This window comes from Buteo buteo, chromosome 20 (genome assembly GCF_964188355.1).
Source record: "Buteo buteo chromosome 20, bButBut1.hap1.1, whole genome shotgun sequence".
NCBI classification, from domain to species: Eukaryota; Metazoa; Chordata; class Aves; order Accipitriformes; family Accipitridae; genus Buteo; species Buteo buteo.
In genome coordinates, this window is record NC_134190.1 from 17,468,436 (window position 1) to 17,540,524 (window position 72,089).

The window sequence follows — 72,089 nt, forward strand, 5'->3', positions numbered from 1 at the left end:
CTACTGCTCCCCTCCTGCGCACGAGAACAGGCAGAAGCGGATGGCTCGGAAAAGCCTGACTCCCGCCTCCCCAGTGCAGTGGCCGTCGCTGAACTGATGTGCAGGGGGAGGCTGACTGAAGAAGTACAAAGAAAAGCACAGTTATGATCTGCTACTTCCCCCAAGTCATGATCTAATCTGGCGTTGGATTAGATGGTTTTCCCCATATCACAAGGCAAGTCTGGGTTAGAACTGGGAAACCATCGAAGAATTGGATACTCGGGCTACTGACCACACACACATGCACGCACACACATCTCTCCAGCAATGCTAGGTCAGAAGAATATATACATAGCAGTCAATGAACTATATATATATATGTATGTTAGTATGATTCAGTGCATTGGGGGCAATGGTGAGTTCTAGAAAAACACTTAGGTTTAAATGACCGTTGGCCTTTCTACCCTCCTCATGAGTAAAATACATGTTTGATGTTTTTTCTCAGCTTACTCTACTTGTATAATAAACCTCCATTCCATCACCACTACTTTTGACTATAATACATAGGGTAAACTAGGGTACCTCATTACATTGGGATGTGCAATACACAATCGGCAGAGCAGTCGTCTGAGCTGAATAGTCCAAATACAAGTAAAAAGAGCAAGTGAGCTTAAACAGTAATATACTCCAATTTACAATATAAGCAGAACAAGTAAAAATATTGCTCCCCATCTGATCCTTTTTTTCCCCTCCCCTACTGCCGTGCCTGTAAGATTGGCTTGGTAAACTGGATGCACTAAAAAATAAGAATTTTGCCTCTTGGAAGCTCATAAAATGACGCTAGAAAAAGTTTTCTGATGGCTGAGCCACACAGACTGCAGTCATTAGACAATTTGAACGGGTAGAACAGAGAACCCCTTCACACAGCTGTGGAGAAATAGAAAGAAATAGCCACTTCACATATCTTAATGCTGTTTCTGAAAATGAGGAAGGGAAACAAAAAAGGAAAAAAAAAAAAGGCAACATATTAAGAGTCTTTGTCACTGTCCATTGCGCCATACATATCTGCCAGCTTTTTAAACCGAGGCCCCCAGTCACTGAGGTAATCGTAGTCCTGATCTCCGTCCGTAGTCACCGACTCCAAGGAGCTGAGGGACTCGGCCACAGAACCATTACCTTCGTACGCGTAGGTTGCTAACGAGTCATACGGGGGTGCCGTTGGGTCTGTATCGTTTTCCTTTAACCTTTGGTTAATGAAATCTCTGACATCCGTGTTATCTCGCGCTGTTGCAGTCCGCCGTGGCATAAAAAGTGTTTCGGGCACAATGTCTCTGCGTAATTTATTATCGTCTATGGCTTCGGGATTCCTCAGCGTGCCAATATCAAATGCCTGGGTGTCTTCCTCTCCACCACCTTCATCATTATAACTGACAATGTTGTCTCTGATGTCTTCTTTGGAAATAATCAAAGGCTCTTTTTTCCGCTGCCGTCTCAGTGCTGTAAACAGCACCACTGTAACTGGAAACAAAAAATAACAGGGGAAGCGAAAGGGAAAGATTAATCCCTAACTCCATTAAAACCCAGAAGAAATGCTGCAACTCCGCTCGAATTCAAAGTCTTAAAAGATGTTTTGCAAACCTGCAAATGTGCACATCAGGTTTTCAGGCTGTGCTTGCTCTGCCTGTGAGTACCTTGGGAGATGAAATGGCATGGATATGCACAACGAGAAAGGAGATGTCAAGCTTGTAAGAAGCCAAGTGGAGCGTCTTTTTGTCAGTAGGCACATTTTCACCCAGAGTCATATGGCAATTTTGTTGCCTTGAGAACAGAACTAGCTTCATGAGAGTTGGGAAGGAAGAAATGCTTTCTCCAAAATAAGTAACATCAGATGTTATTTACCTTGAACTCCTGGGATGAGATGCAACTTGTGCTATGGACAAGGCTAGTATCTACTGGGCTATGACAAAAAGTTAGCAAAGCTACATTTCAAGATAAGTAAATCTATTCTCCTCTGGAAAAAAAGCTTGGAGTATGGAGTGGATTTTCAGCCAGCACAAGGTCCAAGTTTTATTAACTCCCCTGGCATGTTTTTACAATGTACGTCACCTTAAAATAGTACAGGGTTTAAGTGTTAGACTGATGAGATATGGTAATGGTATTTTTTAATCTGCCAAAGGCATGAGATTTCTCAAACAGATATTTTAAGCCTTTTGTTCTAAAGTGTGTGTGTGTGTTTACATATATTTTTCATTTATTTGGAGGGCAGGAACTCTTTCCAAGGCCCTGATCCAAATTTTAATATTTTATAATGGTCACCAGTACTGTTGAAGAAGTGAGCACAGAGGGTGGAAAGGGATATGTTCAACACTTTATTTCCTTTTGAAGCTAATTTCAGATTTCTTAGCTGGATTCTACCTTAAGATGGCAAACTGTTGAATATTTACAAATGAACAGCAATCACAGCTGAGTGATGATTCTTTGTGCTGCTGTGCAAAAATGCAGTAAAAGAGAATTCTCTTCCTTAAGAGCATAAAGCTGTGCCACTATATGGGAGGACTGGGGGAAGGTCTATGTGAGAGAACAGAGATAGCTGGAGAAAATTTTGGAGAACTTGAAAGACACAGTGATGATTTTGAATGGGCTTCCAGAAGAGCAACCGGTAGAACGATCTGAGAAAGCATAGGGATGATAGTTTTTACATTGAAGGGTTGCTGAAGTATCTCATTAACAAAAAAGGTGTTACACAGAACATGCAAGGATGAGACTTTGATAATTATGTCACATCTCTGATACTTGGATTTTCTTATTTTGTGCTGAACTTGCAAGCAAAAAAAACCATTAGAAGTTATATGTTAAAGTACATCACCTTTATTTGCATGTCAGTTTTTAGCAGTATCTGAGGCCTCCTGATAAGCTGCTAGACTTACTCAAACTGCAAATAAACTTAGTAATTTACAGGCACTTTTTGTTGTTGCTAAACTTTAAGTTGTGGTTCAGGGCTGCCCAGAGTATTGTTTTTCACTCAGTAGTGGTTGCACATGCAAACCCTGCAACCAGCCTGAAAATAGAAATTTATATAGCTGAGTTAATTGAAAATCTGCTTATGGTGCATGGTGGCGTGAGCAGTAATTGACATAAAGTGCTGCTTAGCACACAGAATCAATTATTTTCGATTGACATAAAACAGGAAATCGTTTAATGTCAGATTGATATTAATGAGCACAGTTGTACTAACGAGTACAAGACTACCTGCAGCATTAGATTTCTTTTTCTGGTAAGGAGCTTGATACAAAGTGAGCTCAACCCTTAGAGGCAATGATACCATGTTTTGAAAAATGAATTTAATGGTAAATTAACGGTAAGATTGTTATTGTGGGAATCTTTTCTGAAAATGGGATAGTACTTACTTGGGCAAGCCATGACTATATTGTTGAAGTCTGAGAATCACCACATGGTCTTTGACTCATCACTGGAGAGGGAAATTTTGTTAATAGTAAAGATCAGGATGAATCCGCAGTGGTGATGAGCATGTCCAAGGAAATTACGAGTATGGTAGAAAGAAGTGGAATCACTGAGGGAACATTTTCTCCTGTTTGACTCTACTGCTATAAAATTGGTCTGACTCCTGTCTTTCCTGGCCAGACACTAAAGGTGTCTCCCCGAGAGCTGCCCGTGTTGTATTGTACACTTCTCCCCAGATGAATAGATTATGGCTAATGGCCGAGGGACTGATGGGCTCTGTTTGCTGTACAAGAGGGGTGGTACCTGAGTGACAGGAATGTGAGACGTGTTGCAAGCTGTCCTTATTTTTATATAAAAAAAAATGTTGACCACCTGTAAGTGCTTTAGCCAGAGATCTCTACATCCTCCACACTCAGGATCCAACCTCTTCATGTTCACAGGTGCCTGAAAGAGAGAACCCTGCAGCTTTTGAGAGAGTGCTTTACTACCCGGACCATTTCAACTTCCTTTTCCAGCAGAATGGAAGCACCGAGACTTGCTTCTCCTCAGTTTAGACACAGGAAGTTAATTGTTTAAAACTAAGTTACCTGGCCTCCTTCTACGGTCAACAGAAAGAGATGGACACCTGCAGAAGGTGCTTAGTCTGGTCCACCCCAGATACCAGTAAGGGGATGGGATGATGAATCCCCACTCTACAGGTGCCTGTCTCTTTCCATTGACCAGAGGGTGCAGCCCAGCTGTGTCCTCTTGCTTGGCCATTACTAACTTCTAGATAACTAGATTAGATAGGATGTGTTCTATACAACCATATCTGTAGCAGCCCTCAGGGGAAGAAACACAATAATATAAATGGAGGATAAGACAAGGATGTCTTTGCTTTGCTCTTGTCCTAGCCTTGGTATAATCACTTGTAGAAAAGCAGAATAACCATGAAAGGAACAAAATGCTTCTGAGCTACTTACCAAGTAATATAATGATACAGAGGAGAATGGCAATAAGAGCCCCAGTGCTAAGACCAGTAGGATGAATCAAGGCTTCTGCATTACAGGACAGCATCTTTCCTCGATGGTCACAAGCACATACTCGAATAGTCACCGTTTCAGTGCTGCTCTGGATAGGATAGTCATTGTCTGATATTACCACTGGCAAGAAGTAGGTACTCATTTCATGCCGGTTATATCTGGTTTTTCGGGTGAAAATCCCTGCTGTGTTGTCTGGAAACACAAAGCATGCATCAAATCTTCATCTGAAGACTGAAACAAGGATGAGATAATAAAGAAAAGTCTTCCTAGAAATTCACCTCTGTTGTCCTGTAGTGTAAAGTTTGAGCTGCTGGCTGCCTCGGGAGCTAAGGAGAATGAAAACTGATGTCCACTGTAAGAGTCATCTTTATCAACAGCACTTAATGTTTGTATCAGCTGAAACAACAAGAACAAAATTATCTTCAAAGTCAGTGGACCTTATGCTTATTTATGTACTCTAGGATTGTAAAGCAATCTTATTGTATTATTTTTTTCCTTCTGCTTTAAGGCAGCTGCTGCTGCTATGGTGAGGTAAAGAAAAGTGGTCTGTGTGCTGGTGATGCTGTTTAGGATCACCATGCTATTGTGTCCTGTACCATCAGCCAGTAACACAATGAATTTGAAAGTTGGCAGGAAAATCATGTTGAATTCAAGAGCAGGCTTGGGTTGATGCCACTCCAAATGGGTAGGAAACCTTTATATGTGACAAGCAATAGAGATGAAAAAGGTAAGACAGTCCAAGCTGTATATTTATCTACCCAAATCTCATGTCACAGGAGTTGTTTGGCTGAACCTTCCAAATTATCTGCTACTTTGAACCATTTAGTAATAGGACCGGTAGAGTGAGAGTTATCTGGCAGAGAATAGTTATATCACAGACAGGACCTGTAACAGTTATGGACCTGAAATTGTTTTTGAAGGAGACAGTGGAGGTGCCTGAATAAAGCAGAGAATCACAGAATAAAAATGAGTCAGGGATAACAAGGTGCAGTACAGAAAACAACAGTCTAAAACATACTGACACGTTAGCTGAAAGAATACTAAGTGTAATCAGGTACTATGCAGCCACTGTTTAGTTTAATTTTGCAAAACTGACAGTTTGATGCAATGCAAAGTATACCTCTTGATGAGGTGATGCAAGAGTAACAGCAAAGCTCAATTAATTTGGAGTATTTTCTTAGTACAAGCAGACAACACACCTGTTCTGCCTTCGCATTTTCACAGACGAAGGTCTCGTAAAACATGGCAAACTCTGGAGCATTGTCATTTACATCCAAAACCTTAATGAACACTGGGACACGGCTGCTTTGTTTTGGGTTGTCTGAAATGATAAAACCAGAAAGAATAGAGATTTTATTTAGCCCAGCTACTGACTCAGTGCAGGAGAAGGAACAGACAGACTTAGGGGGTCATTGCCTTAATTCTTCTCATTCACAACACTCCGCTTATATTGTGTTGATTTCTGGGGAATGCGTTATGGGGTGAATTCCACAAAATCCTGCTGTGTTATCACTACTCTGATTCTGTGTAAGCTAGACAGTTAAGATTGGGTAGGAATCCAGGATTTACACATTCCTTTGAACACTCCAAGTATGATTATGAATGTATGCATGATATATATATAAATATAGTACTGGAATTAAATTTAATCTATTTATTAGCCTAACTGATACAGTTTGGTGGCAACAAAGTTTCTAGAACATAATCCTTTCCTTAACTCTGAAACAGGAAGACTGAAGAGTCATGAATTTGGGATTGAGTGGGTTTTTTTCCTCTCCACCTGTTATATATAATATTCTGTCTCCTACAAACCTCATGACAGAGTTCCTTAGGCTACCATGATTACCATTATGCTATATAAATAGTAACTGAGGCTGTGATCACAGATATTTTATAATCTGTTGTGAATTGATTTGGCTGATATTCCAGAGTTAACACTAAAATGTACCAGTTGAAGAATATAAGCGTTCTGTAGAATCTGCAGACCCCCATATGTGAACATGGTTTTCTCCCTATAGGGACTGTACGGTGCCAAGAGATTGAATTTGACAAGGATATTCCTGAGCATAAAATACTGATGAAACTATTGTCATCTTTCTAGATAAAAATAAAAACATTTGGAAATGCACCACATTTTATAGATCCTTCCTTTTCCTGTTGCACTATTGGTCCTGTTGGACCATTCCTTTTCCTGTTGGGGGAGACAGGCTTTAGTCATGAAGATACACAAAATAAATAAGAAAGAAAGGCAACAGGCATCAACCTTGTCTAGGACCCATGAACAGTGAAATAGGCAAGATTCAGAGGCAAAAAGTCACATCATAACAACCACTGACTCCTAAAAGGCACAAGATCTGCCCCCAAACTAATTTGTCATCACCAACCAAGAGGAAACCAAGAGACATTGCCAGGATGTGATCTGTGCTCCCTATCGCACAAAAAATTATCTAGGCCAGGTCATGCAGACCTACCCACCTCAGTGCCTGGGAGTATGTGGGTGTGGGAATGTGAGAGAGTAAAATCTATGAGGGAATGTGTGTGATTGAAATTAGTTTCATTTAAAATAAATACCTTCCCTCTCCCCTTCATGAGGGCTCACGCTGAGTTTTGCTACGTTAACATCCTACCCATGTTAATATAATTTATTAATGCATTTTAATCTATGATACAAGTGGAAAAAAAAGTGCAATAAAATATAGAAGGTCTAAGACTCTGTATGCTTCTACAAGCATTCATTATAGTAGGTTGTTGAGTTAGGCTTTAATAAAAGTCCTATTACTATGTTTATCATACTTTTATAAATTTGAAAATGCCTTCTCCAAAATTGGCACTGTATATTTGTATTACAGAGTTCAGTCATTTGGACAAAATATTGTGCTTTAAAGCTCCACAGCCCCATTGAAGTTAATATGATTCCATTAGGCATAAATCACTTTCTAATACGAACCATAGGGCTAAATTCATTCAATGTCTAAAATAACAGTTTATGTATAATATAGACTATGCTGAATTCTATGCTAAAATACATCAACACAAATGTTGAATTTTTATAATAGGCAGAAATCAAAGGTACTTGTTTGAAGTCACAGGACTATTGGCAAGACTATTTTATAAGGGCATACCTTTCTAACAAATACATTCAAACATATTGGCAAATGTATTTCTTCTCCTCTCAAGAATTACGATTGTTTTCTTTCCTGCTTTTTGAACCATGAACTACGTATTTTCATTTTACTTCTAGGTGCTTAAGATTCTCATGATGTAAAATAATACTGTAATAAATAGAAGCTTCATAAAAAATCTATGGACGTGGGCCTTTTTTCTGATTTAATGGAAATGTAAGTCAAAATATATGTATACGTCTTTGAGTCTTTTTTTGTCATCTTTCAAATTATTTTTGCAAACTAATGGGTGTAGGTTAATTTGTTTGCATTATACTTTAATTACTGCTGGGCTTCATCTCCAAAACCAGCTCCACAGACTCAACAAACTGCTTAAATTTACTCATCTCTATAGCTGTGTGTTTTCTGTTTAGCCAGCAACCAAACTGTTGAAGTGTTTTTTTTTCTGAATACAGCCTCAAAGTCCTGCCAATATTTGATTTTACCCTTAAGTAATAAGTAAAGAATATTTAAAAATACTCTGGGAATTCTCTCTGGTAAATCGGCTGTAATTCTGCAGCTGTGAATCACTAGCCCTCTGTACTCAGTTTTATTGCCAGTTTGCCTTCTGACTATAGCAGATGTACTGACCTAGTGTTTCACTATTTGTCTGCAATATTCACAGAATGATTCTCCAGGCTGCTGAGCAACTGCAGCTCATACTGTTGAAAAAGAAGAACATTAAAAAATGGAGCTATCTACGCTTACTGACAATTCTAGACAATTAAAGGCAAAACAACTTGCATATTTTCATTTTCTTTTCTACTGTAAAATGAAATCAAGAACAGTCATCTCTGAAAGGTGTTTTTCTTTATGACTTTATATTTTTTTTAAACTTTTTTTATATCAAAGGCAGCACCCATCCACCTAAACACACATCCTGCCTGTAACTTGACTGGATATTTCTTTTAGATTACTTCAGTGAAATATACCTGGAGTTTGATGTGATGGTATGTCACTGAGAGCAGTGATTAGCTGGAATTTAGTGGAATGGGACTTTAGCTAGCCTTGCTAGAAATTACCGGTTTCAGCTAGGAACATTAAGCAGTGGTGCTTTCCACTCTAGTCTCTTGAGACTAAAACTAGTGAGGCAGCCTGGATCAGACCAAGGCTTGTTTAAACAGTAGCTGCATTTCAAACATGAAAATTTCCTTTGGAAGGCATCTACCCCAGTTATGCCAAATTTGGTCTAGGCTCAGTGAAGCAGACCCTGGGAAGTAGCTTGTTGCAGCCTGGAAGGATTCAGACTTAAGAGGTATGGTAATTAAGACAGAAGCCTGTGTCAGACACAAAAGGTTTAGTTGAGAGGGTTTGGCCCACTAGAAGGTCTGTCCTTAGAGAAGGAGGCAAGGAACTAAAAGAGTATCTCTCATAGATGCTAAATTGGTTTTCAGACAGTATACAATTGTCTATACTGTATATTATTTCAGCTCTGCTGGGATCAATGCAAGTGTGCTTCCTAAATGTGCTTGCTATTCTTTCCTTTTTAGGTGTTTATTTTTCCCCTCCTCCTCTACCCAGGAGCTCAGTCTACAGTGTACAACTCTTGACCCTAGATCACTCCTTCAAAGACTTAACAGAAACACAAACACCCGACTAACAGTCAGCCAGAAGTCAGTTTTGTATGCTGAAACCACATACCTAGCGTTAAAAGGTGGAAACTTTCAAGAGAGGGAGAAAACTGTTAAGACACATCATTCCTGTAGGCTGTAGCCCACTAGTCTTTTGCATAACCCCATCTCCTTGCCTCAACAGCATTGTTTCACATCAGTTTTCAGTTTTAAAAAGACCTACAGAATAAAAAATTCTGGAGTCAAGTACTCCTTAGTTACACTCTTCTCACCATTCAGCAGCCAATTGAGCCATATACCCCTACACACAACGTAAGAAGGTAGAGCTTATATTGTCTCAGAATATGTTCATAAAAAAAAAAAGCCATTTAGCCTCTGAGTTGCCCAAAGACTTTTTGACAGTTATAGAACTGGTGTTCATATTAGATCTAGCTACCATTCTGCCACGCTTCTCTATCATAGGTACTGTGACTGCAAAACCAAATAGAATTGCATTCCCTAATATGTAAGCATGTCACATGCTTGCAGTTAATGTATTAAAATAAAGAGGATTGTTTATTAAGGCCATCTAGCATACACGTCCTTATCTAGATCCCCTGGCATTTCAGTTCCTAAAATCAACATGGCTAGTATTATCACAAGATTAGTTCTTCTGAGCAATCCTAAACTAAGTGACAGACTGATTTGTAACTATAGCTCATAATTCTGAAGGATGCAAAAGAGGTTAAAAATGGAAAACCTTAAAACTGTTTAAGATCTGGGCACCTAGCTCAGCCTAGCCACCTTAGTCTTACTTGAAAACATCCCGCCTGTGCTATATTCAGTCTGGATCAGACTGAATTCAGCCATGGAATGCAGTTTGGCTTTAAACTATCTTGCCTGCTGCATGCCAATTTCACAATTCAACAATCATGTTCAAAATTAAAAATGGCTGTTACTGATTAGAAAACACAGAATTGTTACTTTTCCTCCCTGCACAGCTAAGTTACCTCTTCACGAACTGTGTCCCTAGTAAACCCAAAACGGCAGACCACCTCTCGCAGAGTTTCCGCTTCTTCATTAGTATCGAGTGGACTATCCAATATAACCTGACATCTGTCCAGCCGTGCTTTCCACACGCTCAGCTAGAAGGCTAAATTCATTACATCAGGCATGGCAGTGGTATTTAGGTTTGACTTACTGATCTCTGCTGCTATTACTGTAATGTTGTGCCATAGCAGTGTTTCCCGGTCAAGGGGTTTTGAAGTGAATATCGAACCATTTCCTGAATTGATGTTGAATACTCTGTCCATATCAGTGTGTCGATCTACAGAGTACCTGCAAATACAGAGACAGGGGTTAGGCGAATGCTTTCCTTTTAATTTCTGTGTTCTTAAACCATTTTCTAAGACTAGACATCAAACAGCTAGTAAATGGGGTTGCCTTTTGTTTTCAGTGCAGGCTTCAGAGTCTTTATATATTCACACAAAGAGCTAGTTCTGAGCTACTGGATAATGACACATTGGAGGTTTGATTTAGAAGGTGGAGCATTGTCACTGAATAAATGAATTACTGCAGAATTTACATACCTCTGAGAATCATCAAAGCTTTGTTTTTAGTGAGAAATGTGAAGTCTGTGTCCTGAAAGATATGAAGTTTATTTTAAGGCTGAGTTGGCTTTCCCTTTATAAAACTCTCTTTTTATGGTTTGATATCTCAACTATTCCAAATAATTTCTGATATAAAATTTGACAGCTGGGGTGCATTTCTGCCTTTCACTTCCTGGCATTTAAAAAGACTGTCCCGTCCCCCCCAACAAGTCAGCATGGAACAGAGATTCATCATTCCACGGTACATATCACATAAAGGTTTGCTGTAATTCATTAAAACTAACATGCTCAGCCCTGCTTGATGGTATCTAGATGTGAAAACGCATGCTAACAAGCTCTGGAGGAGCTCAGAGTCTAAATACAGATTCAAATTTTCAATCTGAACTGAATCCAACTTTAAAAGCAGAACTCTCCAGTTCGTGGGAGAGGGTGCGACCACCCTGATCCAAATGCTGTGACTTGGTTTCATCTCTCAAGAAGAGCAAATTCTTGCATAAATTACAGAGGTTTTGATGGAAATGTCTCTGATGTTGCTAAAGCAAGAATGTAATTGCATGATTCTGCTCCTGTTTCAAGCCCGAACGTGTGCTGATGTACAGTCCAGGACAGAGCCTTAGGAAGCCCCGTGTGCTCCCTCGGTCTCCTTGCAGGCCACGTCAATGGAGACAAGGCAGCTACTGCTGTCCCTTGTGTCCAGACAAGGATAAAGATACGGCTGAGCTGGTATGCAGTCAGATGAAAACTGGGCCAGGAGAACGACTGGCAGAGTTTACTGGCACTACAGAACTGAGGGGAATGCGGAGGCTGAAGAAAAAGTTCCGTCCCCTGCTCTGCCCTAGGAGCAGCTGCGTGACATGTCCCTCATTCTGCACAGATTTCCCAGTGCCTGTGCAGTGTCTCTTAACTTCTGAGAAAGAACTTGCAGGGATAAAGGAAGGAACAGAGGAGTCCAGCTGAAACACATGATTCTGACAAAGGTTGAAAATTAACTAACTTGCTAATTACCTTGTAACTGCATTTTTTTTCTTCTTTGCAAGTAAAAAAATGGCATATAGTATCCACAGCAAATTAGGCAGGCCTTATTCTAAAGTAAGAATTTTAGCATAGCCCATCGTCCTAAATAAAACTATAGCAAGTATTAATTATTTGCACTAAATTGTTTTTCTTTTTCCACATTAAATTCCTATGGAAACAACCAAATGAGATTCAAAGGTACTGGCACAAAAAGCTAACCTTTTTCGGTAGGACTTGCATAGGCACACCATGCTAGTTTTTCAGGAGTTGATTTAGTTTTTATTTGCTGCTGTCACTTGACTAACAGTACCGTAGTTTCAGCTGCACAAAGTCAACTGCGGTGTCGCTAACCTAGTTCCTTTATACAGCATTATAACGTTACCATCAGCTTGAGAAGAGTGTGTGAGAAGGTAGGTAATAGGCAGCGCTGACTGATGGGACAGCTCCAGCAAGCTGTGTTGTTTTGTCCAAATCTAAATAGTACATGTGAATTTGATGACTTAGCTGAAATGTTTGATGGAAACAAGTTTATACAAACCAGTCTGACTCTCTTCTATTTTGACAAAGTAAGTATTTGATATGGTAAACATTTCATTTTAACTTTCAGTCATTCAGGCTTTTATATGATATTATGTTGGTATTTCGTGAATTCAATTATTTTTCAGATATTCTGTAGCTCATTTCCATATCTTTCAGCTGAAATACTTTGGTATTTCCATTTTGCAGTAAACCTAGATTTTGCATTCCTATTTGAAATGAAATATCAGGATTTTCCATAGATTAGCTGTTCCAGCCAACTGTAATAGTGTGTTTCAGGCTTTTATTCAGCAAGGTATTTAAGTAAGCAACTAGCTTTAGGCATGTGTTGTCCCTTCGTTTGTTTTTTTTCTTCAATTAAGCTTTCACTCATGCTTCATATTATGAATGGACTTAAAATATCTTAATGCATTAGCACATTTTAATGCCTTGGCATATTGTAATCTCAATCTTTACTTTTTAAAATTTCCCAAATTCAATCTGTGGTACAGTATCTGGAAGAAATGAAAAAAAAAAAAATGTTCTGGACTTTATCTGAGGTTACCAGAGCTGTAACATTGAGGACCTCTTCTTCAAGATATGAAGAATTTTAAAATATAAGGCCTTGTAAAACTGTATGTATATTCAGTCATTTGTACAGTGAAGAGTTAAACTCACAAAAAAAAAACCCCAAACCAACCAAAACCAAACAAAAAAAACCCTCAGAGAACAACTTCTTAATGAAAGGTTAATTTTATTTCTTCATATCCAAAAGAAAATACATACAAGGTCAATGCAGTTAAAGTATATTCTAATTATACCATTAACCCTGGTCTAGAATGATGATTTTAATAAGCTAGACTGTCACTTCTCTTTCTCAGTTTGTATAATCCAGTCTCTTTTGATCAAGGACTGTTAATTATGTTGAATTGGTGGTGATTCTGACTTATGGATCATAACCTAGTAAGAATTAAGCAGACAACATCAAACTAATTTTTACATTTATTTAATGAAATTACTGGTGTGTATTAGTCAGCTTTCAGGACTTCATCCCTTTCAAATCTTGAGGAATTGACAAGCTAGGAAGATAAAGGTATCTATGTAGATTCCAGTCTCTCCTTGTATATAACAGGAAGAAGGGGAGGGTGAAAGAGAGAATCTAACACATGCAAATATGTTGTCAGTAAAATACACAAACAAAATTAAGCCTTACATTTGTTTGCAGATCATTTTCATCTGGGATACTTTAGTAAATCAAATCACAGCAGGGAGACAGTTCCAGTGACTGATGAACTTCATTATGCCTCTGAGGAGTTACTATAGCAAAAAAACTCAACTAGCAATTTAAAAAGATCTGATGTACAATACAGCAGTGCCAGTTGCAGCATTATTTTTTTCAGTATGCAGCGGTTCATAATATTTCTGTTTAGATCAAACACAAGCAGAATGCAAAACTTTTTTTTTTATAACACAGCTGGACAGTGGAGTGTTACTCAAGAGTGTAGTAATGTCACTACACATGGATGCATATTCAAATATTGCCAAACATCTACTGGTGTAATTTTTTATTTTCTTAATGTCATGTCACAGCAAAGCTTATTTATAAGGGCTGGACTGGTGAAATGCTCTACCAATACACAGGTCATGAATGATTATGAAGTCTTACAACTAGGGCAGGTATCCGCTTCATATTTTGCTATTGCTTCATTGTCTTCTGATGTTCAGCAGCTTGCTGCCTAATGTAACCGCAAGTCAGGAAGATTTGTGGGTCAGGAAGGGATGTGTGTGTGAATTTTTCATAATGCATTTTCATAATGATATTGTGAAGGTTTCCTTTAATGGAAGATCAAAGGGGCTTTCATCTAACAGAGTTAGGGCTCAGTTTGTTTAAAAAGAGAAATCTTCCCTCAAGTAGAGGAGAAAATGGAAGGTTTTCATTGTAATATCAAGTGTCTAAAGATTTTATTTTTAACCGTCAAGAAAAATTGACAAGCAAGTGACAAGTCATATATATACAGTCTAATTGCATCTTCCCTGAAGCTGAGAGTGAAAATCTGATTTAGCATCTCTATTGCATGATGGAAAAAAAAAAAATCACCCTGTCAAAAAGATGCAGACTCAACCCATGCCCCTAAATTCTAGGAGATACCCAAGACATTAGCACCATAAAATTACGTTTATTGCAAGCTAACCTCTCTCAGGCTACTCTTCTCTTCTCTGCTGATTTCTTTCCCCTCTTACTGATTTTCATGTTTCTTCTCGCTGTGTTTATTTCTATTACTCTAACCTCTTCCTCATTTTTCTTTGTCTTCTCCTTTCACCTTGATTGTTGCATGCTATTAGAGTATAAAGGAGACAAGTTTTCTGCTGCACTGCATCAATTTTGACACCCCTGCTAGATTTTGCTCAATAATTATCTGATACTTTAATATGCAAAGTACCTATACTGTATTAAAGAACTGCCCTTTGAAAGATAGGTAAATTTTAGCACACACATTCAATTAACAGAAAAGAGCCAGTAGGCAGTACTCAACAATGAACAGCATAATCCCTATCCACTGTAAATCACTTGTAATTAGGAGCTGCCGCTGGTGCAAAATGCAAATGGTTGTAGTTATCACCACAGGAAAGCAGAGGGAAGCAGGGAAGTACTCCCTCACTCTCCAGTGCCATTAGATAGAAACAAGCAGTAGTTCATATGAAGACTGCAAGGGGCCTGGGTGTCACCCCAACCAATTTTTCATCTTCATGCTAGCGTGCCCATGAAGATATGCTATAGAAGGTATTCATGCTCTCCCTGGGCTTCACCAAAGTCAGCAAAACATTAAGTGGTTCTTTAAGTTATGATGCTCTGCTAGTCCAGAACACAATCTAATTGTTGCATGTCGTGATATAAATGAAAGCAATCCTTAATTAAAATTAGAAGGCTTAGTCTTGAACAAGAATTCACATGTAGGGCATTGCACGTAAACTGAAGACAGAGTGAGTTTCTGCCAGAAACATTTTAGATACAGTTTCTTCATCTAGGAAATTAAGATGATAATATTTACCCCTCTCACAAGATGAGCTGGGAGCTTAAAATTTACTCATGCCTCATAAACATTGTAAGATATCTTGATGAAAGATAGTTGTTTGCAGAAGTGCAAAGTATTGGTGGATTGGATTTTTATTAAACCTGCATTGTTCTATTTTGATCTTAAGACTACTATTGCATTTCCAAGGTGCCCAACCCAGAGACATGCTGAAAATTGACCTGGATTTAATATTGCTGTATTTTTCATTTCCTCCTCTTACTGCCTTGTCAGTAGCAATGAACTTTAATTAAAGCAAACAACTCTTTAAAAGTTCTTTTATACTCTATCCAATATGACTTAAGTACTCCAGTATGTTTTCAAATGTACTGAAACAATATACCTGCTAATTTACAAAAAATGAAAGCTTAGCTTTAGCTTCTCCAACCTTAACATTTCCTCCACTTCCTTTAAGACTAGTTTATTGATTCATGCCAAGTGTAATTTATGAAGTCCATGAGACTGATTTCTTATCTTATTAACCTTACACTGATACAAGTAAGATCAGAGTCTGTGTGAGCACATGAGCTGCTTTTAAGGCATTTCTACTTGCAGTTTAGAGAAGGTAAATGCGACCTCTGTTAAGTAGGTCTGGAGGGATGGGAGAAGAAAGGGCTGCTCAGTCAGCCCCTTGTCATATAGCCAAGAGGATGCACTGCACTGCACTGGAAAATCTTAAAGGTGGAAGGAGAACAGTAACATCTTCTTAGTGCTCTCTTTGCAGTAAATTCTTCCAGGGTAGAAGTAACCACAAACCTTAGTTACTGAAGAGGATAGGATATAATTCAAGATGCAAGGGCCATGCAAACACAATCACACATACCTAGATATGCTCAAGTGTGAGAGATCATTTACCATCTACAAGACTCCATATTTAAGCACACCTGAACAATTTCATTGTTACAAGTGGGGGTTTTGTGTGCTAACATGAAAAAAATCAAAATTAGAGCTGTAAAAAATTCACACACAACCTGAAATAGTCTATGCTTACTTGACAGGGTTCTTGGCAGCATCTGGATCCTGAGCAGTTACTGTTCCTATCACACTGTTTATTGGAACATCTTCTTTCACTTCCATTATGTATGCTGGTCTGCTGAACACAGGGGGTTCATCTACATCCTCCACCTGAATTCTGACTGTAGCTGAGTCCTTGAATGGGCCCAGGTAGAGGAATCGAGGGTCCACATGAGTATTGGTAGCTTCCACTTTCAGAATATACAGGTTTTTATTTTCGAAATCCAATGCCTGGGAAGAGGAAAAAAAGAGTTTGAGAGGTCTGTGAGGATTGCTGTGGCTTGCAGCCAGATGAGCCAAATGAGTAAGGGGATGTCATGGAAAGGCCTGTGCTAGGTAACAGGCGGCTGAACTGGAATTAAAGTGCCAGCAAAAAGGACAAAGACAGGACTCTGTGCCACTGGTGATACAGTATAGAAAAAACACTTTTTCAGAGAATTCTATGCCTGGAACTCCTAAACATCAATTAATCTTTCCTTCTCAAATAGTCTTAACTCCTCATGCCTTTTATTCTGTCATTTTTGGCATTTTGATCTTTTCCTATCTACTTCTTGCCCCTAAGCACCTCACGCTAAAGGGGGGAAGATTTTCTAGGAGCTGCTTGTTTAAATATTGGCATTCCATCACTGAAATGAAACACTGTGACATCTAGTGCCTGGACATCCAGGACCACCCATCAAGGAAAACATTATTTTATGATAGGCTATGACTATATCACACTCTTTTAAAAGTATGAAGAAGCAGCATTTAGCGACTTGTTACAGTACTTAGAGAAACGTGGGGAGAGAGTAGTCACCCCATTTTTCCATTATGTTGTAGAAGATTCACAGCTTCTGTCAGCAACAGACAGAAATGCAAACAGAGTTAGACTGATATCATAATCAGCCCCTGGCAGGCATCTCCTAAAAAACAAGTAATGACAGGTGTCGTACTGATATCAACAAGCAAGTGCATGTTCGGAAAATCTACACAATGTCTATCTAGTGGTGACTGAACTTGAACTGATGGAGGATGATATCTGTAACCTTATCAAGCTTGCCTGATAACCCACTGTAAACAATATTTCTCAAACCTTTTCTGACAGCCAATGTGCAACCTAGTAGATGATGTCCATTGTAATCCAGCAAGGCACTGTGATTTTTTTTCTAAAGCAAAAGCACGCTGATGGATTTATTAATTAGTTTTACAAAATGTGATTCAAAAGAAATTTGTCTATCTACTTTAATGCTTTACAGCTATACAATTCAACACCTTCTGATAGTGCAAAACAGGCAATGTCATACTTATTATTTCTGTGGTCTTAACACAGCACCTTCTAGTAACTGGGCAAATCCCGTAAGCATCACAGGGAGAAAATCAGAGTTGGATGGTGGTGACTCCTTGAGTTATTCTGCAGATATGTTCAGACTGTAGAATTTTTTTCTCAGCTCTATCCCATTCCCTAGGTTATTTACTCTCTCAGGTCCTTCAAAGTATGTGCATTGGTTTAGTAAAGGAAGGTATAAGAGGAAGGATTCCAATTGCTTGTATAAAAGAAACTTTACATAGGTAATGTAGAGATTCCTAATAGATAGCATTCAAATTAATAAACAACACACGTTGCACTAAAAGTGGAAAACAAATATGTGCTAGATAAAGTATTGAGTGGTATTTCAGAGGCTGGAATTAAGTGTTTTGTGTACCTTTTTGACAGTTATAATTCCTTCCTGTGTGTCCTTGTCTGTGGTAATTCCAAACATGTCATATCCATCCCCCTCAGTGATGCTGTATTCAATCTCTGCATTTTCATCCACGTCAGCATCATTAGCTTTTATCCTGCCAACTGGTGAGTCAGGTGGCGTAGACTCAGGAGCTCTGAACTGGTATGTGCCTACAGCAGACAGAGAAGGAAATTTTGTCAGTCGGTCTCATGGTACTTTGGACACCAGCTCTCATCCTGCTGTCCAGGCTGGGCATGCACAGATGAGTTAGCAAGTCGCTATGTCTTCAGGCCTTCTAGGCAACAGCCTTCAGCTTCTGCCTTACTTTCATGTGGATAAAAGTAAATAATTTTTCTATCTATTTTCTAGTATGAAGGATGGACTTTTTTTTTTTTTCCTACATACATGTATCTTTAGCAACATATGTCCCCTTCTAGACATTACCAAGGTGTCTGTTGGCCATATCAAAATTGTATATGAAAAATGTCTTGAGGCCAAAAGAGGAATATTAAGAACTTCCAGAGGCCAATGCAGCTTAGTAACACTAAAGCCAAGTGCAGCGCAAATGTCTATTAATAAGGCGCTACATTGAATTCTCCTCTAAAAAAACTCTACTTAGGGAATGTTGGCATCATGAAGCTGTATCTTTGGCTTTTATATTGAAGACGCTTATGTCCAGAGATGTATAATTAACTCATTGGAGGCAGAGTGCTATATTTTCTCTTAAGTTGCTCTAATTTAAATGGAAACGCTTTGCCCACAGCTAAGAACAGACTTTGAACTTAAATGACAAGTTGCTTCCAATAACTTTCCCAGTGACTTAACCGCCAAAGCTTGCTGATTTGTCTGATAGTATCTGCAATTATTTTCTCTAACAGCTGCTCTTGACTTTGACACACACTGACACTGTGATACACACACATCACACACAGAGCAGTGGTTAGACAAAGCAAAAAAGAAAAAGAGAGAGAGAATGAAGGAAGAAAAAGAAAGAAAGAGAGAAGGAAGGAAAGAGAGGGAAAGAGAAGTAGATGAAAGCTGATCCACTTTGAATCATTTATGGCCATGAATGGTCATTAATAGAAATTACTTTCTGGCTCAACCGATTCCCTCAAATATCACACAGATACCTACCAAATGATCTGAGACAGGGGAAGGAAAATAGGCAGCAATGTCTGGTATATTTATGTATGTGCTTTTGTTTCTGTATGCAAAGAATATAGGAAAAATCCATTGAGGCATGGCACCCATGCTTCTTGGGTGTAAGTATTCATTTTGATAGAATTGCTCTTGGGATTATTTTATGTACTGAAATAAATGTTTCAAAACTCAGATATGTTAGATTACAACAGATATCTTAAAACTCAGTCAACCACAAGGTCTAATAGAAATAATATTGATCAAGAACTATAGATTACATCAAAGCTATTTAATGGGTAGGAAAAATAGTGTTTCTGTACATTAATTCACCTCTCAGACTATCTACTGCAACTGCAGTAGAAATACTAAAGATATGATTCCCAGTTATTGCAATTAACCTTAGCATGATGCTATTGCTTGCTTGTGTGTTTTTTTTTTCTTTCTTAAAGGAAGTCTGATACTCAGTAAGTGCACAACAGCAGAAACAATATCTCAGGTGAAAACAAACAAACAAACCAACCAATTTTTTTCCATTTTAATGTAAAGACATAGAATGTAAATGTTCCATACTCTGGGGGAAGCGAGGCGGATTGTCGTTTACGTCAGTCAGTGTGATGTTCACGGTGGTGGTTCCTGATAATCCGCCCATCTGGCCGCCCATGTCCTTAGCCTGGATGACCACTTGGTATTGCTCCCTGTTTTCACGGTCCATGTTTAGCAAAGCAGTTTTAATAATGCCTGAAAACATGAAAATTAAAGAGTGGGGAATTCACAAGTAAGGTACTGACTTTGATGGAAATTCTTATTAAAAATAACCCCACAGCCTAAAGAACAAAACAATCGCTGTGCAATAAGGAAACTTTGCCCAATACAAATATTTACTGTTATGAGATGGCACATTAAATTACAGACTTGTCATATCATATCTCAGGCTGCTGCCTATGTGACAGACACAGTATTAGTGGCATCCCCAGAAAGATGTTCTTTCTACCTATTTGTGAGCAGTGTTATTTTACATAACTATTTACCCCCTTGCAGTTCCATGCTAAAATCTCTCACTGAACTGGAAAAAGGGTCTTTGTTCATTATAATGTGCTCCATCTTTTCTCTCCTGTTCTGTCAATATTTTTATTTTGACAGACATGGTTAAAAAAAAAACAGTCAACTTCAGCGAGACATCATTAAAGAGGCAGTACAACAACATTAAATGGGAGAAGAGAAATTAATTAAGAAAATTATGAGCATCCAAGCATGCCCAAGTATATATATTTCTATTTATACATTGATTTAAATGATTTTGCCAGTCACTTCCTTCTTCAAAGGCACAAATATCAGTTATGAGGCCAACTCCTATTGAAATTCAATCATTCAGATTTACCATGAAGTAAAATGTTTGCATTCTCACTGGGTCTTTTAAGGCTAAGAACTGACTCCTTTGTAGGCAAAAGGGGTGAAATTCAAGTACTGAAATCCATGGCAAAATTCACAGCAGCTTCGACAGACACTTATTTCAGTCTAGGAGTTTTGCAATTGATTTCCATGGCAGGAAGATCAAACCTGTGGTTTACCTTGCTTCCCCTCTGCACCCCACACAACCCTCTTGCTAAAAGATTATTACTGGTGAACTCCCAGCTACATTATCCTTATTATAACACTAGATAGAAGAGCACATAGTGTACTGTCCAAGTCAGAATGAGTGCATCAGTGCAAAAATCCTTGCTTGTATTATCTAATACCTTATGCTTGAAGGGAAGCTCCCTTTGATCTTGGCTCTCACTTTTCAGAATTAAGTACATTTTTTCACCTCAGGTTCTTCTTTGAGACATCTAATCTCTCCCTCCTTTCCCCTGCCTGAGTTTCTAAGATTTATTTAAGAAACAATGCTAAAACCTGACTAATTGTCTGGGATGATCCATTCCTTCCTGTAAGGATGCTGAGGAGAACCGATTTCTCTGGTTTCCAGCAACCTATCACAGTGAATGTTCCTCTTTAAGGAGTTTCTTGAGATCCTTTGTTTCTTGTTGGAGAATTTTGTTATAGATCTTGGGAAAAGACTATCTATGTAGTCAGATAGTCAATGATACAGCAGATTCAGTCAGCCAGAGTTCTATGTTTTACATGCACAGGTTCCAAAGCTGTCTGTTACTCAGACCATAAAAAATTCCAGTCACTGTATATAATTTAAATGCCTTCCAAAAACAGAACTCAGAAGTTTGGGATTCTATTTGTGATCTTCTAGTGTAGCGCAACAGCCAATTTTACCTCTTCTATCATTATTCTTAATTAAGATTTCTTTCATAAAATTAGCATTAAAGTGATATGTTGCAGATGTACAGAAATTATAATTACTTTAAACAAGTTTTGAAGAAGCAGAAGGAGGAAAAATACCCTACCCGAACAAACCCTCAGTCTTAATTTAGCCGTTATGAAGATCTATGAGGATTAAGCACTTTTTTCCACACCCACCTGTTTCTCATTTTCATCTAAAAGCCAACCTATTTGGTTTAATTTAAGCATCCACAGCAGTCTCTGTACCCACTGCTTGTTAAAAATGATTGAAAACTGGTTCACATCCAGTATTAATTGTATTTATTAGACTTCGCTGGTAAGATTAAAATAATGTAGGTGTCGTGTTTACAGATGTATCGCCCTATTAAGTTTGTCAGATTTTGCACTGAAGAAGATGTAATCTCTTTGAAGTTTTTGTCTAATATGTCCTAGCTTGGCTTAGCATGTCATTTTGAATTACAGACATTGTCATAGAATGACAGATAAGGTCCCCTGACCTGTCTCGGATTCGACGGAGAAATATGGTTGTCCCTGGAGAATACTGTAGACAACTTTAGCACTGTTCCCATATGTAGGATCATCGGCATCAGTTGCGGTGACTTGCACAACAAAGGTACCTGCAATGATAAATTAAAGAAGATAAAAATCCACAGGTTTTTTTCATGGCCAAGACAGTTTATGATGTAGAAAAAGCATAGTTTATGTTCAGGTCAAACTTGTGGGAAGAAGTTAGAGATATTCTTATTTTGTAGACGTTTCTCTGTTCATAAAGGACATACATAGATACAACCCCAAAATAATAGTTGGGTTATTCTCAGTTCATTAAAATACACAGTTATTGATTGGATATGTAGATCCTTCATCATATTTCTTATGAAGAGACCAGAAGCGCACCCTTCTGCAGATATTGAAGGCATTCAGAGTTTGAATCTAGGTCAAGAATATACTTTTGCAAATTTACTCATGCTTGTAAGGTGTTTGACATAGGATTGTAAATGTGTTTTTTTCATGTGTCTTCTAGAGAAAGAAATCGTGTTGAATCATAGGCAAAGTGTTAACAAACATAAAAAATTAGCTTACGTTTTGGCATTTAAAACAGATTTGTGAATAAAGTATTCACTTCACATATTAAAATGTGAATATTAGGTTCTCTCTTCACCAGATGAGGTTTCATCCATGTGAGAAGTCCCATGAATGAGAGGAGAGAGTATGCCCCAAAGTCTTTATTTTCATATTGCTTGAGCTTTATTTTAATCTCATTCTTGATTATGATTAATTAATGCTCCTCTCCCTGGATACTATTTCGGATTAGAAATGTGCTTCTTGCAGTTCAACCATACATCGCTCTCTGACAAAGAAATCCAAATGACCTCCGTAAGAATCAGAGACAAAGAATCAAAACCTGTCAACTTCTCTGGAAAAGATCCAATCTTAAAATCATATTTCAAGCAAGTTATTTTATTCTCTTTTATTGATTGATTCTTACAGCTTGATACATTTTAAATCAATAGAAAGATTTCAATGGACTTCAGTAGACTTAGGAGCTCTTTTCTTTTGCATGAAAAGAGCAACAAAGGTCATAGGAAGTTAATGGCATATCTCAGAATCAGTGATGAGTTGACTCGGGTGACAGTTTTCACTCCTGAAGTGTGTACAACCACTTCTGCACCTGCCCTTTTCCATTTTTTTTTACCTTCCTGAACTAAAGAAGTGTTGCTGAACAGATCTAGGGGTGGTATGGACATGCTTAGGTGACCATGGATTACCATATTATTATACTGCTACTAAATCATGTTAACAAAGTGTATTAAACTCTTTACAAGTGTCATGTAACACAGCTTAGCTCAGCTCACTTTCACTGTGAACTAAAATAGATTGTATTCACTTGCATTTTTTGTGGTACAAGAGAGGGAGTGGGTTTCACTCAGCTGGCACCTCTGATTCCAGCAGACTGTTGTCACTATCTTCCTGGAGTTAGACTGTGGGTTTTTTTAAATGGCTGAGGTGCTTTTACTCCAGACTCAAACAGCGGATGCCTGTTTTCAGTGCCTGTAAACTTTGGGCCCTTCATTAGCTCCACAGAAATACCCCAGACCAGACACTGAAATCAATTATAGTTAGCACCTACCAACATCTGACATTTCGGGAATGCTGGCATTGTAAACATCCTTTGTAAACATTGGCTCATTGTCATTGATATCATGGATCTTAATGATGAACTCAGATTCTGGTTCCACTGGTCTTCCAGTCCTTCTGTTTATAGCCTGGGCACGGAGTATGTATACAGGCTTTTCTTCTCTGTCTAGTCTCTTTGTGGCCTGGATGTCACCAGTGTTTTCATTGATAATGAAGAGGTCTCCTGCTCCATCTCCAGAAAGGATGTACTTAAGTGATCCATCTCCTTTATCCTGGTCTGAATGCAGCTGGTGGTGAAATGGGAATAAAAGAAAGAAAGGAAAATAAATAATTGGGACACAATTCTAGATACTTTAACTGATACCTTGATACATGCTTTACTATTATTAATACCCAGCCAAAAGGCTGTACACTGCTTCTGGGAAATGAGATGCTACCACAGTAGAAGCAGTGAATTGATAGAGTTGTGTCTTGATGTTGGAATTGAAATGGTCTGCAGTATTATAAGAAATTGCCTGAGGGAAATCATGAACGGAAGCTGCAGATCACTTTCCCAAGCTAAGCATACATCAATCAGGTCTAAATGCTAGTGGCTTGGGTGGAATCCTAGGAATATGTAGGACAGTGAGATCCTACAGTGGAAAAACATTGGATTTGGGAACTGCAGTAAGCAAAGAATTAAAAAGTGGCCAGGCCAGCCACTTAAGTTTATATTCTGGGGTGCTCTGCTCTTAGGCCCCACGGACATTATGTAATATACCATACAGTGCACAACATAACAACATACTAAATACACACGTGAATAGCAGATAAATACATGCATTCACAGATGTGGTAAACTAAGAGCAGAATCAGGCAGGCATACTAGACTATTAGAGCACTGGCAGTGAAGAGATTGGCTGCCTTATCCAAAGGGACCCAGACAAAGCTGAAACATGGTGGGGGCAGGGGAAATAAGAGAATGATGGTAATTAGCATACAAAGCATGAGCTGCCCAAATCATCATCTTTTTTTTCCCAGGAGATTTCCACATCTTTTGAAAAGCTGCTTAGCACACACACAAGGTATGACCGATTAAATCATACTCTCATGGCTGTTCCTTTGATAAAGGCTTATTTATCCCCCTGGCCTTAAAATCAAAGCTAATCAACTACAATTTGTTTTGTTGTTACATTAAAGAAAATGGAACATAAAAAAATGAAACATTAAAATTATTTCTAAAGTCGGGGCATAGGTGGTGAAATTCATGGGGGAAAAAAATCTATTAAGTAGCAGATTCCTGGAAGTTGTTGATTTCATAGAAAAGACATATTTATGAGTCAGAAGCGCTGGACTTTCTCAACCAGTTCTTTGCTTCTCTTTTCCTTCATACAAGTTAGAAAAAAAACACCTAGTTGACTATGTGGCAAAGTACTTAGCATTGTTGGATGGCATGCTTTGTAGAAGAGAAAGATTTCTGGGTTGAAAGAACATAGAAAGTCTTCACATAGACTTTACCAATGCCTGGCTGTGCCCCTACCATGCTGGAAGGGCAGCCTCCAGCATGACCATATGGTCAATGTTTTAGGCTTCCTCCAACTTTCTGCCCAGATCAGTGCTGTGCTGGCAGCCTACTGACTATCCACTTGGTGGCACAGTGCTCCACAGCTTGCGCTTATGCCTATGGTCCCTACAGAAAGCATGTTCCATGCACTAAGTTTGCCTTTAAGGGCAAAACTCTTTGTCACCACACATACAAAAAGTGTCCAATAACACAAAATATCAGAACTGTAGCACAGTTAATCGTTAGCAGACATGCTGAGGCACTCTTCTTAAGTTTCTCCTTCAGGGAGAAAATGGGTATTCCATGTAATTTTGCACAGAGCCGTTCCTCTTGATAATAGGAGTAGTCTCCTGGTTTCAGCTGGGATAGAATTAATTGTCTTCCTAGTAGCTGGTACAGTGCTATGTTTTTGAGCCAGGTATGAGAAGAACATTGATAACACTGATGTTTTCAGTTGTTGCTAAGTAGTGTTTAGTCAAAAGTCAAGGATTTTTCAGTTTCTCATGCCCAGCCAACAAGAAGGCTGGAGGGGCACAAGAAGCTGGGAGGGGACACAGCCAGGGCAGCTGACCCAAACTGACCAAAGGGGTATTCCATACCATGTGACATCATGCCCAGTATATAAACTGGGGGGAGTGGGGGTGAAGGGATCACCGCTCGGGGACTAACTGGGCGTCGATTGGCGGGTGGTGAGCAATTGCATTGTGCATCACTCGAATATTCCAGTCCTTTTATTACTACTGTTGTCATTTTATTAGTGTTATCATTATCATTACTAGTTTCTTCTTTTCTGTTCTATTAAACCATTCTTATGTCAACCCATGAGTTCTACTTCTTTTCCCGATTTTCTCCCCCATCCCACTGGGTGGGGGGGAGTGAGTGAGTGGCTGCGTGGTGCTTAGTTGCTGGCTGGGGTTAAACCATGACAAGTACCAATCAATAGCTTGTATGCAACATTTTTCATAAGCAGATTTCAAAACCCTTCACAAAAGCAGTCAATACCATTTGCTCTGTTTTCTGGAAAACAAAGCATAGAATCTTGAAGTTTCTCAGAAGGCTAGTCTTGGAAGCTGGAATAGAGTTTAGGTCTCCTGAGTCCCATTCGGTTGGCCAATACACTCAGCCATAGGGCCTGGAGGAATTATATGATTTACTAGACATAAGCTCAGCCTCTGACTAATATCTGTTAGACCTGCTTGTTAAGAAGTCAGACTAGAAGTCTACTGCAGAAAGTAATTTCAATAGGACATTTGAGTGTAATTTTCCTCAAAGGCAACCTGAAACAGGAAAGGCATGGCAAGAATTTTGTCTTTAAAATTGTGTATTTTTTATGATTGTTTCACATCAAAAATTCAACTTTGTTTGCCTTAAAAGTCTCTTTAACTTTGTCTGTATCATATTGGGACAAAAACAGCCCTCAGTAACAGACCATCATTAATTCATAAGAATCATGGAATAGTGCTGTTGTGAGACTTATTACAGGCTGAAATCCCAAACTCATTTTTATCATCATTTTAATTAAAACTAGTTTCAATGAACAAGGTAGCAAAAAAGGTCAAGCTAGAAAAGGTGTTGGAACCGCTGGGAATTGTCTGCTGTAATATTCTTTTCCAGACCACCTGAAGAGCTAAAAATGGAAACTTGTGTGATTTTTCCAAGCCCATAGTTTATGAAATTTCCACTCCTCCTCCACAATTAACCCACCTATGTAAGATCGACTGCGACTTTGGATATCAAGACAAAGTATACCTCAGTGTAATGACTCATCAATATTGAGAATGAGGTGATCATCAAAAGATCAATCTCTAGCCCTTCAGCAAAAGCACTAACTTTTGAAAATAAATGTCCCCTAGGCCTATACCACAACCCCAGCATCAACTGCTTAATAGCTGGGCCAAAATAGTTTGGATTTTGTTCCCTTCTTTTCAGAAAACCGTTTTGGTTTTATATATTAGATAAAACAAGCAGATCTCCAGAAAAGTTTCTCATAGATGATAAATTTGTAACATTCACTTGTGAGGAAAACATCTAAAAAAAAAGATTTATTGTTTTAGATTACTTTATCTGTCCTTGACTGTTTGCTTGGTAGAAAAGTTTTATCCAAGCAAAGGCAATCATCTGTTTTATTTTTTCTTAAGTGTCAGTTTATCTTGAAAGCAATATTTTGCCTGTGTGACCTATATGAAGAGGGAAATTGCTACTGTAACCAAGTTAAAAAAAATAAATTGGGAATAAAATTAAAGGAGAAATAAATGTGCAAGTTGAGGCTAAAAAGAAGGGCCTGGAGGTGAGATGCATGTAAAAATACAGTTGATGGTTTTGTATATAAAACTTAACACCATTGTTAAGTTATGAGGATGAAATGAGTAGTAATAACAACACCTCTCTTTCCTTTTAAGTTGAAGTTATTTTTCACTACCCAGACACCTCATTGCAAAGGAAGTTTGCTGTGATGAGATACGCCTATAAATTATACTGCAGATGCTTTTAGCAGGACTGATCCTAGCCAATAAAAGATATTATAGCTTCACTCTGCTAACCTGTGTTGCAAAAGAGTGTCCATTATCCTCTGCATAAAGTTGGTCATGGGACAGATAAATGGACCATGGCAGATAGTCAGGGGATAGAATAAAATGTCTTGGGACATAGTGCTCATGTCAGTTGGGCTGTATCATATTACCATTCCTCAATACAAAGTTAATTCAGCCACAGGTTTTTAGGGCTCCACTTAAAGGTAGATTTTTTTATTTCCTTAGAAACTCAGTGTTACTCAAAGGCATTCATTTCAATTGGTGACTGAACTGAGCCATACCTCAAAGGTAAGCAAAATTGTGAAGAAGTAAGTCTATGCAATAAAAAGTAAATGCATCAGCAATTGCACTGTATTAATATTATAGTAAATTGATTCATTCAGAATCTAATCTGGACACTTTTGTGAAATCGTCCATCAATCACTGGCTAAGGCTGAGGATGAAAGACAAATTAAACATTTTACTATGCCCTAGGCATACTTTTACTCATTTTACTTTAATACCACTGTTAAGTGAACCATCTGGTTCGCTTTTAATGACCTACAGTCAGATAAAAACTGTCCAGCCATTCTTTCCTCCCTGTGCCCCCCCGCCCCAAATGTCCTGGCCCAAAAGATTCAAATACGGTGTCCTGAAAACAGGGAAGGCTTCAGGCCTCCAGGAAAAGGCGTTTGAAGTGCATACAGGACGGCAGCATTAGCTGCCTGTATTTGACATTCTGCTTGTTGTCACATACACAATTACTTTAAAAGGAGAGGGTTTTTTTCAAAGTAGCTACAATCTGGAGTAATCTCCTTCTCTGCAGCGCTTCTGGCAGAGCTCTCTGAAAGCGCCAAGGGTGGTGGCAATCGGGTGTCTTCAGCACAACGAAAAGGAAAGGGCAAGTGAAAGCTGTGCTCAAAGTATTTGCACCGTGAGCCTTTTTTTTTTTCTTTCTTCCCCCGAGTGAATGTATTTACAGCATTTTTCTTCATCTCCAATAGACAGCATTGCTTCACTTTAAAGCAACACTCCAGGAAAATTTACCAGGGTTTTAAAAATTGAGTTGGACCCATGCTACACAAACAGGAATTACTTCAGCTACATATGTGGGAAGAATTTAAGGGCATGTTTCATGTGCTATTGCAACAAGGCTATAAACTGAAACGGCATGAAAACAGCAGATCCAATTTGCATTAAGTTGTACAATTCATTATTGCCCATCTCTGGTATTATAAATTCATGAGCTATACTCCAAAATGTCGGCAGCGCTTACAAAAGAAGCAGCGTTAGCGTGTTTGAAAGGGGTGAGGGATGGCGGCTCCCCCGGTGGGTCATGGCGGGGCCTGGCAGCCAGGACCCGTCCCACCGCCCCAGCCGAGAGCAGGGCGGCCGGGGGGGCACCGGGGCAGCCCCAGCCCCGGGCATCGGGCACCTCCCTGGGGACGGGGAACAGGCCAAGCCCGGGCCAGGACATGGGCCCATGGCTGGGCCTGGCTTGGCAGGGCCCAAGGCCGGGCCAGGACATGGGCCCATGGCTGGGCCTGGCTTGGCACGGCCCGAGGCCGGGCCAGGACATGGGCCCATGGCTGGGCCTGGCTTGGCAGGGCCCATGGCCGGGCAGGACAGGGCTGTGGGGAGCCGGAGAGCGGCCCTGCTGGGGCGTCGCTGGGGCCGACGGCCCTGGGGGCTGCCATGGGGGCCTGGGCCTGGGCAGGGGGGCTCTGGGCCTGGGCAGGGACAGTCAGGGCTGGCAGGGCCTCAGGGCCCTTCTCTAACCATGCTAAATTAATTTTGGTATGAAACTGTATGAAACAGCAGGACCAAGACTGTATAATGAAAGTGAGATCCCATGTATTTTAATAGGTTAAGGCTAAGCGCTAACTTTTTTGTGTGTTTGAATGGAATACATTAGAGAGAAGTGGCTTTCTAGCACGCATATTTGTAACAAGGTTGTACTGAAAATGTACTTTTATAGCTGCGGTAATTAAATTCCAAAAAATTGAAATTGCAGGCTCTGAATATTCTCCAGAATGAAATAACATCCCTCCTCTACCTCACTCTATAACACTGATTTAAACAGCATAGTTAGTCTCATTTATGAAGTGGCTTTAGGTTATGCAGGATGGCTGTAAACTGCAGTTTAGCTCCCACTAATGTCATATTGCTGTTATGATACCTGGCAATTCAGTGGGTGAGATGGTTTTCCATCCACCCTGCAGACCAAGTTCTGTTTCCTGTTGTGAATATAACACCCTACTTGCTGAATTTCAGAGTCATTACTGAACCTCTGCAAAGATCAAAGTCAATAGACCTTGGGATGTACACACTGAACCATCAACCTATGATTATCCAGAAATAAGCTGCCTGTTGTGTCCTATTATTTGTTTATATTTATAAGAGAAACTTGCTATTCTGGGGTTGCTGTGGTCACATTTTTGTCTCCTAACACAATAATGAAATAGAGACCAATTATTAAAATAGTAAGTAGGCAGTTGGTAGGTAGCTAATAAAGAGAATTATGGGTTTGCCCTTGGCAGTATTCATAGCACATGATTTTGCTCCAAATTGAATAGATCCAAACAGCAGAGCCCTGTCTAGTCATTAACAAACTCAACCACATGTATTGCTTGAGGTTACACAGTGCAATGCTACAGCATTCAGAAAAACTAAAGCACTTAAAATGAAACTGCTAATACTATAATATTGCACGCAGTTTCTATTTCAGAATAATAACAACTTGCAGTCTTCCATTTCTCTTCTGGTGCTCTGTATCCCTATAGCAGCAACCAACCTCTTCAGTTAATATCCTAATCAGCACCATTAATATCATCAAATAATCACTGCCAAAGTTTTTGCACCACTTGGTGCCTCCGTGTTAAAAGGAAAATGGCATTGGTTTTGCACATTAGGTAGCAAGTATTTACGTATATTTTGCAGAAGTTTAAGTATAGACTTCTTCCTAATGCACAAAAACCACCCCCCAAACACTATATATGTGTTCCATATACCTACATATACACACACTATATCATGTATCATCAGGGCAAATACCTACACAAATCATTTATTTCAAGCCATAAAAGATCCTTTCTTCTAAAAAGATATTCCACAAGATCCACAGCAAGATCCAGCATCACCAGAAATGACAGATTTCCTATGGACATGTGTGCCATGTTCTTATGGCCTCAATTATGCTAAGGTCTGGTTCCTTTCATGGTCCACATAACCTCTCTATCTGACTCACCCTAAGGCAAAGCATCCTGCTTTCCCTCATATCACTTAATCCACTGCATGGTATTTTATACTTCCTGCTCCAGCCCGTGTCCTCAAAACCTCTTGACTGCAAAATGCTGCTACTTCTTGTGTTCCCTAAATAGTGGTCGGAGAAGAGACAGCTAGGGCTGTAGTTGGTGGTGGCTTATATGTGTGTTCATGGAACAGCCAACTGACCAAACAGCCAAGGCACAATGTAGGTTTATTTGCCTTAAGCAACTACTGTTCTTCCAAACTGTATATGAAATTAATGGTTTTGACACCTTTATTCTTCTATAAAATTTAATTGAAAGCAGTTAATTGATTTAAAAATTATTTAGAGGTGGCCATGGAGAGAGAGAGAGAGGCTAGAGTGCTGAAGTTAGTTATATGCTCAGGCCAGATATCTGGAAGGTTATGTCAAGACTTAGGTTACACTTAGGGACCACTCTTTCAAAAATGTAGCTTAAATTTCTGTTAAAAATGGGAAGATAAATATTAAAAAAGAAGTTGGAAGACAATGGGAGAAAGATGCTACAGTGCTTCCAACTTTTCTTGGTGTTTAGAAAACTAGAAAAGGTGATTTCTTTCCATTCTTATATAAAGTATTTTGAAGATCATATGAAGATTTATACTCTACATCCTCAAAAGAGCTGGACAGCCAGAGTTTGAAGTCAGATTCAAGCACTGTCATTTTCAAAGAAGATAAAACAACAAAAAAATATTTGACAAAATTAAAAAAGAAATGCAAACAGACCCAGCCTTACCAGATCACAGCACCACGATTCCAGATGTACAGCTGACAGAAACAGCACTTCTACACAGGGGCTGTTAGACTGCTACAACAGGCACTTTTTGTATCTCATCACTAACCCAAGATCTGCTGTCCTAAGCAATCAGCAGTCTTCATTGTTCATCACTTTCTTGAACTTACAGATGTCACAGTTTATAGAATACTTAAATTAGTTAACTATAGAAAGTGACAAGTTTACTATAGTAAGTATAGTTACTATACTATAGTTAATACAGTAAACCTGAATATGGCTCAGTGTGACTGATTCCTGAGTGTTTCAGTTTTTTAATGCAGTTTTAATTTGCTTGCTTCCCGCTATGCCTAGTGAAGAAAAAGGCGCAACAGGTACACAGTTCCCATTTGAAGAAATCACTGCTCTGGTGATTAGAAAGAGTCTTGTTTCCCAGATTAGACGTGCATTTCTTGTGCCAACATTGTTTTTCTGTTTTAAGAACCTCTTCCCACATAGATACATTCTTCCTCATCCAACATTTATACATAATAATCCCATATGCTCTCATTATTTTTCTTTGCTAGGCTACCAGTCTATATACAGTCCTTGCTTGCAAAATAGGCACTTCTGAGTCCTCAGTTGGAATCCTGTTTACAACCCCAGTCTCTCGTTTTCAAGTCATGTGGATTCCAAAAAGAGCCAATGAAGAACAGGCCAGATATGAAGGGCTGATGATACTAGTAATTTTTCTGTAATTGCTGCATTTCAGTTGGCCTGCCTTCTGTATGAATAGACCCAGGTCTTTGAACAATAATGTTGATATTTTCCTTTCTATTAGAAATGGTACAAACATTTGCCATTTTCATTGCCATATCAAACTACCTTTTTCCTATCATCCCATGACTGACTAAAACACTCAAATTTTTTTGTCCTTCTCTTGTTGTTTCTAATTTATGACCATTCATTATGTGTTGGATTTTTTTTTAATAACTCCTATTTCAAGAACATTGCATTTTTATCCTGTTTCTATTCCTTCCATTTTGAAGAGCATACTTTTCTTCCTGTGTGATGTTCTGGTCAGCAATAAAGGTTAAGATTTACTACTGAAATCTAGCATGCAAACATTAAATCTGTAGTAAATTAATGAAATAGACCACTGAAGGTTGCTGAGGTTATATGAGATTTCTGCGTTTTGGGGTGTTGGTCTCTTTGGAGCTATTGGAAAATATGCTGTGTCCTATTTGCATTGTGCTTATTTTTCTGGGTTTTGTTTATAAGAGGTTGTATAGCAGAACCTGAAATTCTTTAAACCATGGCTCATTCAGCTGTGGCATCCCATTAATACAATAATACATAACAGACTATATTTTTATATAAAGTTCATAACGGCAAGCTACTTTTTTTAAGGAAAGCTTATCAGCATCAGCCCTGATTGCATGGAATCAGGTATGCTAGAAGAAAAACTCAGTAAAAAATAAAAAAATAAAATTATAAAGGATACAGGGATCCAATACTTGGACTATTAAAATGCAAATGAAATGTTTTATTAAGGTAACGACCTCAGAGTATACCAGGGAAAGGGTAAAACAATAATACCCTCTAAGGGTCTCCTTTAGCCTAAGTACTGCTTCTTAGCTCTAACCCTGAGGTTTTTACCAAAAAAATTCCATGAGATTAAAAAAAAAAAAGAAAAAAAAGCTAAAATTTCACCCACTGCAAATGGGGAAAAAAGCTAGATGTCAGATAGAAGTGTTCAGTAACAGCAGTATCTTCTACAAAAAAAGATTGTCCTGATATCAAGAACTATAGGAGGAATAAAAAAACACCTAGGAAAAAACCCACCAGGGTGATGCTATCTTTCTGTTTCTTGAGAGCATCAAAACGTTAGTGATCTTTCTCATTCACTCTCAAAAGTAGGAGCGCCAATCTATTCCCTGTAAATGAATGACACTAAGAGAAGCTACAAAACAGCTTTGTGCTGCTGTACAACTTCAGGAAATGAATGGACCAAAAAGGACTAAGAACATTTCAAGATTCAGAAGCAACCAGGTACTCAAAAGGCAAACTGAGAATAAAAGATGGTGGCATCTGATTTCAAAACAAACAAACAAAACACAGAAAAGGCACTATAATAAAAGCAAAGGGTGCTGGAGTGAAAAAAACAAAAACAAAACCAAAAAAGTAAGAAATGGAGTATAAAGAGACCTGGAATACAAATTTGTTTTTTGACCGTGGACAAGAGGCAAAGCATTCTCACTTTGGACCCTCCAGGCAGGCTGGAAGGCTCCTTTCATTCTCTTTTTGTGAGGGCTCTATGTGAGGCTGCATGGCCTGAGATAGACAGTTTGTCTGATGTTGTGATCCTTGGTTTATGGAATAGGCTGCCCAAACAGTAGTCAGGAACCTATTGTTCTATTTTAAACTTACGAAGCTAAGAATAAACATCCATACTCTGGTGACTCACACCTTTATTACACATCCTTCAAAATCACAAACCGGTTTTCTAACCTGAAGTGCAAACATGCAACCACAGCTAATCAGCTTTGCAAAAAATCAGTTGGAAAATGTCAATCCTTTCAACATTGCCTAGGGCCTATCTACTCTTCTCCCTCTTGGGTTCCCCAGTTGCTGCTGCTCTTCACTGTGATTAAACAGGGACAACGGCACAAGAGCTTTTGTCCTGCACTGCAGTACCTCAAACTAGAAAGGTCCCTTATTCTGCTGTCCCTTCTCTCTAGGGACAACTTGTTATCAGATCTTAATGAATATTTAAGCTACAAACTAGATAAAGGTGTCTCCATGTTCTCCCAAGCTGAGTGCTGCTCAACTCTTCTGTGGTAATGCAGTTTTATTTGCTCCTCTTCCTATTATCTCTAAGCATAATTATGGCAGGAATTTACAAATTTTGCCTTTACAAAGACAAACAGGTCTTTAATTTATAAGGCACAAGAGACTGCGGTGTCTAGTCTGATCTCTATATGTATGGGCCCTTGAATTTCATGTTCTTTTATCAAGCTTCTTGCTTTTCTTTGAACTACTGTATAATGGTAAGAAAGATAGCCAATCTTCCATTTAGACTCTAAGGCACTCAAAACAATTCTGCCTCTGAATAATAACTCACCTCTCACTTAAAAAAAACCCCAAACCCTTGGTTGTAAACTGAATTTTCCCAGTTTTACTTACAGCAGTTGGGTTTCATTATGCCTTTGTCTGAAAGATTAGAGAGACCCTCTCCAGCTAAACGGTAGTGATGTTAAAAGAGCATTGTACAGACTTCTGCAATTACCCTCACAAAAGCATGGAGCTCTGGTTGTTCTCTGAAGGAAGGCCAAGGCAGTTTAAAAAAACCTGTATTGTCTCTGTCACAGTCTTCCTGTCTCATCTTAGACAGATCAGTATTTGATGCTTCCACGTTCTCCCTGCAGTAAAATGTGAGTTGTTAACAATGTCCAGTTCTGTATGTAATGATCATAACATGATTTGAGAGCCTTGGGTGTAATTTGTTCTGCGTTAGTTTGCGGAAAGTCTGAGGATTATTTAACTGGAGTCAAGGCTAGCAATACTGTGGCTTTGCCACAGCCTGCTGCATTTAGAGGGTGGGGGGATGGCCTATTCCTAATCTAGCTGCAATGCTGGAAAATCTAATTGCTCTCAGGTGTTTGTTATTATCCACCAACTGAAGGTTACTGTCACCACAAGTTAGCTAAGGGATGGGGAAGATAGGGGAGTTTCTGTGCTCCAGGGCTGGCTATATTAGCTCAGATAACATTTCAAGGTGTCTTAAGACTTTGTGGTAAAGTGAAATGGAATATATGTGCTTTCATTTCTATTAGGTGAGCTGTGGGGTTAAGGAAAATTAAGTGCCTAACTTGTAATGATTTTCAATGGGAATACAATGAGTCCCTAAAGGGATGCATGCCTCCCTGGGAAATCTGTCTCCAAACCCCCTATTTTTCAATACGAATTGTGCATACAATTGAAGACCACCAACTTTCATCATAGCTTTTTTCCAAGTCAGAGCAAAATAGTTCCAATATACTGATATCCTTGTTTATGTAAAATACAGGTATGTGCACAGGAAAAGGTACTTACAGCATAGCTAATGTACCTCCACTCTTTAAGCTTACTAATTAATACATAAACTATGTCCTATTTTCCTTTTTTTCAAGAAAAGATACTTATTGAGCCAAAAGACCCATATATATATATCTCATCTTTTAAAAATTACACGGGGAAAAAAACCCAAAAAATCATATGAGTCTTTTTGTGTACCCAGCCATTTTATGGCAGAATACTTTTGTGGGTTTGATCTAAATATTTTTCAGTTAATTTGAAGGTCTGCAACTGACTATAATGAGACTTCTGTCCTGTACTGCATTACTCAAACAAAAAGGGAACTCACATAATGGTAGATGACAGCAGATTTTCTACTGAGATTAGAAGAAAATATTTTTTCAGAAAAGAGTACATTCAACAAACATGCACTTCAATAATTAATAATTTGGTTTAGTATAAGACCCCTAATCTCTAAATTATGTGATGTGTATAGTTAGTGAAATCAGTCTGTATTATATGCCCAGCTTTGATTGCCTGTGATTTCGTGGAGAATTTACCCAGTGACAGTTGCTTACTTTTTATCAGTGGTCAAAATTATCAATTTCATCACTGAGAAAATGTTTTCTTTGGACTCATGAATTTTCAAAAATGGCTCTCAAAATTTCAAAAATTATATGATAGGCAAATATAGCACCTTCATTAAGGTATATGAACAAGTACATTTCTAATTCAGTGAAAACCTCTATTCTCCTGTGGGGGTAGGGGAGAAAGTATGTCAAAGAACAACCAGGAAAAAAACAAACCAAATCAAAAAAACCCCCATGGCCTAATATCCAGAAATGTTTTTACTGGGATATAGTTGAATAAAACATCAGGCTGCTTCAGCAAGTAACAGCTTCTGACTACTCCCTGATGGATGCGCTTGAAAGCAAATGCTCATCCTTTGCTTACTGACAAAGGTGACCCTTTGATATTCTGAGCACTTGATGCTGACAATCAAATCCTGAAATATGTGTATGAATTTTATATGCTATATAAAAGTGTGTGTGGCGGGGAGGAAAGCAGGGGGATGGAGAAGGGAGGATATAGACAAACACTAAAACAAATGAGAACCCACATTCAGATTTAAATGAAGACTTAACAAGAAGGAAATTAATTCATATCCACAGGTTTAGTTGAGTCTTTAATCTATTTGCATGCCTGGATCATTTAGTTCTACAGTTCAGAAGCTGGGGAAAGGAAAAATATCTCCATGCTGTTGTGTTCCCTAGCTTTGTTTCTCAACAAAACTTTGTGTCGTGTAAACAGATAATTAAGGATTTGTGTGAGACAGCAGGTACAATCCAAAAGGCTGCACATTTAAATCTCAACAGGACCTTCTTGAGGAAGGATGCTCAGCTAGGAATATGTTTATGGGAAACCTTAGCCAAGGCTGCCGTTGAGTAGATTTTTCTTTCAAATGAGTATTCCTCAAAGTGCATTCATCAGGATGTAAAGGGATAGCTCACATGACTTGAATGCTGCAACAGAAGGATACAGGCCCTTTAGAAATGCCAGGCCAGGAAGGCACGCAGGTGGATTAGCAAAATATCAGCTCAGGTAGATGGAGCTTTGCTTTGGAACAGGTCACAAATCAGTCAAGAGCTTGTGGATAAGAGGACAGACCAACACAAGACATGACAGTAGGCATCTGCTACAGACTGCCTGCTCAAAGAGATGAAGTAGCTGAAGCCTTCTTTAGACAGATGGCAGAAACCCTATGATTGCAGGCCATAGTACTCATGGGGGACTTTAATCATTCCGATGGTTGCTGGAAGGGCAATATGTCTGTGTGCAAGCAACCCAGTTTTCTGCAGAATGTCATAAGAGAATTTCTTGATCCAGGTGATCGATGAGTTGACCAGAGGATGCATTATGTTGGACTCATTACTCATGAATAAAGAAGAACTGCTCAGAGATGTGCAAGTGCAATTTGCCCACAGGCCCCAAAGATCCTTGAGCCTAGCAGAAAATTCTGGTGGAGTGAAGCATTATCCACAGCAGACAAAAACCAATAAATTAGGAGCCTTTTAAATAAATTGGACAAACTCACTTCTCTAGAACAACATTGATGCATCTAAAGATGGTGATATCATTGGGGAAGGTTCTTAAATTCCAAAAATAGGGAAAGTCACACTCATTCCAAAGAAGGGCAAGAAGAAGGATCTGGAAACTAGAGACTGGTCAGCTATACCTCAGTTCCAGGGAAGGTTATAAAGCAAATCCGCTTGGAAGATACATTCAGGTACATGAAGAAAAAGGTGATTTGGCACAACCAACATGGATTTAGTAGTGGAAAGTCATGCTTAACTAACCTGATTGCCTTCCATGACGGCATGGATGGCACTGTGGGCAACTAGAGAGCAGTGAATATTGCATGCCTTTAGCAAGACCTTTGACACAGTCTCCCATAGTACCCTGACAGACAAATCAGTGAGATGTGGACTGGAAAAATGTCCAATAAGGTGGGTGGAAAATTGGCTGGATAGCCAAGCTCAAAGTGTTGTGATCTGTGATACGAAGTCTGACTGGTGGCTGATTACTAGTGATGTTCCTCAGGGGTTGATACTGGGGGTCAGTGCTGCTTCATGTCTTTATTAATGACTCAAATGATGGAATGCATCCTCAGCAGTTTTTCAAGTCATAAAATAAATGGAGGTTGGTTGGGTGAAGCTCGCTCAATATTGAGCAGGTAGAGCTGCTATCTGGAGGGACCTCAACAGCCTGGAGAAATGGACTGATGGAAAACTCATGAAATTCAGCACAGGCAAATGCAAAGTCCTGCATCTATGCTGGAATAATCCCTTGCAGCAGTACAGGCTGGATAGAAAACAGTTTTGCAGTGAAGTATCTAGGCACTCCGGTAGACAAGAAAGTTGAAGATGAATCAGCAGTGTGTCTTTGCTGAGAAGAAAGCCAACTTGTTTGTTTTACAAAAGTATAGCCTGTTGATCGAGGGCATTGATCATTCTCCTCCATTCAGAGTTTGTGAGAATACAACTGGAGTACTGCATCTAGTTTTGCCCCTTCTCTGTACAAGAAAGGCCTTAACATATTGCAGTGAGTTTACAGAAGGGTCACCAAGAGGGTTAGGGGGGCTGGAGCATATGATGTATGAGGAGAGGAGAGAGAAATGGTTTTGTTTAGAATTAAGAAGAGAAGGCTTATTGTTGTTTACAGTTACCTATTGGGAGGGCGTAGAGAAGGCAGAACTTGAGAACGCAGTGACGGGATGAGAGGCAATAAGCACAAGTTGCAATGAGGGAAATTCTGATTAGATATTAGGAGGGGGGAAAAAAAAAAAAAGAAAGGAGAGATGGTTAAGCACTGAGAGAAGTGCCCAGAGAAGTTGTGGAATCTCCATCCTTGGAAATACACAAAACTTGACCAGACACTGCCTTGAGCAACATGCTCTAATTGGTTTGAGGAGGAGTCTAACCTTCTTTGAGGAGGGGGTTAGGCCAGGCAGCCTCTAGGGGTTTCTTAATTATTCTGTGATTCTATCTGGCAGGAGTGATATTCAGTCCCAGGCTTCAGGTAATAGTTCAAGATCCAACATTGCCTGTCTAGGAATGAGGGTTTATTTTGAATGGAGTGAGAATACTTGTGTCTATGCTTTCCCAATTATATCATATCTAGTATTCATGAAAGAAAAGAATTCTCTCTGCAGCACATATAATTGGTGTGATCCTATCACTCTAAATAATCTAAAAGGAATTTTTCATAAAATACTTTCTGTAGGTAAAAAAATAGATATTTGCATGAGGTAGGTTTATCAGTTGAATGGTGTAGATCCTGACAGGCTTTGTTACTTGGAAGTAGCATGAGGCTTAAGCACACACCAGTTTACAATTACCATGAATATACACGCAAGAGTTTTCATCCACAGGGCATTAACTCTTTGCCCTCAGCCCTCTTGGCAGTTGTTATTCCCTGTTATTCACAGGACATTCTGTGAGGAATTTTAGCAGTTGTAAGCAGCATTAACTCTGCTTTAAACAACTGACCTGAAATGTGTAAAACCACAGAAAGAGCATGGAGTGGAAAGAAACCATGAATGCTCTGACACCTGTGTTTGCATGCCCTTTAAATCCTCTGCCAGTGCCCCAATCAGCTTGATTGTAAGGGCTGCTAGGTAGAAGGAAGCATGTCATAGAGCCAAAGGTACAGTTATACTGTTTGGCCCTGTCTTTTAGAGAGACCTTAACCTTCCGTTAATGATAACATGATGCTAAACACAGAAGTTATAGAAATGACTTAACTTGATGTTGCCTTCCGACATGAAGATATAGTATGGGCAAAGCTGACAAACATGCTAAAGATGACTGAATGATCATTATGTGAGTCTGTGCGGGACAGTAAAACCTTCTTTGTTCCAATAGACATCTAATGGTGAAATATCGCCTGATGTTCCACAAAGAGACAAAGTAAGAAATAGTGCCAGATAGATGATATTCCTGTACAGAGAGGCCATTCCAGCTGAGCTCTTCTGGAGCCCGGCTCTGTACAGCACGGCATATGCAAGTTGGGGATAGAGGGCTGCAGTCTTCATTGAATGATATGATTCCAAAATAAACATCTCTGAAAAGAAAACAGTGGGAATGATAGTTCTAGCATAAACATTTGCTGATCTGTTTTTCTCCTTCTCCTTTAATGTATGTTTTTAACTCCCAGCTAACTCAGTGTTGTATTTCTTTACAACCTTTGTTGTTCTGGGATTTTTCCTGAAATTACAGAGAAGCGAGAAAGGATTGATATTTTTCCTTTCTCCTTTCCTTCCAGAGGGTGATTCTTCCCTTTCCTTCATCTGCTACCTCAGACTTTCATAACTACAAGCTTCACTGAATCCTCAAGTACTTGCAAGTGCATGCTGAGGTTTGTTTCACCCCATTAATGGTGAAAGCAAGCCACAGTCTGCATTAGCGCATACGGATCAACAGTAGGTATTCACATCACAACACATTTTCAGTTTGTGTTTTGAAATGTTACACTGACTGGCCACAGCTCTCAATCTGCTGCTGCCCCACTGTGAACCTATGTTCACCAGTGAGAGAAACGGCAGCAAAAGAAAAGGGAGTCACAGACAATATGAGTTTCATTTAATAAAGAGATTTCTCCAAGTTTTATGGTTTAATATTTTTGGTGAGCTAAGTGTAAACAACAAATGGTGGAGTAACAAGGGTTCTTTGTCTTGAGCTTGAAAAAGGGATTTTTTTTAGCTGTCGCTAGCCTGAAGTTCTATATTCATGACATTGCAGCTTTATAGTGAGGACTTTACTGTGCTATACAAACAAATAAGAAAATGGTAATCATGGCTCCAAAGACCAGTGATCTAAGTAACCCTAAATAAAGCATGAACTTCACCTGCAGTCTCTCCTTGGGGAGGAAGATTAATGTGTTCAGCTGTTTTTCTATAGCTAGAAGTCTAAGGGTACACAATTCAGGAAGACATGCTGATTGCTAACAAGAGGAGGAAAGGATGATCTGTGAAAAGATGTGTCCCAAAATGTAAGCACTGGTATGAGCAGGTCATTAGCATACGGAAAACAAAATTCTCTAGTTCAGGGCACAAAAAATGAAAAATAAGAATTAACAGAAATACTGGCTTGAGGGTCCCAGGATTTGCTTGCTTCTCTAGGTGAAATGGGAAGAAGGGGAGGAGGTTATGTACTGTTACACTGTAAGTACCATCATGTGCCATAATGGAGGAAATGTGGTATGTTTGAAACAGATGGTTGTAAGGCTCTTATATTGTGTAATATATTTGGATACAAGGATGATGCCAAATAGATTCACAATTATGATGATCGTAAACATTAACCATGTTATATTTCCTGCCTTTTCATTTTCTGAATAACATTCTTGCCCATCCCACCCATTTCTCATTATCTCCTTTCTTAGCCCCCATATGACAGTTTAAAATCTGCAAGCTGTTTCTGGATTGTCATCCTGGGCCTCTAACCTCTCAACTGTCCCTCATTTCAGAGTTATCTCTATTCCACAGAGACCGGCAGTACAGAGAACTTCTATCAGCGCCAGTAAATCTTTCAAAGAGGAATATAAGACAAGTGTGTGTATGTGTGTGCAATTCAATATAGGAATGAAGGGCACTTGGGAAAGTCAAGTGGTGAAACATAAAATATGAATGATGGATGAGGAATAAAGGAAGTGCAGATGCACCACGGCATTTGTTCTACCTTTTAAGAGAATGACAAGTATTCAGCCTATTGAAGCGGGAAGCAGGTGACCTAATCATTTAAACGGAGGGGGGAAAGGGGCTAAGAACACTGATTTTATTTTTTTTTTTTTAAATCTCAGTTTAGAAATTTCTGACTTTCAGCTGTTCATAAGGTCATTTAGCCTCCCTGTACATCAGTTTCCTTGTGTGTAAAAGGCTGGTCTTAATGTTCCTTTCACCACAAAGTTAAACATATCATTGCAATTAACTAATATTGGTACACGTAATGGACCCTGTGACTTTCTAGTCAGGAGCAAGGGCAGAAGTGCCATAAATGGCCCACAAAAGCCCTATGCCCTGCTAAGAGAGAAGTTCCTCTGCAGAGGGTGATGCAGCCAGCCAAGGACCACAGCACCCTCACACAGATGGTGTGCTGGAGGGAGCCTACATTTGGAAAAGTGCAAAACTTTAGTCCTCCTCCTTCTGCATGGTAAAGGGTGTGGAAGTCCTCTGAGAGGCACAGCATAAAGTCAAATTTTGTGTGCACATTTAGTTGGGGAAGAAGACCGTTGAGGACTTGCCAGCAACAGGGGTCCAGCCCAGAGCCTTGTGTGGGCACTGCAGCAACCCACAGAGCACCTCAGATTGACTGATGCAGCCTAGGGATGACTGACAGCTGCCTGCAGTTTTGCTGTGAGCTGCTTCAAGCCCAGGAATTGTTCAGGACTGGGAGGTCATTCAGACTTAAAGCCTGGCTCTTGGGCTGCCAGTTCTCCTGGAAGCCGAGTGCAGAATCTAGACCCAGAGAAAGGATATTCTGAGCGTCAAAAAAAACCCTGAAAACTGTTTTGAGGAGAATCCCTGAATAAATAGAAGTTACAAGTGGAACTTTTAATTTTAGGCCTTGGAAAGATAACAAATAGTCACTGTCTGTGGAATAGGAAACTGAAGACATCAGGTGTATATCATAGTGCAAGTTACAAGGTAAAGAAAACAAACAGTGAGCAAGTGTTTGCCAATACAACTGCATAAAGGATATTAAAAGTGCAGATGGGAAAAATTATTTTAGTTTGACTTTTCACATCTTGTTTTTTGGGGGAAGCAAAAGTTTTGATGATAAGTACAGAATGCTAGTGTACTAAAGATCTTTGAGAAAGTGAAGGTTTCTCTTGCTAGTTACCACGTCATCCAATTAAGATATAACACCTTTTAACCACTAGAGTAATGTGACACATTATTGCCTCAAATGCTGAAAATGCATGGACAGTATTACATAACAATAATTTCCCTTGTTTAAATAGCCCCTTGTGTGTGTTCACAGCCAGATATTTTTGTCTCAGTATGTGACTTAGTCCCATTACTTGCAATGGTTTGGAGAGATTCTACCTTTTGTTTGATTTGCTTCTGGTGAAATACGCTGCAAAGAACAGTTCTGCTTGCCTTCAGAATAGCTGTAGCCAGAAGTAAAATCAGGCAAAAGAAAGAAACACAGTACTGAAACTATATTGTAATGCGATGCCATTTAATTCATCCCCTCTCCCTCCAAAGCAGGATCAACAGTACCTTAAACCATTCCTGACAGAGGGGAATTTATTTTTCCCAGTGGTTCTTTCAACACCAGACAAAAGGATTCTGGTTTTGCCTACAGTAATGCAGTATCCTCTCTGCTTTGCCCAGTCACATAGCAGCAGGACTTTGACTTTATCTTCTTTGAAAAATGGAGTTGTCAGCAGAGGATGATTGTTTATGATGGGTTATACAGGTAGTAACATCAGATAGCTTCCAGGCAAGCATACTGCTTGAACTATATGAACATCAGTAAGACATAGCAAAAATGAAAATTATGTCTGGAAGTTTCCTTTTAGTGCCGGACAGAGAGAGTGTGACAAAACTGTTCCCCAGTTGTGCCTGTTGTTATCAGGAAAGCAAGTTGCTTCTTTCCACTGCAGGCTGCCAGAAGCTGTTTCTAGGTTAATGAGTAAGATTTAAGACTTGCTCAGATCTTTCTTTAGTCTAAAAGAAAGCGGCATCCTATCCCTTTACATAACAATGATTTGTAGGTTTGTGCTCTAACAAGACCACTCAGTGATGGATGCCAGTACATGGATTTTATATAGCCAATGGGACAGCCGTGCAAAGACATCAAGAGCATAAAAATGGTAGCTATACCTTTGAGTATAATCTTGGAACAAGGCAGATTTTTTTCTCTCTTTTGCCCAGGAATATCTGAAGACCTCTAGGGAATGTAGCATATATTTCTATATACAGCTTCATTATTTACCAGTGATTTAGAGATGCATTCACACCAGCCCTTTAAAATTGTACTAAGCAGCCACAGGTACAACTAGATCTCTTTTAAAACCCAACTCAGATGTGGCAGATTTTGGATAGGCAGTAGTGCTGGGCACTTCCCCACTTTGATGCTCATGTGATCCTTTTATTTTATTTTGGGATTGAGTCCCTGCCAAGTGCCATAATTTCTGAACCAGAAAAAAAGATATCTTCAGGTTAAAATGTCACTGTGCCCATCAATCACACTTCAATGAATAGCTGTAGTTCACAAGTTATTCAGCAGTGCAATGAATAATTCTAGTCTAGAACTTTTCTGCAAGTTCCTTATATTATTATGTCTGAGACTAACCAAGACTGGAGGTGTCAATTTCTACTCTTTTTAAAAGGCTTTATTTCATGAATATACAGGGATGAAGTTCAGGAATAAAAGAACTGGATAATAAAGTGATGGATCTGGTGTCAGAGCCACAGAATACAATCAACTCGTCTTGATAACACTGGGAGCTTCTTGTTGGCACCCGCATACTCTTGTCCAGTGTGATACAGCAACATATTTGGGCTGACAGTAAAACGCGTAGCAGACAAAACTGGGGAGCACTTTTTAATAGCTGACAGTACGCACGGGTACCAAAAAAGGGTTACTTTGTCTCATGTGTGCTTAGGCAATTATTTCCTAAAGGATGGAAAGCATTTGGGTTTATTGGATATAGAGTATACGGGGTATGAATCACAGTAGTGCTCTAGTCCATGACTCGGATGATGCTTCAGCATGTCTTCAGTACTGCCTTCAGCTCTATCTTCAGAAAGATTACCTTTCTTTTTTATTATCTCAAACCTGAATGCATTCTCCCTCACTTTGCTTCCCCTTCTGTCTAAAACTACTATGATATAAAAGTGGGTTTTGTAGAATAAGCAGTTACAGGATTTTACAAGTGTAATTTGGGCAGTTTATGGAAATAATGCTGTTAGAATCTTTCACAACAGACTTCTTATATCTCAAATTTTGATATAGATGTTTGAATTAAACAGATGTTAATAAATGAAAAGACAAAAGTAAAACCAGCCCAAGTAAAAGATTTTTTTTTTCTTGTAGCTTATATGGAATCACTTTTTTACAATTATAATGTTAATGCCCATCAGCTTTAACCACTATACATAAAAAACCCAGAAGATCTGGGTGTGACTGCTTATACAGTAAGACATAAGCACAACTTCCCTTGACATATATATATTGCTATTTTTTTTAAAGATTTTTCTGTTCACATTTCTTTGTTATAAGAGAATAAAAGGAGTATAACAAAATATTCTTACATTTTTGGTTCATAGTAAAGGTTAACATTTAGTCCTCTGAGAAAAAATATGCTTCATAAACATGTTCATTATCCTCATTTGCCCACACCAATCAAGTTTAATTGCTCAGTTAAATTGCCTGGTTACCTCAACCTGGAGACATTCAGCTGTTTCTACCATTTATCCTCACACCAATATGCAACTTTCTCTAATAATAAGTGGCTGCTCTTCCATGCCTCTTGGCTAATTGTTCAATTACAAGGGTGTGAGCAGTTCTGACATTTGAAAGACGTGTGAAAGGCTACTTGTGAACAGCCCAGGAACACAGAATCAATGACATTTATACATTATGTGTTGTTTCTATGCTTTGTAATAGTAAGTATATAAAGTACCGATAGGCAGAAGAACAATTTTTAAAAATAACATCCACATTTTTTTCTCTCTTAATGACTCCAGTTCAAACTTTCTTGGTTTTCTGGTTGAACTAGACCATTATTTAACTGTCTCTCAGCAAACTCATCCTACAGGAATATTTGCCTCACCATCGGTCCCTCTGAAGCCAACAGCTTCTACTCCAATTCTGCACTGGAGAGAATAGGGGACTTGAGGCTGAGCAGGTTTAATGTCAAAATTCACAGTGAGAATGACAGGCTGTAGGACTCGCCTCAGGACCACATGCTTCATATTTGGAGAAAGAGATCCCCATTACCCTGACCCCACCGAGCAGACTGTGGTACAGGAGAGTGTATGGAGGACTGCTGTCTTTTAATTTCTTTCCTTTTTTTTTTTCCTCGACTCCATTTTTTTTACCTGTTGTTTTTTTTTCCTTTACTGTCTCATCTTCTGTTTTTATTTGTGCTCTCTTTAGGTAACCTTTTTCTCCCAACTCCTATCCTCTACTGCCATTTGATGTCCCTTTCCCCTCCTCAGTCTTGATTCCTCTTTGTAAAGTTTCCTCTCCTTCCACCTCTGTCTTTCTAGTTCTTCTCTCTTACTCTCTTCTGGCTTTTTTTTCTTACCCTCTTATCTTCCTTCTCTACTTCTTTTCTCTGTGGACTCTCTGCCTTTGGCTTTTTCCTGTAGATTGGGCTCAATGGTACCCCTCATGAATGCTGATTATCCTGGTCGGAGCTCTATGAGTATTACACCAGCTGAGTAGCTCTTCATTTCAATCATGCCTTGCAGCCATTTAGCAGGAAAGGAGTGTCGCATCCAACTTTGACTGACAGCTGATTGGCAGGCAAGAAAAGCAGCCACCATCCCTCATGGGAAAGCTCAGAAGCTTGCAGAGGGAGATAAAATGTCAAACCACTGTGATCTGCAGCCTTTGCTAAAAGGCTTGAGAGATCAAACTAGTTCAGACACAATCCCATTTTAGTTTGGAAAACTAAGCTGTATTGTTTCTGCTTTGAATGTCATCATCAATAGCATAATTACTGCATTCTGCAAGAGAGACTCCTATAGACTATGGCACCTTGGGCAGTATAGACTCTCTCTAGACTTACCACAGGTGCATTAGCTCTACAATTCACATAAAGGTTGTTACCTACATGTGGGTCTGCTGCTCAGGGAGATGGATGTTCTCAGAGTTAAGCTGTGATTTTTATTTTTTTTTATTATTATTTTTTACAGACAGTTTTCTAACTGTCAGCATGCTTTGAGCTTAGAAATTTTCAGCTGCCTGTTGCTTCTTAGTCTATAAGCACAGTGTGCTTCAACTCTTTGTAATAGCATGGCTTGTGGTATTAAGGTCATGTCACAGACTCCTCAGTGGCACCTCATCAGAAAATGGCTGCAGCATTGTTGTGTGCAGTGGGAATGGAAAGGGAAATGGTTGCCTTTTTCTGGGTAGAGAGAATCCTTACCAAAATATGGGTACTGTGAATCCCAAATATCTTGGATCAAAACCTCTTCTGGTTTATATAGTTTGACTCTAGCAAAATTAATGAGCATGAGGGAAAATGCATATTACGTTTTAAAGCTAAAAATCTGGCTTAGACAACCGTATAATTAGGCTGCTTTATTTCCAGATAAAAATAATATGGAAAATCTTTAACGTAATTGTGCATGACTGGCCATGGGATTGCTGGTTAAATGAGGAACTTCCTGTTGTTGATTACAATTTGAAGCTGAAGTGTACGAACCTTTCCGCTGAATTACTCCTCAGCAGGAGCTGGGCAGATAGGAAGGCGAACTAAAAGTTGTAGCAGGCATTGTTCTTACCTACTTGCTATTGCTGGCCTTCCAGCACTTCTAAAATCAAAACATAGATGTGTATGAAAGACTCTTACCTTGCCAACATATTGGTAGTCAGTTCCTGTGTATTCCTCCAATAAAAAGAACTGATTCCACATCCAGCTCCTTTTGGAACGATGGAGGTCTCGCCTGCTGTTTCCAGACAATACCAAAACCTTTTCCTTTTCTGGAAAGCCACTAGTCCTTTTGGATAATGGAGTTAAGAAACTTTGGTGGGGCTGACCAGCCCAAAACAGCAGCCAGAAGCAATGGTAAGTTCTCATCACGGCAACACAAGGGGGTCTAAATAACGACTTTTTGTCTTGTCCTCAAACTAACCTACTTTACTGCATTGAATCCAATCTCATGCCGTCTTCCTTCCTTAAATAGTCTTTGCAGTCTCAAAGGATCTCTGAAAAGAAAAATAACAACTTTTTGAGCATTTTCAAAGGTATTTAACATTCATCACTCAGTAAAAAAGTCCAAAAAGTAGAAAAGTAATAGTGATTGTTGAAAAGCTGGGCTGTTTCTGGTTCAAAACGTTGCAAGTGGTCCTTCAAATAATCTGAGTGAATCTATATTGAGTAGGAGGAAGGAGTCCCAATTGGATTTGTGGATTTCTGGGGGGGGGGGGGGGGGAGGGGTGTCCCCCTTTAACTCCATTTACTTCCATTCATTGACTAAGGCAAACCAGGCATTTGTCTTTTTACTGCCTGAACATTGGGATGTAACAACTGATTAGTTTCTGACTGGGGATCTTGATGAGGTTACCTTATTACATCGAAGAAGGGCTAGCAAGAATGCATACTGTCTTCCCAGGAGGCATTCTGTTGCTATAGTTATGGGATGAAGAGCCTAGACTTAGATAACTCCAGGATTGTTCCCTCACATTTAAGAAGTTTTGCCTTTGACTTCATTTAGGAAGTGTCAGGTAAACAGGTTAGTGAAAGAAACATGCATATTTGTCAATATGTCACACATACTACACCTGTTTGCTACTGCATAGGAAGTTAAGTGGACATTTTGGTTTTCTCAGTTACCTACTGCCAGAGTTTTGTACTGAATTTAGGTTCTTTAGATAAATAGTTATATATGTAAATGGTTTCATTAATAACTTCTAAAAAGAAAAAAATTCAGCTAGTTCATCACTACCTGTGGGTTCTTACTAGCTACTGCTTCCTCCTATTATTAACACTAAATATCTGTGCACCTACAAAATAGTTATGAAAATGATCCCTATCTCTGAAGACTGCATGATTTTCATAATGAAAAAAGCTATACATACAGTACCACAGTGTAGTGCGGACAGTTCTGTTTTTAAAAAAGTTGAAAGCTTCTGTTCAGGAAGAAGAAATTACACTATGTGTTTCAGGTAACAGGTTATGCAAAATGCCTAATGAGGAGCTCTGGATCATTTTATAATGTGAAGAAATCAGAATTAGTTGACAGAAACATTCCACAACATATAGTTTTCATAAACACTTTGTTAAATTTTTAGTCCAAACAGATCCATACTCTTAGAGAAGGATCATTTGATTAATTTTCATTTGGTTTCACACAGAGGCTCTTTGGAAAAGTTTTTTTTTCAATATTCTGATCAAAAAGCAAGAAATTATTCTGAACCAGCTCAAAATTCAACACAGCATCTCTCAATTTTTGTAAATAAAGATTGTGGAATGACAGTCTGACTATACCAAATTGAAAACAGAATTTTTTTAATTTTTATTCTGTAAGCATTTCACACAATGCTACTTGGATTGTATTCTATATCAAAGGCCAATTTTTTCCCTATATCATGTGTGTTTGTTTTTTAAAGGTGTAAATCAGGCAGAATTTAGCCTTTGAGCTACACTGATGGAGTCAAAGCATTTACAATGCCTCAGGTTAGCCACTCTTCTGGTTGTCATTGTTTTTAGTAATAAATTGTATAAAATAACCTCAAGTCTCTTAGAGTTCTTCTTAGTAAATCATTTTCTATAAAGAAATATCACTTAGCTTTTAGATGGATAGTAGGTAATGGAACTGGGCTGTTCAAACAATATTGTTTTACTGCTTCATAAGGTAAAATACTGTAAAAAGGTAACTTCTGGGTGAGGAGTCAGTTTTTTAGCATTAAGAGGAAGAATGGAAAAGGTACAATTAATTCTGAAATAGTGTAATTTCCTCCGGAGAAGAGGGAAAGTTTCTAGTTCACTGTCATTAATGCCAGTGAACTTTCTGTAGGTAAAAACAACTCTGTGCTGCAGGTCGTGGGAGCTGCGTCCACATAAGGCTTCGGGTGTTGTGAGATAGACAGTGACACCTAAGTGTCTACACACATACATATAAACATTAACACACACACACAGATAAAACAGCAGGAACAGAACCACTGCCCGCCACAAGAAGATCTTCACAGAGGAGGAACAGAAAAAGCCAGCGTGACTGAGCTTTACAATGTGGTCAACGATTGCCTTCAGTGCAATTCATGGAGCGCCAGCAAATAAATACGCAGGTCACTAGAAGGGGACACGGGGAGATTCAGGCACCTGGCTAGGGAGAGCTGAGGTGGCTTTAAGTCTCTCCCAGTTAATAGTCTCTCTTACCCTCCTCCTGCACCCTTCCGACCTGCGTAGGGTCTCGTCCTTTACGGCTCTGCCAACACCCACTCCTCTAACCCCCGGCTGAGCGGAGTCTGTTCTGGTGGGCATGTTCCCTGGCGCGACACGAAAGAGGAGATTATGTCTCACCCAATATCTCTGACTTCATTTTCTTGCCGGGTTGGTTTGCAGGGAGGCTGGGCCTGCCCAGGTGAGTTAATTAGTGCCCTGGGCGGCAGCAGCCCTGGCGAGCTGCCGCGTAACAGCAGCGCGGCTGTCGTGATCCGTGCTCGCCGTGCAGACGTGAAAAGACGGACGAGACGGCAGCTCCGGCTGTGGGCGCGTGGCTTGCCTGATCAGGGAGGCAGGGGCTGAGGTAGGGAGCGCAGCGTATGAGCAAACCTATTATTTTGCTATTAGTGAAGCCCGCATGGATTGCTGAGGCGTGAGGGAGTGAAAATCATCACTCGACAGGCTCCCCAGCGCTCGTCTCATTACCCCTATGGCCAAATCCCGCAGTGGGGCTCCACACCTCTGCTCCTGCACGTAACGTTCCCTGAGCGGTGCCGCCTGGAGCAGCGCTACCTAGACAGGATTTGTGCCAGCCTTTTAAAGGATCTGTCCTTCAAATGCCAATTGCCAGGAAACAATTATTCTTGCGGGGGAATTTTCTGCGCTTGAAGGCAGCTATATTTCACAGCTCTGATGTCATGGGAGAGGTTTTATAGTGGCTCATGCTGAAATATAGCTCATGAGAATGATATCATAGCTGTGAAATACAGCCTTTTACTCTTCTCTGCAGAGATGTGTCCAAAATGCTGAAATAAGGGCATGATCCCGTAATGTCCTTCTTGACTGGGTAGTCTTCACTAAGCAGCAGAGCAGCTAAGCCCCGGCAGCTTCCCTGTGCGTGGCAAGAGAGGAGACGCACCTTTACAGACCTCGGCTGAAGCGTGCAGCTGGGGGAAGTACCAACTGAAGGCCAGGACGTCTTTGCCCTGTAGGTGCTGATAACTGGTTTATGGGTCATAGTGATAAATTCAGTTGAGTGCATAAAAAAGGACAGGAGCACTATACTCTGAGCTGAGCCTTTAGTAAAGAGTGAGCTCCTGTGGCTCTTAAATGCCATTTTGTGCTCCAGTCCCAATGTCTCGTGCTCCAGAGAGGTCTCTGCAATGTAATAGCTTTTCTCATGCAATCTCCTTTCTTTATTTTGAAAACAAGCCATTCACCAGGGATATTTTACTTTCTTTAAATGTAGGTGTGCGAATGTAATTGACGGGACCTAAAATTTCTTTGGTTTCTTCACACCGCACAAAGACAGGCAATAAGACAAGAGGGGCGCTTTAAACATGGCATTTCTCTCAGCCATCAGCTGGTCAGCTGGTTGGGGAACTTGCTGTGTTAATCAACTCTCAGGAGTGAAAAACAATTTTACTGTACAACAGCCTCAGCCAACTGGCTTAGCTCTGTCAGCTCAAATGTATAGCAAATCGGGGCTTTTTACAGGAGAAGAAGGAATCTGCATACCCAAGCTTAAAAATACTCCCAGTCTAACTTTAAGTATGATGATTGTTAACTTAAAAGCAATGTCACTTGCAGTCACAGAACTGTCTTCGGTGTGACAAGTCATAGATTTAAAGTTTATGCTCATGCCTCTTTGAAGGATCAAAACCTCAGACAATTGCTTAATCACTATAAATATCAACTTACTTCAAAATGATTTCCCCTAGGTGATGATATTCATAGTCAACCTTTCTAGTCACCCTTTATTCCAGTATCTCATTAATGTAGCTAATGTCTTAATGCCACCAATGTGAGAATTCAGTGCAAATTTACACCTTTCCAGAGAAATACTTAATTATTTCAACTATAAATCAAAGAGGCGATGTGTCCATTGGAGTCATTCCTATGAATCAGGGAGCACTGCCCTGGAGATGCCTTTCTGGCACAGCGACAGGCATCAGGTGCAGGTTCTTGACATGAGGAACCCCAAAGAGGTTCCACCTCCGCTCCCACTCAGCACTGTGGGTTGTGCTGCTCTTCCTAGTTGGTGGTTAAATAAACCAGACTAGCAAAGAGCCTTCCCATGAGAGGCATCAGCAAGGAGAAGGAAAACATTTTTTCTTCATTCTATTCTGTTGAGCCCCATAGCACTCCCCCCATCAATAAAGTCTCAGAAGAATATACTCTATAAAGTATCCTAGACTCTGGATTTTAGTATAATTTCTTTTCAGATCCCATGCATTCAGTTACGTTTCTGTATGTATTTATACATCTTGGACCTTACAGGCTGCTGACTATTGGATTTTAAACAGCCTCTAAATATGCCAACAACCATCAGTGTCTCTAAAGTTTCTGACATAACATTTATTCAAACAGAAGTGCCAGTATAATCGATCTTTTATTCCTTAATCATCTAGGCACAGTTTCATTGTTTGAGGGTTGGGTGCAAAGCTTCACACGTTAGGACTGAAGTCCGTTAGTACACTGGATTGAATATTAATTGTATTTTCAAGAACTGATAATATAATGTTATTCTCACACCGAGACTGAATGAGGAGGTGAAAGTTAATAGATGATGTGGCATAGTAATTTAGGAAACTGAACATGGGAAATGATACCGATGTACCTGGGTGAGTGTAATATGGATCTGAAAATTCAGCTAACAGGAATAGTTAGTTTTAAGTTGGGATTTTGTGGGTGTGGGTGTGGGTGTTCCATTTATGTGACACAATAAACTGCATCCATCCTCATGGAGATTGCTTAGGTTCTTGGGGAAAAATGCACAAAGACATAGAATAGACCCTCCTCTCTTATTCTAGCAGATTACACTATGAATGCACCAGTGTATGTGCCTTTACTGCCCCCAAATCAGGTCTGATTTATGGTTGTTGGTGGAAAGATGCAGACTAGTCCCTGGCTTCACTAACAGACATATTATATGAAGTGTCTACCACCATCTTTGGAAGAAAAGGAGGGTTCTTCCCTGGAAGCTTTAATTTACATTTAATTTTGTAGAAGATGTGGGGATGCACTAAAAATATTCTGATACCATATCTTCTAGATGCTCACCCAGCCAGCACCAACTGAGTTTGCCAGGCAAACTGACCCTGCTTAAATCCCAAACAATGCTACAGAACAAACTGCCAGCCGTAGTAACTGGACCACAGGCTTCAACTTCACAGTTTCCCTGTGCAGGAGAGTCAGTTGCTAGTCCCCCAGCAAGACCATGCAGTGAGAGACTCTCCATACTTGCGTGGTCCTGCTGGAAGGACCTTCCCCTGGCTCAAGCATCAGGTGCAAGTGTTTAACCCATCGAGCCTGAGAGAGACGAAGACATCAACACTTCATTGTCAAAGCCTGAGAAATGAAAGATGGGGAAAGCATTAATGGGGGAGGAGGATGATGGTGAAGTAGTGAGTCCTGTGTAAGGTGTGATAGTTTGTGGTATGGAATGAGGCATGCTAGGTAAGGATCTGGTGATTATTTGCTTGGGTTTTACCTTGTTGCAAAGCTATCCCAAAGAATCAATGTCCAAGTCCCTAAGAGAACTCGCATGACCCAGAGGAGCCAGGACCCCAGGCTGTCGTTGGGGCTGTCCTCACAAACATGAAGTATGTAATTCTGTTACCCTGCAGGCAAGACTGCAAGGAAAAGATTAAGGCTGTAAGGAAAACCTGCCGAAAAATTACTTTTTCATCACGGGGGGAAAAGTTAAAATAGCAATAGCTTCACAAAGAAAAGAAAGTATTCCAACTAACTTCAAAAAACAGAGGCTTCCAAATTTATCATATTCACTTCTTTTCAGTGCCATATTCATATATTTTAATATATCATATTGATACATTTTCATATATAGCAAAGAGTTCCTTTGCTAGATATTTTCAGTAATAGCTAAGTTTCATGTGCTCAGAAGCTGTAACACTGCAGACTTGTCCATAATTGACTTGGACTTAAAAAGCAGTTGAGTTTGAGCTTACTTTACAATTATGTCTCTCTTATGACCAGTCAGATCTGAAAGTCTCCATCTAATAATTTTCTCAAGCGTGAATTAGCTTTTACAGTTCTGAAATCCAAATGCCCTTTTCCCTTCATTGTCCATGCGGCATTCATTTGTAAATATCAGTCATACACAGAAAAAAAATTCCAAATTTTCAGTGTAAAGATAGCTGATGAAATTTTAATCTTCTGGTGTTCACATGTTTTGATGTCTTTGTTATATAAACCCATATGCTCTAGCGATCATTCCTGTAAATACACCTCTGAAATAACAAAACAGAACAGAGCCAAGAGAGAATTCAAACTGAAAGATTTGTGGTTTTAAACTAGAGGTACTTTCTGAAGACATCAAGTATACAACGTAATTGCAGCCAGCAGTGGTTGATTATAGTGTCTTTCAAAGTCATTTTTTTATTCAATTCTCTCAGCAGGAAAAAAGGTCCAGAACGATAAAAATAACTAAATGCAGCAGAAATGTTAAGATAACTACTACCTCCGTCCTGCATTGGGATCTATTAACATGGCCCTTTTGAACAATGCAACTGCTTTAACCCTAGTGGACCTGAATGCACACGAACACCAGCCTTCACAAAAACACAGTGACAAAAGAAGGAAAGTGAGCGCTATGTGTCTGTCTTTAGTTCATGAATGGTGGTGGCAAAAGATGACTGTATGACTTTATTCAGTAGCTGGGGAGTGAATTGATGATGATGTTTGTCTGCTCTCAGATATTTTGATTTTTTTTCACCTGGCATTTGCAAAGAGCCTTAGTGTCATCTTGTTTCAGAGATGCCCACTCTAAGTCTCTGTATTTAGCCACACTGGGAGCATATCTTTTATCCACTGTGCATAAACGGTCTCAACACACAACATAGAGGAATGGCACAGAAAAAGGAACTCTCGTTTCCATTGTGTGGTTGCGTTAAGTGACTTTTCTGTGGTCATTCAAGAATATCTAAGGTGGGCCTGGAACCTGGACTTAGATTTTCCAAGTCATACAGCAGCATTTTGATCACAAGGTTATTCTCCTTCCTTTCTGATGGTGTGCCCATCAAAGGCATAATATCTGTGCTTTAGCCACCACCATGGGCACCCTTGCTGCACGTACTGTGGATGTTGGTGTATGCTGCAGGGTGCGTGCAGGGTAGCTGGAGCACCTGGAAAAAGATCTGACGTTCCCTGGGTCCACAGGCAAGAGCAGTAACTGCTGCAGCAACCTTATGTAGGTGTCACAGGCTAGTCACCTCTGCAAGCAGCTCTGTGGAGGAGGCAGGACAGACCCAGTTCTTGCTGATCCTGTTGACTTTGTGAGCTGCCTCTGCGTGGCATTAACAGAAAGCAGGAGCTGGTCTTGCTAAAGGCTTCTGGCCTCTTCTGCCTTTTGCAAGTGATGTGGGGACAGGCCTCCACGGTATTTCATTGTTCCCCTGCAGAGGGAAGCATTCTGCTAATGCTGCATTATAATCTAAATTGGGGGACAGGTGTGTGACTAGCAGGTAATAATACTGTAAATTATATTAAGTTGTTCCTTGATGGAGAGTGGACTAAAACAGTTAAGCAATCAACTACATTTAGCAGGAGAACAAATCGGTAGCATTCCTACTGCTGTGCAAATCCTGTACATGGGTCTTTTATTCCTGATCAATATCTTAATGGCAGAGAGTAGCAGATGTGTGTGGAATCATAGCCAAAGGGTTTTCAGCAGTACCAAAAGAATCCCTGAAGCCATGAAAATGCTGTAGGAAAACCTTATTCCTTGTTGCAGTACTTGATGGAAATCTGCAGTGTTGTCATCCTGTTGTGAAAGTTACTGTTGTTCTCAGACATGCATTGCTTTTTATGAAGTCGGGGTTTTCCCTAAGCCTTTTTGTTTGTTTGTTTATTTTAGGATACGGAACTAGCAGGTTCTTCAAAGCAGGAGTGTCATCAAAAAGAAATTCAGTCTAACTTATGCATCAAAATTTGATGTCTGAAAAGGAGCCTCACCTCCCTACCCAGTTAGTAGAAAGAAGGCGGCTCTTGGGTGACTTGAAGTGCCTAAATTAAAGCATTTTGTCCTTCCACTAAAAAAGCTACATGGTTTGAATACCTCTTCTTCTGTTTCTTTTTAGACTCTGGTACTTGAAAGTCTCCTAGACAGGCTCTCAGAAGTGATCAGTGACTTTTTAGGCTTTTTAATGTAAAGCAAAAATAGAGCTATTTTAAGCAATGCTCCATTCTGAGAAAGGTATGAGATGCTACCACCCAAAAATCTCTAGTAAGGGAACCATTCCAAATCTTTTGGCATATTAAAAAAAAAACCCAAACTGGTCAGCTTTTCCCTGAAAATTGGCCTTCTTAATGTAGGTGAGTGTGAGAGACGGGACGGAGTTAACGCCTCAACCACCCTCGTGAGGGACGGAGATCAGAGCCTGGCCTTTGCAGGTGATGGAAGGCATGGAACTTGCAAGGCTGCATAGCAACACCGCATGTGAGGGACTGAAAGAGTGAATGTCCCAAACACGGTGGCGGGGCAGATTCTGCACAACAGCGACCCTGCGGAACAGCGAGCCGCCGGAGAAGCAGGTCAGCAACAGGGCGCGGAGGCCGGGTTCCCTGTGCAGGTATGCTGAGGAGGGCAGCTCACCACGTACGGCCAGGGATCAAACAAAGGTCATGCCTAAAGGGGGGGAGAAGCTGCTCCCCAAACAACCCCCAAGCCCACCAACCCATTTCCTGACACCTAATTAGCCTAATGAGTTTGAGTGCCCGCCCAAAGGAGGGGCAAGGAGATGATAAAAGGACATGAATTGAAGCCCCATGTGTGTGCCCTCCAGAACTGGACCCTTAGGCTGGTGGGACCAACGCTGGACCCAGGACTGGTGAAACCTTTCTCTTTTCCTCTCTTTCTCTCTCTCCCTCTCCTCTTTTCTGTAACCCCTACGCCTCATCCCTTTAGACATAAAACCATTGACCAAGTCTGGGACTAGGAGTGGATCCAGCCGCCCCTGGGGTCCTCTCTGAGAAGGAGTCCAGAAAGCAAGGGGGTCTGCTCTGAACCTCGTGACTCAACGGGAGGGATCTCCTTATCGTCTTCCCTGAACCGATAGATCCATGGTTAGCACGCGTTACAGGGTTTACTGAGGTAGTTCCATGCCAGTTCCTGTTGAGAGAAACCCCAACACCTGCTATTACACCTTCCAAGTTCAGGCTGCTTCTGCCATGAGTAAAATGTTTAACTGATCATTTGGTGTCCTTTCACCTTAATTTAGCCCAAGGGAATTCCAAACTCACCACAAACCCTCCCTGGTCTGTCTAGCACGGGTTGTGATAGTAAGATACCCTGTGTGGTTTTTTCCATGCACACTCAACCCACTGTTTATTAGGCACCTACCTCCGTGCCACCAGAGGAAAATTACCCACAAGCTCCCATAAATGAGACAGAACCACAGACAACGGATCCTTTCTGTGCTGATCAGCAATTACTCAAAGCCAAGGTGTCAGCGATACTCTCCAAGCACAAGAGAAAAATCTGGGCTTGCAGCTGCTTTAGTGGCATTGCAGTTCTCCCTCAAGTATTGCAGTGTGATAATGAAGGCAGAGGATATACTGCCATATGCATAGCCAGGAATAAAAGAAAGGAGGAGGTAAGGTTTCTTTTTCAACGGGCACCAGCGTATCTTTCTATCAGACTGACTATTTCTGACAGTAGTACTTAGGCAGTGCAGTAACAGACACAAGAAAAAGAAAATTGTTTGACAGGAATGTCTTGGTTGTGCTTTGGGCAGTGTGTATTGTTGTCAAACACGATATTGATTGCTAAAATCCTGATTTACTTCTTACAGAAGAAACCCACAGACTGAGATAACAGAATTGTTATAGCAAGTAGTACAACTGAGGGCAAACAGGTAAGCAGAGTTCACCTGATTGTAATTTAGGCACATTAGAGCTTATGCACTTCTCACGTGCACAAAAGACATTGTTCTTTTCTGTTTTTTTAATTACAACTGTCTGTAACTTCACATTTCTAGGATAGCCACAATCCTATGTGTGATTGCTACTGTCTTTTTTTTGTCGTTTTGGTGGGTTTTGTTGTTGTTTGGTTGGTTTTTTAGCAACCCTAATCTCTTCTGCCTGCCTGCCTTTTGCAGTTCTCCTTACAGGTGCTCTCCTCGCTACCCCCATTCCCAGTGTGCCCCATTTCACCTGTGGTAGAGCGAAGCAGTTATCTGTCTTATGCAGTTTTCCATTCACCAGCTGCTGTTTGCTTCTGTCTCTCTGCTAGAGGCTCAGTGCTCACTGTATTTTTCTTTACTTCTTGACAGAAACATATGCTAATTTCCCCCTCTGAAGTTAGGCAAAAACATTTGCTAGGTGGGACATAAGGTATTGGACCTGGGGAGGATAGAAACAGCTAAACTTTGATTTTGTATTTGATTGTCAAGGGCTTTCTTATTTCTCATAGACTTTCATGGTCATTTACCACTGTGAAATGGATGTAGAGTGCTACCAAATCAGAAATGCCTGCAATGCTCGCCTTATTGTGGGCAAGTGAACTCCATTTGTGCAAATACTTTCCAACAGGAGCAATCAACTGGAAAATAGAGGGGTGCCCATTAAGACTCATTTCATTATGAATGTGCTAATAAAAGAACTGTAGATTAGTAGGTCATGTCTCTCTTTTGATGAAAGAGTCTATTATTTCTTTGATTGTGATAGTTACTGGCTATACTAAAATGCTATAGCTTCTTTAAAAGCCTCTTAATGTTACCCCTATTAACTGCACGGCTTAAGAAGCTGTAGCTAAAGACAGGAGAGCTAATACAGATCTGCTGGCCTCCCTTCTTAGATCTCTTGATCTTACTTGGAATCCTATTAAGGATCTAGGAGATCTTCTCAAGCAGGGCTAGACTGGATGGCAGAGGGTGGAAATACCTGTGGCAAGTGCTCCTGGGCAGTCCTCGTGGCTAGCATTAAAAAAAGCTGCAGCAGTGGAAGAGACTGACCATTTCTGAGTGACTTCAGAGTTACTAGGACTGGATAACGATGACTAAAATGGGAGTAAAGCATGCTTGCGGTTCATACAGGGTGAATAAATACCACGCTGTGATGGCAGGAATGTTCTCACAGTCTGACTAGTAGGACATTCTTGTCCAGGCGGGATGATATTTATTCATTGTACAACTGCACACCAGAAGCATCTACACTCTCCCTGTGACTTCAGGTGAGGCAATAAACTTTACCACTTCAGTGTGTATTTCCAGCCATGATGACTCATTACTTAACTGAGGTTTTGGGAACAGTGAGTGATGTTTCTGAAACTCTTGAAGTTTCTTGAATAGGAAACATGCATACTTGCTTTTCAAATCGCTAATCTGAGAGGTGGCTTTCTTCTTTGAAAAGGGCCTTTTAATATGTTTTTGCTAGTAATTTTATGTTTCTCAGAATATGAAAATGTATAAAAGAATAATGCTACTTGTGACTGAATAGCTTCTGAAATATCTAATAATGCCACTTATGTCACTAGTTCTTTGAAAAACCTTAATGAGTTGTTTAATTAGGAATATTGAGGAAATTTGAATCACACGATTTTTTTTTCCCCCTCTCTTTGTTCACACAGCTCTGCATATATACACTGTGAACATCAAATACTATACAGGTGACTAACCCCCTGTATTATTAAAGCATACTCCTCTGGGCATTAAAACCAGTAAGAAAGGTTCCTTTCAGTGGTATGTGATCAGACCCCTGTAAACATGTTGCTTCTTAGGAGTAAAAAAGAAAAAAAGATAGGGAAAGAATCTGATCTGACTTAAAACAATTGGTGTTCATAGTATTGTTAAATTCTTTGCAATTACATGTGGAATCTCTTTGGGATACAAACCGAGTTTATATTTTTTGGAAGTGGGGTCTCTAATGGAATTACTGCAATCGTCCCCTTGTGTAATGGAGACTTGAATGCGGTGCTTTTTTAAAAAAAATCTGTTCCAGACAGACTCTTTGCTATTGTTTTTCGTCGAAGGGAGAGAGAGTCGTGCTGCAACTCTTAACTGTATTGCTAATGCTAAATAACTATGTGATCATCATGTGCAGCAAATTGGGGATTAGAAGCTTCTAGGACAGCTCTGCTATTATGTTTTAGACAACTGAAGGAGCTAATCCTAAAAATACAAAATGTGTGATGCAAGTGGCAGTTCTCAGTCCAGGCATCAGCAAAACATTGCTCTGTGCAAGCCACTGAAGACGGCAAAATTGGCTGCCTTTGCTCAGTGGAGTTTTGGGTTTGATTCTGAATTAATTCCATGGAGTTGCCAGGATTTATAGCCAAGATCAAAAACACTGGATAAGTGGTTTGGGAGGAGCAGAATTCAAAGAAACTATTTCTGCATAATTTGTGCTTTCATGCCTGTAAACAGATGTCTCTGTTTAAAATAAACAAAGAGATACTAATCTGGACAAGAGAGACTTCCTTCTTATTTTGGAAAATCCTTTTCATCTCAAAGGTATTCCCCTGAGCAGTTAATGCTCAAGAAAAGTATTTCCAGCAAGAAATGAAATTTGTCCAGGTGAGACATCAGTACAATTTCTGACACTACTCTTCACATCAGAAAGGGGTAAATCTGCAGTTCTTCCATTAGTGGAAAGACTGCTCCATATGTCTTAAATATTTTCTTAAGCCAAAACTAAACTCCTCTGATGCTCTTGCAGACTGTGGTAAACAGAAACAATCAGCCTCAGTCTTGTTGAAACTGGTGAGAATTTCGTGTCATTAGAGCCAGCATGTCAGGCCTGATTTTTTTGTTTGTTTCATGTTTCTTAGTCCTACTATTGCTTCTTTCAATCATTGCTATTCTTTTTATTGGCAGACTTCTGTGTGCCTGAGCTTAAATACCACATGAAGTCACCAAATATTTACTGACTATCTAGAAAAGTCCATGCTTTTGCAACAAAGGATGCATTTAATCAAATCTCAAACATTCCTAAAAATTGCACTTATTTGCACTCAGAATATGTTCCACGCCGCTATCTTAAATATTACATGCACTTCTAGTGCATTGTGACTGTCGTCAGCTTAGGCTGCTTCCTTCTGGAAAGATAAAAGCCTCCTTCCTGTCAAGGTCACTTAGCTTTCATCCTAAAGTCCTCCCACGTTCTGCTTTCCTGTTTCCTTCTCGCCTCTAATTATGGGCAAACTGATGTAAGCTGAAAATTGTCAAATTGCCCTGAAGGCAAACATGAGTGTTTATTCACCTGTCTAAGGTACCTGCATAGTCTCAATTACCAAGGAGTTCGATCACTTAATAATCTTTATTGTATTTATCCTCAGAGTAATTTTGTGAGAATTGCAAAGCTACCATTCCTGAAAATGGAAACAAAGTGAACGTAAAGACCAGACCTTCAAAGGCATTTAGAAACCTAACTCCTACTGCAATCAGGTCAATGGCATTTAAGCCATTAATCCCATGATGTTTTAGCACTAATTCAAAAACATAAATCAATATGGACACCAAAAAAATCTGAGGAATCATTATAAATGGAACATGGATAAACACATAAATACATACATGTGTATCCTTCTCATTACTCTGTAAGATTTCACGTATTTCTACTCAAGTCTTGACAACTTTGTTTTGAGTGATCTTTCCTTAAATAAGCTGTAAGACATTTACAGTTTTATGATATTTCTCACCTGCTGGATGAAGACAAGTTTCAAAACAAAATCAAAATTACACCAGCAGTTTATTAGCTCCATCTACATATTATCTGTTGAATTGATTGTCTTGTAATGAAATGTTGTTTCTTCACTTACATAGCCAATCCATAATTTATCTGTTTTAAACCAGAAATTAGATTCTCTCTCCTATTTAAAGCCCTTGCAACTTAGCAACAATGCAAGTCTTAGGTACACTCCTCTGCTCCCTCCCCATAATCTCTAACCAATACCCCTTTCTTCTGATTTACTGCAGGTTATTTTACACTGTAGGCAGTAAGAGGACTTATTTTCAAGTATGGGCACTTATAAAGCAGTAGGGATTATCCAAGATTCAGGCTGTCTATGAAAAAACATGCTATTTCATTAAATGGGCAATCTAAGATTTATGATTTTAGATTTTCATTCCTTTCTGTTTATAAATGCCTGAAGTTTGTCAGAAGTGTGATATATTGTCACTTGGTACCATATTCCAAGTGTTAAGCTTACATATGTATATATAAATATATATATTTGTGCCTGCACCTGTGTGCTGTACGCTACTACCTATACTAGTAATGGCTATAGTAATGCTACTATTGCCGGTGGGACTTGAACTTTGATTTCAGCGCTGAATGGCTGAAGTGTTTTCTTGACGTTAGTATCTAGAATAGGATGGAGGCTTAAAACTACAAGCTGCTGTTCCTTGGAATGAAAGTGTGACTCTATCAGATGTGAGTAGAGCTGAGTGACTTCAGCTGGAAAGAAAACCTCAGGTGTTTGGGGGAATAACATTTAACACTTTCACTGTAGTTCCTTTGACTGTAACTGGACAAAGATCAGGGAAGCAGAGTTTTACTGACAAAAGCATCAATGTAATTGGTATGTACGAGAGCGTGTATGCATCAGCAGTACTAGTGTGAACACAGCTTTTGTAGCCCTGCACCTCAGGAAATAAGACGTTGCCATTGCTACTGAAAAATTGCAGATTTTGTTTTATCTTAACATAGGCCACTTCAGGCCTTGTCTGGTCCTGAGCTTATGTTAGCTTATTTGAGCTGAACCAGCAAGTGCCCAACAGGTGACTAATGTCCAACTTATTTTTTGTGTTAGCTTAACTCCTGGAAATTGCATGGTTTTACCCTAAAGAAATTATACCATGTATATTGCCCCAACAACTCCTAAGTGAATATTCTGTAACTAAAGTTGGGCACAAATTAAAAAAAGCAATAGCAACAGACTGCGTGAAAGCCCCAAGCTGACCCAGGACCAAAGAGGAAGAAACTCTGACCACCAACAGCATGCTCCTCCCAGTGTGGAACTTAGGGCACTAACTATTTGCTGTTGCTACTCATAAAAGAGGTGAGCGTGACGTGACAAAAAGAGGTAGACACTAGGAAGTTGGTGACTAACAAATTGGATTGTACTATTAATGGGAATTAGCAATAGTTAGATAATAGGGACTATAAATGTTAGCATCGTTGTAACGGGACTTAGAATAACTGTTTGATTTATTTTGATTTTCCTGTTGAAACATTAATTAGACTAACAATAAACTCTAATTGTTGGCTCTGCATATAAGGTGTGTTCCCCTGTGCCCGTAACGAGACTTTGACTGTAACAATCTTTGTCAGATGGGCAATTTCTATGCAGCAGAAGTGCGGAAAAGGGGAAAATAATGAGAAGTAGCAGCAAGGAGAAAGAGAAGGAGTGGCAGCAGAGAGGCTCCTAGCTTGGCAGCACTTCAGAGCTGGGACACAGCTGGTTATCCAGCTGCGAGCCTGGAGCGCAGCCAGGCGAGGAAGACTCAGGGCACCCCCCCCCAGATGTACCTTTTCACTGCATTTATACTAAGCTCGTGCCCGTGGCACTCTGACACGTCGACTGGCGTCGCGGGGGGCAGGTATTTGCTCAGGCTCCAGCCTGGCAAGGAGTTTGAGCGGGCGTCCGCCCCCGGTGCCGTCCGCTTGGACTGTGGGCCGTCACGAGGGCTGTGATCTCCCCCTTGGTCACCGCCAGCAGTTCTGCTCTTGAAGCAGCCCCCTCTTCTCAGCAGTTTTTGCACCACAGGGACAAGCCCCGTGCCAAAACGGACAGCGTCAATTCGCTCGTCGAGGCTGACCGAAATTCAGAGCCGCGTCTCGGAGGTGCAGCCCGTAATTTGGAGGCGTGAGGGAAAGGCGGGTGAGGGTGACTTTCAGCAGCCTGGTTTTCTGGCACGGGCTGGGGCTGAAGCGGCCCCGGACAAAGCCCAGGCAGTCCTGGGGAGCTCTGGAATCGCTACAGCAGCCGGGGCTTTGCTGCTTAGTCTCCACCTCCCCAAATCTCCGCATCTAGGAGCAGCGGTCCAAGACCATCCTGGACATGCTCTCTGTGCTGATAATACAGGTGAGCAGAGGCGCTGGAGTTCGGTTCCTGGGCAAAATGATGAAGTCTGGGGGAACGGGTCCTTCCTGGCGGTGTCTGGGGCTTTTAAGGCGCCTTTAACGGCTCCTTAAACAGACCCTTTAGTAAACACGGGGAATCTGGGAGAGTGATGGATGGCTCCCTATTCATATCCAATTGCAGCGTACAGTGTGACACACGAGTTGGTTTTCTCAATCATAAAAAAAGAAAAAAACAACATGCCTCACTGCTCTTGAAAGCTAAACTGGGAAAGAGAGCATTTTCACTTCAGTGGAGTTGAATACCCATTGAACTGACGTGGTGGGGAAAGGGCTGGTCTGCGGTTCCTGTGGAGGCTCCCAGTTAAAAGGCACCTGAGCCACGTGTCCTGAATAAGCACATGAAGGAAAATGAGTTGTCTTCAAGCAAAAAATGGCAATGTCAGGCCTGCCTCGCCATTCCTTCTTAAATGGGGGAGTACAATATATCATCCCTGCCGAAACTCTGCATATTGAGTTAAACCTAACATTTGGATTTATTAATAGTACAGCTTCCCTCCTCCATTCCCCTAGGATAAGAATTCAATCTTTTTTCCCAGGAGCTGCATTTTTATGCATACTTATGGGCAGGCAAGGTTTGCAGAAGGTGACTCCCTACAGAAAATGTGTGGCTTCTTAATGTCAATTTGTTTCTGCATTTGCTGGAGGACCCTGTAGTAATCTCGATGAATACTTGCTGTAAATTGATAACAAAATATGATGTCCTAGAAAGTATATGCTAGCGTGAAACATGAGGGAAAAAGAATCCCCGTTCCATTTAAAATTAACAAATTTGTTACAAAATGGAGAGATTTCCCTTTGTGTTCTGAAGTAATTTATAAGGTGATTTTTTTTTTTTATGACAGCTGTTTGGTGAGTGGGATGGGAAAGAGACAGATAATTGATGAATGTGCTTTTTCTGATGTGGGGGGATGTAAGCACAGCTTATGGTTGGGAAGAAAGGAATATTAATTGTCAGTTGGTCTATTGTGCAAAACTTTGACAAACTTCTACAGTGTGGAATCTATGCTTTTTGAATGTCTGTCTTTTTCTTCCCCTGGATATATGTGAACATGATACTTGTAGTTCTAGGTGTGGCAGGAAGGATGCTAAAATGCAAAACTTCAGGAAGAAAATCAGAAGTAGAATGGGTCACCACTTTAATCCTGAACATCCTTTAATCCTGAGCCTTGCAGGGATGGGAAAGGAGCGGCAGACAACTTTGGCTCAGTCAAACAGAATTTCCCCTTGGGTTTCAAAGGGAGTGCATGCTGCCATTGCGTCTCTTCCAGCCACGGCGAGGGGACAGTACTGCATGAGCACTCTGGGTATCTAACCCTATTCCTCGTACTTTTGGCTAGGTAACACTAACCTTGTGGCCGTGAGTCATCTTCTGCCTTTTGCCTGCAGCTGCACTTGTTTTAGTCATGATTAGGGGTTTTTTCCTGAATTGCTTCTAATCGCACTTTAAGGCTGTTGTGTCCTACTTTATTTTCATCCTCATAGTAGAAGAGCAAAGTCTATAAATTCTATTTTAGACAAGGAAAAAAGCTCTGAACAATTTTTTAAACTGTTTTTCTTACTTGCTGTTATTTATAGGCTTGATCTCCAACCCCGTGCCCCAGCTCACCTCTGTACCAAACCGCATTAAGTCTTAACGAGAAAATCTTTAGGGTGAGATCATAACAAATAAATAGCTGTTTACCCATGAGTCCTTTCTATTGTTTCTCTTTTTTGTGAGCATTGTAGTATTTCTGTGGCTTGATAGGATCACAGTAGTCTGGCTTTCGTATTCCCATAGCTGGTCACAGGCTATATGAACATTTTTCAAATTCAACCTTCCACCCAGGACATGTACTAGCTCTCAAGGAGGCATAAAGGAAACATCCCAATCCAATGACTGCTGCAGATGTGTTCAATAAAAGAAGAGCTGTAACTACACAAATTACCTTTGCTAAGCTGCAGGGTGCTGCAGAACTCCTGGAATGAGTTTCTCCCTGCCACACTTTTCATTCTCTCTGCTGGTTGTGAATGAATACAAATTAAGAAGAAATCCCTGAAAGAGGTTATAGGCCTATACAAATATCTTACAAGAGAATTGGGCTGCTCATGCAGCTTATTTTTACACTGCAGAAAGTTTTAGGAAGAAAGGGATGCTACCTCTTCAGAAGCCTGCATGTGTATGGCAGGAATGTGAGATGTTCAGCACAGCTGACTGGCAATTTCGTTACAAGTCTTGCAATAATTGATATTTTAATTAAAGCCCCAGCTCCTGGAGATTGGTGATTGTCAGAGAATCTCCATTTTCATTTAGGAAAGCATGTTTCTAGTCTGATGTTTGCCAAATAATATTTGGAAAAATAGCCTGCGTTGTCCTAGCCACCCCAGAGCTGGAATGCAATGAAAGCCAATCTGTACTTAAAATGCGTTTTCATTGTTTGAGACAAAATACCTCCTGAGTGGAAAGCCAAACTACGACACGTTGGGGCCAGGCCCCATACTTTCAAATGTGGCATAGGTAGTTCTGGATGTTTAAATTCAAGATCTGAAACATGCTGAGATTGAGAACAGCAGATGGAAGGGGCTGTGACAGCCTGGTGTGGGGAGGAGAGTGGAGGGGGTTGCAAAATACCTGTTGGGACCAGGAGGAACAGAATAGTTGTAGCAAACTCTATCTGCTAGCTGCATCCCCAGGAGGAGCAAAATCATGGTCTCTGCCAGGGAATGAAAAGCTAACAGAGAAAAATTGCTGTGTTACCTTCTAATGAGGAAAACTGTTTCTTACAGAGATTGATTTACTTCATCTTTTGGCTCCAAAATGCCATTAAACAGCGTGTTCAAAACTGTATGATAAAAGATGGGCCCTGGTTTCAGTCCCCAGGCAGCCCAGACTCTCTCCAGACCTCTATACCTGACTAAGGCTCAGCCCAGTTCTTTCACCAGTGGCATCCTCAGCTCTGCCGTGTTTTAAGAAATCCGCCTGCTTCTCCTTCTCTGGCAGAGGCGCAGGGAGGAACTGGTGGTGTTTTGGCTTCGTAGGTATAAAAGCAAGATTTTAACTGTTCTTCCATACTTACAGGTCTGTTTTATTTTTCCTAGCAATGAGTCCCTCCTGCTGCAGAACCCTGGGAAATGAGACCAGGAGTTCACCTACACAAGAGATATATGCTGCCATAGTTTTTTTGCTGTCTGTGAATTTGCTATGCACAATCAATTTCAAAATGCTATAAAAAGAGCCAACATGAAAGAAACTCAAAACCCTTAGTGGAGTGTTGCCTTTAAAAATAACAACATTTTGGCTTCAGGCCAACCATGCTGAGAACAAATGGAAGAAAAATTCTCTTAAAATATTTAACATTACACAGTGGATTATACTGGATTACAAATAATCAAACATGTCTGTTTATTTTAAAAAAGACATTCATGTCAAGTGCAGTTCTGTAGCTTTCATGTTTGTTTGTTACTACTCAATAATATTTTAGTAAAAGCCTCTTACTGGCCAGAAAATAATACTTTATTCTTTATTGGTTTTTGCCTTTTTCTTATATCTACTTTAATTCAGAGGATTTCTTGCAGGGACTTTGAGAAGAGTAGGGTGGAATCCATTTCCAATTAGCAAATGGTACTTTCTTCTTCCTTCCCTATCTCATGAAACATGTCACATTACACATACAGGGATGGTCATGGAGTGAACTAGTTTGTTGCACCGAATCATTGGTATGAATATAACCAGTTTTACATGTAATCTGCTCTGGCATTAGCTGACAGCATAGGTAATTTGATGCCTTTTTTTCTCCCAAATGTGGCTGATAACAGTCTCCACTTACACGATTGGCAGAGTTTCGGGAATGAGCTTTATTAATTTGTCCTCTTTTGAAAGGATGAGTACATCAGGAAGGAAAAAAAAATGGGAGAAAGGGATGGAGTAAGAATGCTTATTATGTGGGGTTTTTAATGGATTAGTGACATTTGAGGGACAAAGCAGGTTGAGAACTGCGAAAGCAACTTTCAAATTATGGAAGTGCTATTTGTCCACCCATTGAAATAAAATAGTCAATAGGATCAATTCTCCCGGACAGAGAACTTGGGCCCTGAAGCTCAGTATTTAGAGCCTTTGAACCTTTTCTCAGCTGCCAGCTGACCCTGGCTGTGCCAGAATTCCCCAGGCACTCGTGCTTCTGCCATCAAAGCCCTCCAGGTGCGTGCACTTCTGCTATTGAGAAAGGGCAAAATTATGCAAATCTGATGCAGGCAGGCAAAGTGGCAGCTAACACTTGGCACGATTCACAAGCTAGACCCTCCTTTTTCTATTTCCCCTCAGGAGCCTCAGCTGGGACATCAAAATGTGTCCACCAAATTGGAACAGCATTCAAGCCCTTTCCCCACCTCTGGCCACCACGCTCCGGTGGGGCTCTCAGAGCTGGGTTCTTTTCAAGTTGTTGTGCTAAGGCTGTGTAACATATTCTAATATTCACAGCACCCAGGCCGTCCATCTGACTGCCCTAACCACCGCATCTAAGCCTCCTCTCCAGCCTTTCTTTGGCCCAGTAGCAAAGGGAAAGGTTTGGCTTAAGTTCTTTCTCCTGTCTGATTGTTTTCCTTTTCCCTGCTCCTGCCTGAATTGATAGAGCATAAACCGCACCGCAGCTCTACCTTACACATCCCAACGGGCTCAGACGGGGGAGCGGGGTATTGTCCACATGGTCTCTCACAGCTGCAGCTGTGTTGGCTTGAGAGGCTTTTTGTCACCAGACGCTCATCCCTACGCCCTGCCAGGAGAGGAGCTTGTTAGCTGTACTACGCCTTAACCCATTTCAGTCGAAATAAGCTCATTGTAGCTCGCGGATCTCTAGTGAACCTGTGCAGTCTTGACGCAAAGGAGGTGGGGAAGGCTCCCGGGAACAGCTCTGGGAAGGTGGCCTGCAGGTGGAGGGATGCTGCCACCTCCTTCGCCAGCACAGCGCAGCCAGAAGAGGATGGAGGAACGAGGCTGCAAACGGGGCTGATGCAGCTTCTGTGCGGAACAGACGAAGGGACTGAATTGTTTCTGAACCCCTGTGCTTGCTTGTATTTCCTGGCCCGGTCTGCAAGATGCCAATTTAGCTATTAAGGTCTAATAACAAAATGGAAAGCTCAATTATAAAGGATGAAATGTTGCATTAGAGGTTAATAGAATGGTCTGATAAACAAATCAGTTGTTGTATTTCATCTCCCTGTTGCCAAATTACTGGTTTGTCAGTTGTACGCTTCCACCCTTCCCTACTCTCTTTCTATGTGTTTTTTTGTTTGTAATGCAGTTGCTTTATATATTATCTGTCTTCTCTTTGAAGATAACAAAGTATAACTAAGACTTAGCTGTGTTGCTTTAGCTAAAATATCTCTTGTTCTTTTATCCCTCAAACCACATCTCTTGCTTCAGTCATGCAGAAATGGATGAAATGGGAATCAGACTTGGGGGATTTAATTGTAGTGCCAAAAGGCACAGAGAGCCCCGGGGATTCGGCACCCTCTTTTAGCCGTATGATGTTGACACCAGGGAAATTTGAGATGAATGCATCTGATAGAGCAGAGCTTGCACATCATCTCCATAAAAATCCCCACTCTTTCCAGTTTCACTGAATACTGTACATTTAAGCACTTCTGCCAGAGTTGAAAAGCACTTTATAGGCACTGAGTGGAGCCTTGCAACACATCTTTATGCTAAGTGCTATCTTTATTTAAAAGATTGAAGGGGGAAGGAGAAGAGGGAAGGGAAGCCAAGAGGGATTAGTGCCAAGAGGGACTTACAAAAATACTTGCGTGAGTTAACTTAATGGGAATTAGGCACCCAGCTGACTTCTGTGCATCCCGTGAAGGCATCTAACTCCCATGGATGAACTCCCTCGGGGACTTTACAAGTCTCCTGAAGTAACATTAAATCTTTGTAAGTCTCATACAGAAGAGTGTGTCAAGCCTAAGCCAACTCCAACTGTGATTAGGGCTGAACCTTTCTACCTCTCATTGAAGTAAATGGGACTTGGGGCTATATAAGAGGTCAGCCTGTACAACTCTGAAGGGGATGACAATGAGCCTGAATAATCCAGGAGCCTGCCGAACTAGTGCACTTGTTGGCCAAGTGTGCTCAGACACAAGAGGCTCCATGTGCTCTGGCTGTGTGTCCAGGATCAGTATTTACCTAGCATTTAGGGTGGCCCCCAAAAGGCTAACAAACACCTCCGTGGTGACTTGCACAGGTCACTCTGTAATGGAGCAGGAAATAAAATCTAGTTCATCTTACACCAGCCGTGGAGATAGTGCTTCTTCTTGGTGTAGTTAGCGGCAGGGGAGGGAAGGAGCTGAGGCAGTAAAGACTACAAGGAGACAACCTGCTCCCCCTGAAGTATTGAGATAATCTGATGGCTCTTTTGTGGCAGAGAGTTCAGAAATGCTCAATATTTGCAATGTTAAGGTTTTTTTTACTTCTGATCCTCTGATCTCTATGATTACACACAGCCTCTAAAAGCCTTTTGAATTAGAGTATATGTTTTAAAATCTCATTGTCTTTTCAAAAATCAAACAACATCTCCCTCCCCCCCAAAATCTCAGCAAGACAACTGACAAATCCATGCTTACAGGCATAAAAGTACAGAAACTCAGAAAGTACACAGACAATACAAAATAAGGTAGGAATTCAATGATACGTAGCATGCCGCACTCCCTGAGCACAACTATAATGCTAGTTCAGTATAGATGAGACACTGTCAGAGCTTTTGAAACCTCTTCATACATTTTAACAGTGTGCTGCAAAACTAGCAGGCTTGGCCTCAGTGCTGCTCTGATCACGAAGCAAAGAGAAAAGCAAGAGCAGAAATGAGAGCTATGTCTGCCGATACAGTGAGTGCTATATAAGCTGCCGGAGCACTGCTGATACAGGACTGCATGTAAAAGTGTGTGTGTTTGCTCAGGTGTGAATATATGTATTGCCTCCCTTTGTTTACATGGATGCTTTTGTTTCCTGTGTTTATACAAGCTTGTTTTAAAGGCTGGCACGTCTCATCTTTGAAGCTGTGAATCCCTCAAATTCCATCCAAGCAATCCACACTGCCAGCAATCCACAGCTGTACACAGCAAGAGCAAGTGAATAAACCAAGTGTGACTGGAAGGAAAGCAATGCTGCTTTGCTCTCGTGTGAGCTTTCTCTTTAGTCCTGTGAAGGACCCAATTTAGCAGAGCACTTTGCTTTCAAACTGTGGGCTTTTACTGAAGGCTGCTAGCAGACCTGAAGATAAAGCTGTACCTGAATGCTTTGCTGAATCGAGGCCCAAGCAGCACAGCATAACAGAGAAAATGTTGATCATTATCTAAGAAATGATGGGCTGGCATCATGCTGATAGAAGTACTTTTTCAGTGCACATAAAAACAGTAGGGATTACAGGTGAGGAATGGATTTCTGCATCTTATCTCTCACTCATTGAAATAAATGGTTTTATGTTTCCAGCAAGTTTATTTAACTTACTCGTTCCAAACAGGCATTTTGTGTTTGAGCCAGGTAGGGAAGAAGGTGAATGAACTCTTCTGATTGTTCTGCAAGTTCAGGGCAGCCTTAGTTTTTCTCCAGTGACACATCTG

General features: G+C 40.2%; 1 protein-coding gene across 3 annotated transcripts; it reads right to left on the reverse strand.

Annotated features, from left to right (window-relative positions):
- Window positions 1-734: 734 nt before the first annotated feature.
- Window positions 735-48,092, reverse strand: LOC142042498 (cadherin-6). 3 transcript variants are annotated; one of them, XM_075052485.1, is made up of 11 exons: window positions 47,865-48,092; window positions 23,657-23,951; window positions 22,026-22,145; window positions 19,810-19,977; window positions 18,082-18,269; window positions 16,377-16,630; window positions 10,376-10,512; window positions 5,663-5,784; window positions 4,742-4,859; window positions 4,404-4,655; window positions 735-1,491 (listed from the first exon to the last, which is right to left on the reverse strand). In XM_075052485.1, exons 1-11 carry the CDS (start codon window positions 48,090-48,092, stop codon window positions 1,007-1,009), a joined length of 2,367 nt encoding a protein of 788 aa, XP_074908586.1. In that variant the 3' UTR covers window positions 735-1,006. The 3 variants fall into 3 exon arrangements, with proteins under 3 accessions (XP_074908586.1, XP_074908585.1, XP_074908587.1); XM_075052484.1 differs by having other exon boundaries at window positions 735-1,497; XM_075052486.1 differs by lacking the exon at window positions 22,026-22,145 and having other exon boundaries at window positions 735-1,497.
- Between the last annotated feature and the right edge of the window lie 23,997 nt (window positions 48,093-72,089).

Bases quoted from the DNA above. Each gene is read 5' to 3' on its own strand.
- LOC142042498 (XM_075052484.1), bottom strand. From the start codon at position 48,092: ATGAGAACTTACCATTGCTTCTGGCTGCTGTTTTGGGCTGGTCAGCCC. The intron at 19,978-22,025 runs GTCAGGGGACCT...TCATGTTTTCAG, and splicing joins CTCCGTCGAATCCGAGACAG to GCATTATTAAAACTGCTTTG. The intron at 5,785-10,375 runs GTAAGTCAAACC...TTATCATTTCAG, and splicing joins AGTAATAGCAGCAGAGATCA to ACAACCCAAAACAAAGCAGC.